The sequence below is a fragment of the Haliotis rufescens genome, unplaced genomic scaffold (assembly GCF_023055435.1).
Source record: "Haliotis rufescens isolate VD_foot unplaced genomic scaffold, xgHalRufe1.0.p SCAF_14, whole genome shotgun sequence".
In the NCBI taxonomy this organism is placed as follows: Eukaryota; Metazoa; Mollusca; class Gastropoda; order Lepetellida; family Haliotidae; genus Haliotis; species Haliotis rufescens.
Window position 1 is genome coordinate 2,599,809 of NW_025963824.1, and position 55,523 is coordinate 2,655,331.

Below are 55,523 nucleotides of genomic sequence, written 5' to 3' on the forward strand. Positions count from 1 at the left end.
GAACCCACAATCATGGGCTTCTGGGGTGCCCAAGGGACGCAACTCTGCACAGTGAGTCACGGCGCCTTAGACGACTGGGCCACCCGTGCCCCCTTTATCAGATCGGTTTATCGCATCTATATAAATACACTGTTTCAAAAGGAGGGCATCATGACCTACATGGAATTGTGAGTTTCCACTCTCAGTGTCACATCGCTCTCATTAAAAGAACCAGGCGCGGTCGGGTAGCCTGGTGGTTAAAGCGTTCGCTCATCACGCCGAAGACCCGGGTTCGAATCCTGACATGGGTACAATGTGTGAAGCCCATTTCTGGTGTCCCCCGCCGTGATATTGCTGAAATATTACTAAAAGCGGCGTAAAACTACACTCACTCATATGGACCGCCATACGCCGCCATTGCTTCGTCCAGTCGAAATACGCGACACTAAAACAGCTTTCAAATGAGTGAGTGAGTGAGTTGGGTTTAACGCCGCTTTTAACACTATTCCAGTTATATCGCGGCGTGTCTGCTTAATGTGGGAGAAAAGCCCGAAGTGATGCAGGTCTCAGACGTTTACCACTTCGGTGAAACCCACGAGCACGGGTATGGTGCTGACAAACCTAGGAACATAATCTATAAACAGTACTGTCTGTTATAACGAGGCTAGACCCGTGAAGATTCGGGGTGGAATAGGTCTTCAGCAACCCATGCTTGCCGTAAAATGCGACTAACGGGATCGGGTGGTCAGGCTCGCTGACGTGGTTGATACACGTCATCGATCCCAATTGCGTGGATCGATGCTCATGATGTCAATCACTGGATTGTCTGGTCTAGACTCGATTATTTTATAGACCGCCGTCATATAGCTGGAATATTGCTGAGTGCGGCGTTAAACAACAAACAAACAAACAAACACATTTTCTGTAACGGTACACTCTGGTAGAAAAATCAACCGGCTCAATAATACCTGTTGATGTGCCGTGAGATCTTGACAATAATTTGTAAATTGTTTCATAAATTTTAAACGTATCTCTTCTTAAATGTTAGGTGTTATGACAGTCAAGCCATTTGACAGAGAGGCGATGAGTGTGTGTTGAGATTCCTGTCCCCAGGAAAATGACGGCCACGGCCGTGAATGTCAGGAGATGATCTCTCGCCAGCCACTGGCATCTATGACGTTGATGGATGTCTGTGGAACTCCTTCGTGATCTTCGGTATCTCGTTCTCTACCTTGTCGATTTGTGCCGAATGCTTCGATGTAATTGTCTGGTTGCTATAGGAACGGGTTGAGTGACAGCTCAGACTTGTGTTGGATGTACACAAGCCCTGCCTCGACCTTGACGGGAAACACGTCTTGCTGGAAACAAAATGAACACCGATATTAAAATTGACGCTCGATAAAACTCACCACGCGATCGTGCGTCTTATGATTCTGTGATCTTGTCGTGTCATGAAGTTGGACCATCAATATCTACCGATGGTATGTTATCTAGTTACGGTTATTTTAAGAAGTATTGATCCGCTGGACATACCGATGCAAAGTAGGTCCTCAGGAAACATGTCTGCTGTGGGGTGAGGCCAGTACTTTGACGTGACAAGTTGTAGGGGGAGGGGTGATGTGTGTGTAAAAGAGAGGGGGCCACAGAGAGAGGGGGGCCACAGAGAGAGGGGGGCACAGAGAGGGGGGGGGCGCACAGAGAGAGGGGGGCCACCACAGAGAGAGGGGGCCACAGAAAGAGGGGGGGGCGAAAGAGGGAGGGGGGCCAAAGAGAGAGGGGGGCCACAGAGAGAGGGGGCCACAGAGAGAGGGGGGCCACAGAGAGAGGGGGGCACAGAGGGGGGGGGGGGGGGGGGGCAAAGAGAGAGGGGGGCCAAAGAGACAGGGGGGCCACAGAGAGAGGGGATGGTTCCATCTGGGATACAACCTGAACATCGCCTAGATACAACTGGGATACAACCTGAACACTGCCTAGATACAACTGGGATACAACCTGAACACTGCCTAGATACAACTGGGATACAACCTGAACACCGCCTAGATACAACTGGGATACAACCTGAACACTGCCTAGATACAACTGGGATACAACCTGAACACTGCCTAGATACAACTGGGATACAACCTGAACACTGCCTAGATACAACTGGGATACAACCTGAACACTGCCTAGATACAACTGGGATACAACCTGAACACTGCCTAGATACAACTGGGATACAACCTGAACACCGCCTAGATACAATTGGATACAACCTGAACACTGCCTAGATACAACTGGGATACAACCTGAACACCGCCTGGATACACCTGGGATACAACCTGAACACCGCCTGGATACAACTGAGATACAACCTGAACACCGCCTGGATACAACTGGGATACAACCTGAACACCGCCTGGATACAACTGGGATACAACCTGAACACCGCCTGGATACAACTGGGATACAACCTGAACACCGCCTGGATACAAGTGTGATTCCACAAGCTGCGACATGCGTACGTCCAGTTCGTACTTATGATAAAAAACCCATTTAGAAAAGCTAACGTCATTTCGTTGTTGGAGAAGCAGCGGCGAGACTGAACGTTCGATTGCTACCTTCAAATATGTGCGTAAGTACAGACCTGGCGCTGACAACATTGTGTTGAAGGGGGACATCATGTTAACAACACTATCGTCCATACCAATCAATAGCCATATCAGCTGCTGTTTTGTATCTTTCAAAAAAGTCTCAAAATCTCTCGACTCAGGGCACATCATCGTACTAGAGACGTCATTGCAACACAGTTCTAAAATGATTCATTAAATTCCACTACCTCGTCATGTCAGTAATTGTTAGTGCAGTTTATACCTTGGCTGACATATCGTCCACAGACTCGTGAAAATCTGGGGTAGAATAGGTCTTCAGCAACCAATGATTGCTGTAAAAGGTGACCATGCTTGTCGTAAGAGGCGACTAACGGGATCTGGAGGTCAGGCTCACTGACTTCGTTAATGCATGTCATCGTGTCCCAATTGCGTGGATCGATGCTCATGATGTCAATCACTGGATTGTCTGTCCAGATTTGATTTTTAACAGACCGCCGTCATATAGGTGGAATATTGCTGAGTGCGGCGGTAAGCAACAAACAAACAAACCATCGTAAAGGCCCTATGTAACGACTCTCATATAGACGGGTTCCTGACAATCGATACGCTGCGTCATCTTTACGATCTGTTATTTTAGGTCTTATTGCGAGTAATCATTAAACGGTGACACGCTTGGGGCCTCCTTTATTGACGCATTGGGCAGAATTGTGAATAGTTTAGTAGTCGTTGTTTACAAATATGCAATAGACGACAGAGACGCATCGTCTGGCACTTCCACGTGACAGATTGGCATATTGTGAAACGCTTATTCTGATTTGACGTCACGACCATCATAACTAGACACGTGAGTGACAGCTCCCAACACGTGGCGCCCGTGCAAGTCTGTCTGTCTCCGCAGTTACATGTCACGTGACATTGGAGGTGACGTCACACGCCCTGACGAGGTCAGTAGACAGACCGGTTTACAGTCTGTTCCTGTCTTGGAGGATAAACACCATCGCAGCGTTCTTGTTTGTTTGTTTTGTTTACTTGCATTTTACGCTGCACTCAGCAGTAAACCAGCTATTGACAGCCGCCGGGACCAGACATCCTAGTGATTGATATTATGAGCAACGTCCTAGGCCGTCGGAGTACGCTGACAGGCAATGGACCAAGATCCCTGAAGATCACTGACCGCCCGATCCCTGAAGGTCACTGACCGCCCGATCCCTGAAGGTCACTGACCGCCCGATCCCTGAAGGTCACTGACCGCCCGATCCCTGAAGGTCACTGAACGCCCGATCCCTGAAGGTCACTGACCGCCCGATCCCTGAAGGTCACTGAACGCCCGATCCCTGAAGGTCACTGACCGCCCAATCCCTGAAGTCACCTCTCACGACCAGCATAGGTTGCTTGGGATCAATTCCTACCTGGAATCGTGGTCCCTGGGTATAACTTTGAATGAATGTTACATGCGTTTGACATGATGCAGAAGTCAAAGGGTGTGTCTGAACTCACAACACAACTTATGTTTTTGGATACTTTCCCGACACTGGTGAAAGTTTCCCGACAGTATTTATAGTTTTACCGACAGTATTGATAGTTTCCCAACACTACTGACAACTGATAATTTCCCAACACGGTTTGTAGTTTCTTGAAACTGTTAAAATGTTTCCTGAGACACACACACACACACACACGCACACAAACACAACACAACAAACACAGAGACGCACACACACATATATACACACACACATATACAGACACCCCACACACGCAGACACACACACAAACACCACAGACACACAAACACGCACATTCACCACACACATACACACAGACAGACAGGCACAACGCACACCACACAGACAGACACCACACACCACAGAGACACACGCAGACACCACATGGAGACCACACTGATACAGACACCACACACACAGACACCACACACATACAGACAAACAGACGCCGCACCACATACAAAAACAGACTCACAAGACAGAGACACCAAACACAGACACCACACACAGACCACACACACAGACACCACACACATACACCACACAAACACCACACACACAACACACAGACACCACACGCACAACACACAAACACCACACACACAACACACAGACACCACACACATACAGACAAACAGACGCCGCACCACATACACAAACAGACTCACAAGACAGAGACACCACACACAGACACCACACACAGACACCACACACATACACCACACAACACACAGACACCACACACAGACACCACACACATACACCACACAACACACAGACACCACACACATACACCACACACAGACACCACACACAGACACCACACACAGACACCACACACACACACACACACCACACACAGACACACACCACACAGACACCACACACACACACACACACACCACACACACACACACCACACACAGACACCACACACAGACACACACCACACACAGACACCACACACACACACACACACACACACACCACACACACACACCACACACAGACACCACACACCAACACCACACACAGACACCACACACATACAGACCACACACACACACACAACACACAGACACCACACACATACACCACACAAACACCACACACAGACACCACACACAGACACCACACACACACACACACACAACACACACACACACCACACACACACACCACACACACACCACACAAACACCAGACACCACACACAGACACCACACACACACACAGACACCACACACACACACCACACACACACACCACACACAGACACCACACACCAACACCACACACAGACACCACACACATACAGACCACACACACACACACAACACACAGACACCATACACACACACAACGCACAGACCACACACACAGACACCACACACAGACCACACACAGACACCACACACAGACCACACACAGACACCACACACAGACACCACACAGACACCACACACAGACACCACACACAGACCACACACAGACACCACACACAGACCACACACAGACACCACACACAGACACCACACACAGACCACACACAGACACCACACACAGACCACACACAGACACCACACACAGACACCACACACAGACCACACACAGACACCACACACAGACACCACACACAGACCACACACAGACACCACACACAGACCACACACACACACAGACCACACACAGACACCACACACACACACATACACACATACACACATACACAAACAGACAGCAGTTTCCCCCTCTCGTTCAGGTTTCTATAGATGTCCTGCTGGGGAGAAGTCGGAGTCGGGTATCAGCAACTCCTTCACGTCGTCTTACCTCCAGTCCGATTTCGTTCTTCCCGGTCTTCAGGTCAAACATGTAGGCGTGCCAGGGACACATCACGTGACACTTTCCCTTGTAATCCTCGATCTGACCTTGAAACAGCGGGCCCCCTACAGCACACGGAAAAACACTGAGTGAGTGAGTGAGTGAGTGAGTGAGTGACAGTGAGTGAGTGAGTGAGTGAGTGAGAGTGTCTTTGTATCATAGACATCGACACTCTTGGATACAAGTTAAAATCTCGGCAAGTCTCGGCGTTTGAAACTTTTATCAACTCGTTTTGATGTAGTTTTATACCTCGTCAAAAGTATCGCTCAACCGAGATGTTTTGATAATTAAGAATTGACTTCCACTTTGAGTGAGTTCACTGGAGTATGCAGCTTTATAGAGCGATGGCCAAACTGTATGAACGTCGGAGCTTGTCACTGTTGTTAATTCTTTCCGAGGCTAGGGAGTTAACTGACTTTAAAAGTCCAGTTTCCACCCTTGCCGAACTAGGCTGGAATTACTGGGTTCGATCGTAGCGCCACAAGTGGCTATCACCAGTTATGTCCCGTCTAAGCCTCTCCTATGGACCAATCAGATTCCACCTCTTGTATCACTTGCGTTTGCTTCACACAAAATGGTGGCGCCCGGTCAGGACGATCTGATCGATAATCAAGATATATATTGTGATAAAACGGGTCTTACATCGCGAAATGCATCAAATCACGTGAGGACCTTGAATAAAAACGTGAAAAGATTTGGAAAATATCTGCTGAAAACGAGTTGGCGGTGCACATGCATTGCAAATCCTGCAATCGACCGAAATCTGCACGACAGTTAACGAACCGGATTTCTATTTCGGTGCGCGATTTTGATTGGACTATGCATAGACTCGTTAGTCCAGCCAAAATATAACTCCATAATACCAGCCTAGTTCGGCAAGGGTGGAAACTGGACTTTATAGTCAGTTAACTCCCTTGCATCGGGAAGATGCTGTTGCTAATACTGCGGTAATTTGGATGTGCTTTTCTTCGTTTTGTTCTCCAGGATGGGTTGTACCGAGGATATCTTTGAACGGGCTTGCAATCAAACTCTGACTTATCCCAATGTATGCTAAAACGTTGAGTTCAATATTAAAGGGTCTGAATGATGAGAAACATATATTCGTGCTGGGGAATCCCCAGGGGTTTCCCCAGGAATGTGGAAGTAGTCCGTCAGTGTTTCCGTCATTTCAAGAACACGGTCTCGTGAAAAACGTATGGACGTCAAATTTTGTCGTTCATTCACTTATGAACGTCAATTTCGCGGTCATGTGACCGACCTCTCGTCCAAAGGAAAAGCTGGACATCGTGTAAACTCCCCATACAAAAAGTATACAGAAAATGGACGGGTAAGGGGAAGTTGGCAAGCGAAACAAGAGCAGTGAAAAGTGACACTTAACATCAAATAAGATGATAATTTTATAAAAGGGCATTAGCAGAGAAGAAAAACATCTTTATTCGTCAGCGACTATGAGGAATGCCACTGGGGATAAACAGAGGCTGGTATGGTAACTGTCAGGAATGAGATGAGATCAACACCTGTCTTAGTAACGCTGTACCTTTGTCAGTAAGATGATCAATACAGTGGAAGTCAATACCTGGTGAAGCCAACCCTAGACGATCACATCCGCAAGACGTCCCATGCTCAAAATCAGACGCCTGATCCTCAACTGAGGGATGTGTTGCAATTCCTGCAATGCCTGGCTCAATTCTTGGAGATTCTGTACTTGGGGGCCCCAGGCTCTGACCCTATGTCCCAACTGATCCTGAGTCTCAGTGGCGTTGTTCTGGAGATGGTCAGTAGGTGCTCGGCGGGACCGGGTTTTGCCCATGAAGACAGGAAGGAGGGACAACACAATGCTATCTTGGTGCCTTTGTCCCCTGAACTGTGACCACATCAAGTTTACAATCAAAGGAACAACATCTCCATACCATCACTGAGCCGCCACCACACGTCACTGTTTCCTTGATGTTGTGCTGATAAGAAGATGTTCCTCGTTGCCTCCAGGCACAAGTCCTGCCATCAGTGTGATGAAAATAAAATCCTCCTCCATGACCTCAAGTTCGAGTGAGTGAGTGAGTTGGGTTTAACGCCGCTTTTTTTAACATTATTCCAGTTATATCACGGCGTGTCAGCTTAATGTGGGAGGAAAGCCCGAAGTGATGCAGGTCTCAGACGTTTACCACTTCGGTGAAACCCACGAGCACGGGTATGGTGCTGACAAACCTAGAAACATAATCGGGGCGAACCGGGATTCGAACCCACAATGATAGGTTTCTGGCGTGCCCACGGGACGCAACTCTGCACAGCGAATCGCGGCACCTTAGACGACTGGGCCACCCGTGCCCCCACCTCAAGTTCGAAAAGCTCGACCTGACACCAGGCTACCCGGCCCTGCGTGTGTTGGGGTGAGAGGAGTGGACGTCCTATTGGTCATCTGGCCTTAATCCTGCTGTTTTCAGTCGACGCCTGGTGGCGGTAAGGGACACTGTTGTGTGTATGACAGTGATGACGAAGAACACTGCAAGTTGAAGTTAGCAGCCGTTGGCTGACGTAGAAGGATCCTGTGCTTCCTGTCTCTGGTCTTCTGTGGACGTCCTGATCTCGGCAGGTCTCTCCAGTCAATGTGTGTTTTCTAATGAGTCGATTGATTTTTGTATGATTAATGTTCAACACGGTGACAATAGCCCGTGGTTCATGCCAGTGATTTGCGATCTTTGATTTTCTGGGATTGTACACCTAGGCATTACAGTTAAACCGTTCTAAATTGGTGGAATTTTCATTAAAGACAAAAAAAATATGGCAGTAAAGATGCACAAACGTTCTGACTTTAAACAAGAATTTCTCTACAGAGACCCCTGAGGTGTGCATACGGCTCGGATAAACGTACCCACAAGATTCGGGAGTCCAGATGGCTATAACTCTGCATGCAGATGTGTCAACACAGTGTACCATTTGAAAATCTCTACATTGAAAATTTAACTCGCAATTACACTTAAAATTTGGTGGTGCGATACTTTTGACGAGGTGTGTATTTGACATGATTTGGTTGGTTGGTTTGTTGTTTAACGCCGCATTCAGCAATATTCAAGCTATATGACGACGGTCTGTAAATAATCGAGTCTGGACCAGACAATCCAGTGATTAATATCATGAGCATCGATCCATGCAATTGGGATCGATGACATGCATCAACCACGTCAGCGAGCCTGACCACCCGATCCCGTTTGTCTCCTTTTACGACAAGCATAGTCGCCTTTTACGGCAAGCATGGGTTGCTGAAGACCTATTCTACCCCGGATCTTTACGGGTCGTATTTGACATGAAAAGACATTCGGGTGAGATCCTCCATATGTCATCACTTTCTCACATTCCCGCGTATAATACTAAATATGATATCTCTAATGCGAAAAATGTATTTACGAAATCATTTTGTGCCAAATACATAACCTCTGGACAGGTCACGTGAGTGACAGGTGATCATGTGACAAGTGATCTCTGTGCACAGGTGTAAACCTGCTCCACACACAGCCACGGGGTAATGAGATAACTCCCCCCCCCCCCCCCCCCCCCCTACACACACACACACACACACACCCTCGAATCAATATAACAAGTGAGGGATATATTGGAAGGATAATTGGTTGCCATGGATACCATTATACAGTTAGCTGTACCTTGTCAGCAACATTGTGTTATTACGAGAGCGATCTGAGGAGGGGATGCGGTTGTCATGGTGAGGAGGCGGGGGGTAGTGGGAATACTTCTTTGACAGCTCAATTTACAAAACTGTGAATTTTGTTTTCTATTTATGATCGTACATATTTTGAGGCATGGTGTGTGTGGTGTTCATTTGTGATAAGGAGTGAGTGAGTGAGTGGTTTAACGGCGCTTTGCACAGTATTCACGGCGTGTGAGTTTGATGTAGGAGAATATGCAAAGTGATACCGCTACAGACATTTACCGCTTCTGCGAAACCCATGAGCAAGGGTATGGTGCTAACAAACCCAGAAACATGATCAGTACAAACCGGAATTCGCCCCATGGAAGTGTCTGGCACACGGAAGTGTCTGAGTGTCTGGGACATGGTAGTGTCTGGCACACGCTAGTGCTTGGCACACGGTAGTGTCTGGTGTCTGGTACACGGTAGTGTCTGGCACAGCAAAGGTGCGTGTCTCTGCACAATGAAATGCCTCGCCTCCCACAACTAAGCGTGGTGCCTAACTAGGTCGCCATGTCGCTTAACAAAACTATCCATAAGTCTGACCGATTAATGAGAGAAACCAAATTAAACGAAGACCATGTACACGATAAGCCTATCATTTCCGTACATCTATTGATAAGACGAACCCGTTAATTTCCAATCCACGCCTTGCGGTGAGTCATGGCCAGTCTATTATCACCAGCTGGTGCCAGCCTACCTGACATTATACATGAGAGAACACGGACACTGAATAAATGGTGATCTGCGTGGATTGAAAATGATATCATATCATAAATTGAATTGAATATTGTTTTACGTTTATGGAGGTGCAAACCGCTAAGCAGAATCCTGTCGGTTTTACGCTCATAACTCCATAACCGTAAACATATACTCTTCCAAAAAAGAAACTTGACATAGATGTAAAACCACTTTTTGCCAAATATCTTAAATAATTACATTAAATTAGAACCAGATAAGTCAAACAGAAAGATGATCTGTCTATAATTCGCGAAAAAACATGCAAAGCACATAAACGTAGCGTTTGGGGATCAATTTTACAGCTTCATCCAAACGCAACCGCCTGTAGAAAACGTGCAGCACAGGATCCTGCATTTAGTCATGCAGGCCCCCCTGCTGAATTGGTATTGAAATCCACATCAACGGCTGTTCATACAGCCCTTATAACGGCAGTAGAGGCGGTGACAGAATGCCAAGACTGAATGCAGCTCAACGGAACAACGCCATTGGGAGATTACAAGCTGGAGCAACTCAGCAAGAAGTGGCCAGGCACTTTGGCGTATCCAGACAGACAATCTCCGCACTGTGGACCCGATACAACAACACCAACAGAGTTGACGACAGACCAAGGTCAGGAAGACCAAGGGTGACAACCCAAACACAAGATCGATAAATCCGGCTGCGACACCCCCGAGACCGCATTACCAAAGCCACGTCTACAACCAAACAGATCCCTGGGGTACGCAGAATATCAGATCAAACAGACTGAGGGAGGCTGGACTTTTTGCACGAAGACCTGTTCGACGTCATGTATTGACCCCACGTCATCTGGCGGACCGTCTGCTTTGGTGCCAACAGAGGGTTAGATGGGCACGTGCAAGGTGGAGAAATGTACTGTTTACTAACGAGTCCCGTTTCCTACTCACACGTGCTGATGGGCGCGCACGTGTCTACAGACGTCGGAGTGAAAGTTAAGCCCCCAACTGTGTGCAGCTGGTTGTCACATTTGGCGGCGGGAGTGTCATGGTATGGGCCTGAATTCATCACGGTGGTAGGACGCCTCTCGTGCATGTGGCAGGTGCATTGACAGGTGTGCGTTACAGAGACTTGATCCTACAGCCTTACGTTCTTCCTCACGTCAACGTTCATGGCGGACAGTTCCAGCAGGACAACGCTCGACCGCATATTGCATGTGTTTGTCAGGACTTCCTACAGCATAACAACATCTAGACATTACCTTGGCCAGCCCGGTCACCAGATTTGTCCCCGATTGAGCATCTGTGGGACGAGTTGGATCGACGCGTTTGGTGAAGGAATCCACCGCCCACAACACTTCCGGCGCTTCTTGATGCACTTCAGCATGAATGGCAGCACATCCAACAGCGTGTTATTGACAACTTGATTGCATCTATGGGTCGTCGGTGTCAAGCGGTGATTGATGCACGTGGTGGGCACAACCGATACTGACAGTTTCTGTACCCCTGTGACATGAACTGTATCGTGTACGTGTGTCTGTCTAGGTGACACGATTAATGTTTTGAACATTGTGTACATTGATCTTCAAACAGTGTTTCAATTATGGTTTCTGTGTCCTATTTTGAAACAATCGCATTATATTACATTTTGAAAGTCAGTGTCAAGTTTCTTTTTTTGAAGAGTATATATTACGACAAGAATAATACCTCCACACAATACGTAAACAGATATTGTGAAACATTGCTGTTATCACATCCCTTCCTCGACAACACTTCCTCCATGAGAACTTCCCGGAACTTCGGCGTTAACGCAGAAATAATCCCTTCCCCGGGGACTGGCGCGAGTTTGTCGTTATTTCCGTGCTGCACGAGCGTGTTGTTATTTCCCGTGCTGCACGAGCGTGCCGTTATTTCCCGTCCTGCACGAGCTTGCCGTTATTTCCCGTCCTGCACGAGAATGTCGTTATTTCCCGCCCAGCACGAGCCTGACATTATTTCCCATGCAGCACGATCCTGTTGTTATTTCCCGTGCTGCACGAGGACATGTCACATGACTTATCTCATTAACACACCAATCACCGCTCGTAGATATATACTCAACAACAAAAGTTCCTGTGACACCAATATTTTAGTGTATTTTTCAAAGAAGTAAAGTTTGGTTTTCAGTATTGTAGTACATGTATGGAATCAAGTCACAAAAAAGCAACTGCTACAGAAAAGCATGCATTCCATGCAAAAGTTGACTTTTATGCAAGCCCGATGCATTTCACTACCCAAGAATGGGTATAAAAAAATGTGCGTTAACGGGATTCCATATGCATTGTTAAGCATCGTGCTGACAACAACCACTCAGAAAAAAAAAAAAAAAATACGCAATTATTCAACATTACGAAATGCCACGCCTGTCCGAAAATGAGCGTCTGCTAGCCATTGATATGCTTGAAGCAGGGTCGAGTCAACGTGATGCTGCAAGACAATTTAACGTCCACAGAAACACCATTTGGTGTTTATGGCAACGTTGGCAACAGACGAATGCAGTCAGAGACCATCCTCGGAGTGGCAGACCACCGGTAACCAATAATCGACAAGACAACTGGATTCGAACAACACACCTAAGAAATCGATTCCAGCCAAGCAACAGTGACTGCAAGAAGCATCCCTGGCCTTCGACGAATATCTTCATAAACCGTACGTCGCCGCCTCAGATGTGCAGGGATTGTCGCCAGAAGACCCGCCAGACGTCCCATTTTGACAGGAAACCACCGTCAAGCACGTCTACAGTGGTGCAGACAGGGTCTACGCTGGACGGACTTGCAGTAGGGACAAGTTCTATTCACTGACGAGTCTCGTTTTCACCTCAGCCACAGCGATGGACGGTTTCGAGTGTACCGACGTCGAGGTGAACGTTACGTCAAGAATTGGGTCATGGAAGAAGATCGGTTCGGGGGCGGCAGCGTTGTGGTAATGGGTGGGATTACAGCAAGACAGAGGACCCGTTTGATAGTGGTAGAGGGAAATCTCACAGACAGCGCTACCGCGACGAGATCATCGGCCCTGTTGTTCTACCATTTTTGCGTCGTCATGGCCAAGGCATTACCTTTCAACATGACAACGCTCGGCCTCATATTGCTCGACTTGTTCAGGATGCTCTTCAACAAAACAATGTGAATGTCATACTCTGGTCGGCTCGCTCCCTTGATCTCTCACCAATCGAGCACATGTGGGATGAGATGGATCGGCGCCTTCGACGTCGACCACGTGTTCCACAGACACTCCAGGAACTTCGAAACATGCTCCAGCAGATATGGACAGATATCCCACAGGACTTTGTGCGACGCCTGGTCCATTCCATGAGACGAAGATGTGTTGCTTGCATCGCAACAAGAGGTGGACACACACTATTGATTTGTAAATTGACATTTTGGCATTTTCATGGTTTTTTTAATGAAATCACGCATTTTCTGAAGTCAGTATGGCAAATTAAACCATTTGAACACCTACAGTCTTTTATCTGTTGCAAACCGAAATTGTTTCAGATTTGGTAAAAATAATAACTTTGCATTAAATCTTATTAAATGTCACAGGAACTTTTGTTGTTCAGTATAGTTTATATAACGGTCCATGTATACGTGAAATAAGTGTATAGGATGAGTGAGTGAGTGAGTTGTGTTTAACGCCGCTTTTAAGTTTTCCAGTTATATCGCGGCCTGTCAGCTTAATGTGGGAGGAAAGCCCCAAGTAATGTAGGTTTTAGACGTATACCACTTCTGCAAAACCCACGAGCACGGGTATGGTGCTGACAAACCTAGAAACATACTCGGGGCGAACCGGGATTCGAACCGACAATCATAGGTTTCTGGCGTACGCAAGGGACGCAACACTGCACAGCGAATCGCGGCGCCTTAGACGACTGGATCGATTTAGTTTATAAGCAGTCCCAACCAGCATCAACGGTAAATGCATCTCACCGCCTCGGGAGAGTATTTAGAGTTACCATGGAAACCAAGAAAGAACAGGATATTATGTTATTGAAGAAGTAGTAAAGTGTTTTATTTGTAACGTGTGTATGATGGCACACATCACAACGAGACGACCTTGGCAGTGACCTTCACAGTGACCTTTGAGATTCAAATCAGCCGAAAGTAATAACGGCCAAAACAGAAATTCTGAATATGTCCCGAGCGTTTGCACCGACGCCTTGTGTCGTGAGACTATCGATCACTGAGGGAAGCAGAACACACAACATCCTCCTCACCTTAAGTCACCCCCACCCCCTCCTCTTAACTCACCCACACACACCCATCCCCTCCTCGGAGTGGAGTGGAGTGGAGTGGGTTTAGCCATCAGACATTGCTGAATGGAGTGGAGTGGAGTGGAGTGAGTGGGTTTAGCCATCAGACATTGCTGAGTGGAGTGGAGTGGAGTGGAGTGAGTGGGTTTAGCCATCAGACATTGCTGAGTGGAGTGGAGTGGAGTGGAGTGGAGTGGAGTGAGTGGGTTTAGCCATCAGACAGTGCTGAGAGGAGAGGAGAGGAGAGGAGAGGAGAGGAGTCGATTGAGCGTGTGGGTATCAGACATTCCTGCAACAGTTTGTGAAAAATGACTGTTGCGGGGTTCAAAGAAGAATTGGATAAGAAAGGAATCTGCAACCACATGGCCCCAACCATGTTTGAAATGTTGTACATGTGAGCCGAAAAAAGCTCTTTAAAAGATGACCGCTTTCTGTCAGCTACATTCGGAGTAGATCGGGATCACTCGGATCCATTCGGTCTCTTCCGTCCCCTCGGATGCACGCGAACCGGGACACTGGTAATCCACGATTGGCCACGAGTGCTTCATCGGACAACACATCCAGTGTTCGGGCGCCTCCGCTGAAAATCGCAACGGCAGCGACCTTCCCATCGGAAGGCACCGACTATGTTTGTGCAGCGAGAAAAGGCTATTTCCGTGCAGGTGAGACGGGAACAGCCGCCATGTTTCCTCTGACCAGCTCTGCTAGCCGCAGGGAAGTAGTCGCCAAACCCACTTTTTTTCTTCTAAAAATAATCACTGTTCGATACATGGGAAAACAAAACACATTGTGTTAAATCGTCACAGGGCTTCACACTGGAAAGGCTTTAAATAACTCAGTAAATGTTAAGTTTTTTTATTGATTTCTACGTGTGAAGACAGTTGGTAGAAAGGACGCGAATCTTCTCCTCTCCAACATGGGCGCACCTGGCGACAATCAGGGGATGCCATTTGAATTCAAGCTGTTGGTGTTTATCTACGAGGATATATTTTACTTCAAATGAAAACATCTAAAACGAAACATCATTCACTCGCTCGTTCGTTCATTGTGTAAAAAATAATAAAGGGGTCATTGCGACAACTCCAATGAATATAGCGATCCGTCTTGTGTACACATTGTACGTAATGTAATAATAACCTGATGACTGAGATCCGTCTAGTGTACACATTGTAGGTAATGTAATCACGACCTGATGATTGAGATCTGTCTAGTGTACACATTGTAGGTAATGTAATCATGGTCTGATGACTGAGATCTGTCTAGTGTACACATTGTAGGTAATGTAATCATGACCTGATGACTGAGATCTGTCTAGTGTACACATTGAAGGTAATGTAATCATGACCTGATGACTGAGATCCGTCTAGTGTACACATTGTAGGTAATGTAATCATGGTCTGATGACTGAGATCTGTCTAGTGTACACATTGTAGGTAATGTAATCACGACCTGATGACTGAGATCTGTCTAGTGTACACATTGTAGGTAATGTAATCATGACCTGATGACTGAGATCTGTCTAGTGAACACATTGTAGGTAATGTAATCATGGCCTGATGACTGAGATCCGTCTAGTGTACACATTGTAGGTAATGTAATCATGGTCTGATGACTGAGATCTGTCTAGTGTACACATTGTAGGTAATGTAATCATGACCTGATGACTGAGATCTGTCTAGTGTACACATTGTACGTAATGTAATCATGACCTGATGACTGAGATCGGTCAAGTGTACACATTGTAGGTAATGTAATCATGACCTGATGACTGAGATCCGTCTAGTGTACACATTGTAGGTAATGTAATCATGGTCTGATGACTGAGATCTGTCTAGTGTACACATTGTAGGTAATGTAATCATGACCTGATGACTGAGATCTGTCTAGTGTACACATTGTAGGTAATGTAATCATGACCTGATGACTGAGATCTGTCTAGTGTACACATTGTAGGTAATGTAATCATGGTCTGATGACTGAGATCTGTCTTGTGTACACATTGTAGTTAATGTTATCATTGCCTGATGACTGAGATCCGTCTAGTGTACACATTGTAGGTAATGTAATCATGACCTGATGACTGAGATCTGTCTAGTGTACACATTGTAGGTAATGTAATCATGGTCTGATGACTGACATCCGTCTAGTGTACACATTGTAGGTAATGTAATCATGGCCTGATGACTGAGATCTGTCTAGTGTACACATTGTAGGTAATGTAATCATGACCTGATGACTGAGATCCGTCTAGTGTACACATTGTAGGTAATGTAATCATGACCTGATGACTGAGATCTGTCTAGTGTACACATTGTAGGTAATGTAATCACGACCTGGTGACTGAGATCTGTCTAGTGCACACATTGTAGGTAATGTAATCATGGTCTGTTGACTGAGATCCGTCTAGTGTACACATTGTAGGTAATGTAATAATGGCCTGATGACTGAGATCTGTCTAGTGTACACATTGTAGGTAATGTAATCACGACCTGACGATTGAGATCTGTCTAGTGTACACATTGTAGGTAATGTAATCATGGCCTGATGACTGAGATCTGTCTAGTGTACACATTGTAGGTAATCTAATCATGGCCTGATGACTGAGATCTGTCTAGTGTACACATTGTAGGTAATGTAATCATGACCTGATGACTGAGATCTGTCTAGTGTACACATTGTAGGTAATGTAATCATGACCTGATGACTGAGATCCGTCTAGTGTACACATTGTAGGTAATGTAATCATGACATGATGACTGAGATCTTTCTAGTGTACACATTGTAGGTAATGTAATCATGACCTGATGACTGAGATCCGTCTAGTGTACACATTGTAGGTAATGTAATCATGACCTGATGACTGAGATCTGTCTAGTGTACACATTGTAGGTAATGTAATCATGACCTGATGACTGAGATCTGTCTAGTGTACACATTGTAGGTAATGTAATCACGACCTGATGACTGAGATCTGTCTAGTGTACACATTGTAGGTAATGTAATCATGACCTGATGACTGAGATCTGTCTAGTGTACACATTGTAGGTAATGTAATCACGACCTGATGACTGAGATCCGTCTAGTGTACACATTGTAGGTAATGTAATCATGACCTGATGACTGAGATCTGTCTAGTGTACACATTGTAGGTAATGTAATCACGACCTGATGACTGAGATCTGTCTAGTGTACACATTGTAGGTAATGTTATCATGGTCTGATGACTGAGATCTGTCTAGTGTACACATTGTAGGTAATGTAATCATGGCCTGATGACTGAGATCTGTCTAGTGTACACACTGTAGGTAATGTAATCATGGTCTGATGACTGAGATCTGTCTAGTGTACACATTGTAGGTAATGTAATCACGACCTGATGACTGAGATCTGTCTAGTGTACACATTGTAGGTAATGTAATCATGACCTGATGACTGATATCTGTCTAGTGTACACATTGTAGGTAATGTAATCATGATCTGATGACTGAGATCTGTCTAGTGTACACACTGTAGGTAATGTAATCATGACCTGATGACTGAGATCTGTCTAGTGTACACATTGTAGGTAATGTAATCATGACCTGATGACTGATATCTGTCTAGTGTACACATTGTAGGTAATGTAATCATGATCTGATGACTGAGATCTGTCTAGTGTACACATTGTAGGTAATGTAATCACGACCTGATGACTGAGATCTGTCTAGTGTACACATTGTAGGTAATGTAATCATGACCTGATGACTGAGATCTGTCTAGTGTACACATTGTAGGTAATGTAATCATGGTCTGATGACTGAGATCTGTCTAGTGTACACATTGTAGATAATGTAATCACGACCTGGTGACTGAGATCTGTCTAGTGCACACATTGTAGGTAATGTAATCATGGTCTGATGACTGAGATCTGTCTAGTGTACACATTGTAGGTAATGTAATAATGGCCTGATGACTGAGATCTGTCTAGTGTACACATTGTAGGTAATGTAATCACGACCTGACGATTGAGATCTGTCTAGTGTACACATTGTAGGTAATGTAATCATGGCCTGATGACTGAGATCTGTCTAGTGTACACATTGTAGGTAATGTAATCATGGCCTGATGACTGAGATCTGTCTAGTGTACACATTGTAGGTAATGTAATCATGGCCTGATGACTGAGATCTGTCTAGTGTACACATTGTAGGTAATGTAATCATGACCTGATGACTGAGATCCGTCTAGTGTACACATTGTAGGTAATGTAATCATGACGTGATGACTGAGATCCGTCTAGTGTACACATTGTAGGTAATGTAATCATGACCTGATGACTGAGATCTTTCTAGTGTACACATTGTAGGTAATGTAATCATGACCTGATGACTGAGATCCGTCTAGTGTACACATTGTAGGTAATGTAATCATGGTCTGATGACTGAGATCTGTCTAGTGTACACATTGTAGGTAATGTAATCACGACCTGATGACTGAGATCTGTCTAGTGTACACATTGTAGGTAATGTAATCACGACCTGATGACTGAGATCTGTCTAGTGTACACATTGTAGGTAATGTAATCATGACCTGATGACTGAGATCTGTCTAGTGTACACATTGTAGGTAATGTAATCACGACCTGATGACTGAGATCCGTCTAGTGTACACATTGTAGGTAATGTAATCATGACCTGATGACTGAGATCTGTCTAGTGTACACATTGTAGGTAATGTAATCACGACCTGATGACTGAGATCTGTCTAGTGTACACATTGTAGGTAATGTAATCATGGTCTGATGACTGAGATCTGTCTAGTGTACACATTGTAGGTAATGTAATCATGGCCTGATGACTGAGATCTGTCTAGTGTACACACTGTAGGTAATGTAATCATGGCCTGATGACTGAGATCTGTCTAGTGTACACATTGTAGGTAATGTAATCATGACCTGATGACTGAGATCTGTCTAGTGTACACATTGTAGGTAATGTAATCATGACCTGATGACTGAGATCCGTCTAGTGTACACATTGTAGGTAATGTAATCATGACCTGATGACTGAGATCTTTCTAGTGTACACATTGTAGGTAATGTAATCATGACCTGATGACTGAGATCTGTCTAGTGTACACATTGTAGGTAATGTAATCATGGTCTGATGACTGAGATCTGTCTAGTGTACACATTGTAGGTAATGTAATCATGACCTGATGACTGAGTTCTGTCTAGTGTACACATTGTAGGTAATGTAATCACGACCTGATGACTGAGATCTGTCTAGTGTACACATTGTAGGTAATGTAATCATGACCTGATGACTGAGATCTGTCTAGTGTACACATTGTAGGTAATGTAATCATGACCTGATGACTGAGTTCTGTCTAGTGTACACATTGTAGGTAATGTAATCACGACCTGATGACTGAGATCTGTCTAGTGTACACATTGTAGGTAATGTAATCATGACCTGATGACTGAGATCTGTCTAGTGTACACATTGTAGGTAATGTAATCACGACCTGATGACTGAGATCCGTCTAGTGTACACATTGTAGGTAATGTAATCATGACCTGATGACTGAGATCTGTCTAGTGTACACATTGTAGGTAATGTAATCACGACCTGATGACTGAGATCTGTCTAGTGTACACATTGTAGGTAATGTTATCATGGTCTGATGACTGAGATCTGTCTAGTGTACACATTGTAGGTAATGTAATCATGGCCTGATGACTGAGATCTGTCTAGTGTACACACTGTAGGTAATGTAATCATGGTCTGATGACTGAGATCTGTCTAGTGTACACATTGTAGGTAATGTAATCACGACCTGATGACTGAGATCTGTCTAGTGTACACATTGTAGGTAATGTAATCATGACCTGATGACTGATATCTGTCTAGTGTACACATTGTAGGTAATGTAATCATGATCTGATGACTGAGATCTGTCTAGTGTACACACTGTAGGTAATGTAATCATGACCTGATGACTGAGATCTGTCTAGTGTACACATTGTAGGTAATGTAATCATGACCTGATGACTGATATCTGTCTAGTGTACACATTGTAGGTAATGTAATCATGATCTGATGACTGAGATCTGTCTAGTGTACACATTGTAGGTAATGTAATCACGACCTGATGACTGAGATCTGTCTAGTGTACACATTGTAGGTAATGTAATCATGACCTGATGACTGAGATCTGTCTAGTGTACACATTGTAGGTAATGTAATCATGGTCTGATGACTGAGATCTGTCTAGTGTACACATTGTAGGTAATGTAATCATGACCTGATGACTGAGATCCGTCTAGTGTACACATTGTAGGTAATGTAATCATGACGTGATGACTGAGATCCGTCTAGTGTACACATTGTAGGTAATGTAATCATGACCTGATGACTGAGATCTTTCTAGTGTACACATTGTAGGTAATGTAATCATGACCTGATGACTGAGATCCGTCTAGTGTACACATTGTAGGTAATGTAATCATGGTCTGATGACTGAGATCTGTCTAGTGTACACATTGTAGGTAATGTAATCACGACCTGATGACTGAGATCTGTCTAGTGTACACATTGTAGGTAATGTAATCACGACCTGATGACTGAGATCTGTCTAGTGTACACATTGTAGGTAATGTAATCATGACCTGATGACTGAGATCTGTCTAGTGTACACATTGTAGGTAATGTAATCACGACCTGATGACTGAGATCCGTCTAGTGTACACATTGTAGGTAATGTAATCATGACCTGATGACTGAGATCTGTCTAGTGTACACATTGTAGGTAATGTAATCACGACCTGATGACTGAGATCTGTCTAGTGTACACATTGTAGGTAATGTAATCATGGTCTGATGACTGAGATCTGTCTAGTGTACACATTGTAGGTAATGTAATCATGGCCTGATGACTGAGATCTGTCTAGTGTACACACTGTAGGTAATGTAATCATGGCCTGATGACTGAGATCTGTCTAGTGTACACATTGTAGGTAATGTAATCATGACCTGATGACTGAGATCTGTCTAGTGTACACATTGTAGGTAATGTAATCATGACCTGATGACTGAGATCCGTCTAGTGTACACATTGTAGGTAATGTAATCATGACCTGATGACTGAGATCTTTCTAGTGTACACATTGTAGGTAATGTAATCATGACCTGATGACTGAGATCTGTCTAGTGTACACATTGTAGGTAATGTAATCATGGTCTGATGACTGAGATCTGTCTAGTGTACACATTGTAGGTAATGTAATCATGACCTGATGACTGAGTTCTGTCTAGTGTACACATTGTAGGTAATGTAATCACGACCTGATGACTGAGATCTGTCTAGTGTACACATTGTAGGTAATGTAATCATGACCTGATGACTGAGATCTGTCTAGTGTACACATTGTAGGTAATGTAATCACGACCTGATGACTGCGATCCGTCTAGTGTACACATTGTAGGTAATGTAATCATGACTTGATGACTGAGATCTGTCTAGTGTACACATTGTAGGTAATGTAATCACGACCTGATGACTGAGATCTGTCTAGTGTACACATTGTAGGTAATGTTATCATGGTCTGATGACTGAGATCTGTCTAGTGTACACATTGTAGGTAATGTAATCATGGCCTGATGACTGAGATCTGTCTAGTGTACACACTGTAGGTAATGTAATCATGGTCTGATGACTGAGATCTGTCTAGTGTACACATTGTAGGTAATGTAATCACGACCTGATGACTGAGATCTGTCTAGTGTACACATTGTAGGTAATGTAATCATGACCTGATGACTGATATCTGTCTAGTGTACACATTGTAGGTAATGTAATCATGATCTGATGACTGAGATCTGTCTAGTGTACACACTGTAGGTAATGTAATCATGACCTGATGACTGAGATCTGTCTAGTGTACACATTGTAGGTAATGTAATCATGACCTGATGACTGATATCTGTCTAGTGTACACATTGTAGGTAATGTAATCATGATCTGATGACTGAGATCTGTCTAGTGTACACATTGTAGGTAATGTAATCACGACCTGATGACTGAGATCTGTCTAGTGTACACATTGTAGGTAATGTAATCATGACCTGATGACTGAGATCTGTCTAGTGTACACATTGTAGGTAATGTAATCATGGTCTGATGACTGAGATCTGTCTAGTGTACACATTGTAGGTAATGTAATCACGACCTGGTGACTGAGATCTGTCTAGTGCACACATTGTAGGTAATGTAATCATGGTCTGATGACTGAGATCCGTCTAGTGTACACATTGTAGGTAATGTAATCACGGCCTGATGACTGAGATCTGTCTAGTGTACACATTGTAGGTAATGTAATCACGACCTGACGATTGAGATCTGTCCAGTGTACACATTGTAGGTAATGTAATCATGGCCTGATGACTGAGATCTGTCTAGTGTACACAATGTAGGTAATGTAATCATGGCCTGATGACTGAGATCTGTCTAGTGTACACATTGTAGGTAATGTAATCATGGCCTGATGACTGAGATCTGTCTAGTGTACACATTGTAGGTAATGTAATCATGACCTGATGACTGAGATCCGTCTAGTGTACACATTGTAGGTAATGTAATCATGACCTGATGACTGAGATCCGTCTAGTGTACACATTGTAGGTAATGTAATCATGGCCTGATGACTGAGATCTGTCTAGTGTACACATTGTAGGTAATGTAATCATGGCCTGATGACTGAGATCTGTCTAGTGTACACATTGTAGGTAATGTAATCATGACCTGATGACTGAGATCTGTCTAGTGTACACATTGTAGGTAATGTAATCACGACCTGATGACTGAGATCTGTCTAGTGTACACATTGTAGGTAATGTTATCATGGTCTGATGACTGAGATCTGTCTAGTGTACACATTGTAGGTAATGTAATCATGGCCTGATGACTGAGATCTGTCTAGTGTACACACTGTAGGTAATGTAATCATGGTCTGATGACTGAGATCTGTCTAGTGTACACATTGTAGGTAATGTAATCACGACCTGATGACTGAGATCTGTCTAGTGTACACATTGTAGGTAATGTAATCATGACCTGATGACTGATATCTGTCTAGTGTACACATTGTAGGTAATGTAATCATGATCTGATGACTGAGATCTGTCTAGTGTACACACTGTAGGTAATGTAATCATGACCTGATGACCGAGATCTGTCTAGTGTACACATTGTAGGTAATGTAATCATGACCTGATGACTGATATCTGTCTAGTGTACACATTGTAGGTAATGTAATCATGATCTGATGACTGAGATCTGTCTAGTGTACACATTGTAGGTAATGTAATCACGACCTGATGACTGAGATCTGTCTAGTGTACACATTGTAGGTAATGTAATCATGACCTGATGACTGAGATCTGTCTAGTGTACACATTGTAGGTAATGTAATCATGACCTGATGACTGAGATCTGTCTAGTGTACACATTGTAGGTAATGTAATCATGACCTGATGACTGAGATCTGTCTAGTGTACACATTGTAGGTAATGTAATCATGACCTGATGACTGAGATCTGTCTAGTGTACACACTGTAGGTAATGTAATCATGACCTGATGACTGAGATCTGTCTAGTGTACACATTGTAGGTAATGTAATCATGACCTGATGACTGATATCTGTCTAGTGTACACATTGTAGGTAATGTAATCATGATCTGATGACTGAGATCTGTCTAGTGTACACATTGTAGGTAATGTAATCACGACCTGATGACTGAGATCTGTCTAGTGTACACATTGTAGGTAATGTAATCATGACCTGATGACTGAGATCTGTCTAGTGTACACATTGTAGGTAATGTAATCATGACCTGATGACTGAGATCTGTCTAGTGTACACATTGTAGGTAATGTAATCATGGTCTGATGACTGAGATCTGTCTAGTGTACACATTGTAGGTAATGTAATCATGACCTGATGACTGAGTTCTGTCTAGTGTACACATTGTAGGTAATGTAATCACGACCTGATGACTGAGATCTGTCTAGTGTACACATTGTAGGTAATGTAATCATGACCTGATGACTGAGATCTGTCTAGTGTACACATTGTAGGTAATGTAATCACGACCTGATGACTGAGATCCGTCTAGTGTACACATTGTAGGTAATGTAATCATGACCTGATGACTGAGATCTGTCTAGTGTACACATTGTAGGTAATGTAATCACGACCTGATGACTGAGATCTGTCTAGTGTACACATTGTAGGTAATGTTATCATGGTCTGATGACTGAGATCTGTCTAGTGTACACATTGTAGGTAATGTAATCATGGCCTGATGACTGAGATCTGTCTAGTGTACACACTGTAGGTAATGTAATCATGGTCTGATGACTGAGATCTGTCTAGTGTACACATTGTAGGTAATGTAATCACGACCTGATGACTGAGATCTGTCTAGTGTACACATTGTAGGTAATGTAATCATGACCTGATGACTGATATCTGTCTAGTGTACACATTGTAGGTAATGTAATCATGATCTGATGACTGAGATCTGTCTAGTGTACACACTGTAGGTAATGTAATCATGACCTGATGACTGAGATCTGTCTAGTGTACACATTGTAGGTAATGTAATCATGACCTGATGACTGATATCTGTCTAGTGTACACATTGTAGGTAATGTAATCATGATCTGATGACTGAGATCTGTCTAGTGTACACATTGTAGGTAATGTAATCACGACCTGATGACTGAGATCTGTCTAGTGTACACATTGTAGGTAATGTAATCATGACCTGATGACTGAGATCTGTCTAGTGTACACATTGTAGGTAATGTAATCATGGTCTGATGACTGAGATCTGTCTAGTGTACACATTGTAGGTAATGTAATCATGACCTGATGACTGAGATCCGTCTAGTGTACACATTGTAGGTAATGTAATCATGACGTGATGACTGAGATCCGTCTAGTGTACACATTGTAGGTAATGTAATCATGACCTGATGACTGAGATCTTTCTAGTGTACACATTGTAGGTAATGTAATCATGGTCTGATGACTGAGATCTGTCTAGTGTACACATTGTAGGTAATGTAATCACGACCTGATGACTGAGATCTGTCTAGTGTACACATTGTAGGTAATGTAATCACGACCTGATGACTGAGATCTGTCTAGTGTACACATTGTAGGTAATGTAATCATGACCTGATGACTGAGATCTGTCTAGTGTACACATTGTAGGTAATGTAATCACGACCTGATGACTGAGATCCGTCTAGTGTACACATTGTAGGTAATGTAATCATGACCTGATGACTGAGATCTGTCTAGTGTACACATTGTAGGTAATGTAATCACGACCTGATGACTGAGATCTGTCTAGTGTACACATTGTAGGTAATGTAATCATGGTCTGATGACTGAGATCTGTCTAGTGTACACATTGTAGGTAATGTAATCATGGCCTGATGACTGAGATCTGTCTAGTGTACACACTGTAGGTAATGTAATCATGGCCTGATGACTGAGATCTGTCTAGTGTACACATTGTAGGTAATGTAATCATGACCTGATGACTGAGATCTGTCTAGTGTACACATTGTAGGTAATGTAATCATGACCTGATGACTGAGATCCGTCTAGTGTACACATTGTAGGTAATGTAATCATGACCTGATGACTGAGATCTTTCTAGTGTACACATTGTAGGTAATGTAATCATGACCTGATGACTGAGATCTGTCTAGTGTACACATTGTAGGTAATGTAATCATGGTCTGATGACTGAGATCTGTCTAGTGTACACATTGTAGGTAATGTAATCATGACCTGATGACTGAGTTCTGTCTAGTGTACACATTGTAGGTAATGTAATCACGACCTGATGACTGAGATCTGTCTAGTGTACACATTGTAGGTAATGTAATCATGACCTGATGACTGAGATCTGTCTAGTGTACACATTGTAGGTAATGTAATCACGACCTGATGACTGAGATCCGTCTAGTGTACACATTGTAGGTAATGTAATCATGACCTGATGACTGAGATCTGTCTAGTGTACACATTGTAGGTAATGTAATCACGACCTGATGACTGAGATCTGTCTAGTGTACACATTGTAGGTAATGTTATCATGGTCTGATGACTGAGATCTGTCTAGTGTACACATTGTAGGTAATGTAATCATGGCCTGATGACTGAGATCTGTCTAGTGTACACACTGTAGGTAATGTAATCATGGTCTGATGACTGAGATCTGTCTAGTGTACACATTGTAGGTAATGTAATCACGACCTGATGACTGAGATCTGTCTAGTGTACACATTGTAGGTAATGTAATCATGACCTGATGACTGATATCTGTCTAGTGTACACATTGTAGGTAATGTAATCATGATCTGATGACTGAGATCTGTCTAGTGTACACACTGTAGGTAATGTAATCATGACCTGATGACTGAGATCTGTCTAGTGTACACATTGTAGGTAATGTAATCATGACCTGATGACTGATATCTGTCTAGTGTACACATTGTAGGTAATGTAATCATGATCTGATGACTGAGATCTGTCTAGTGTACACATTGTAGGTAATGTAATCACGACCTGATGACTGAGATCTGTCTAGTGTACACATTGTAGGTAATGTAATCATGACCTGATGACTGAGATCTGTCTAGTGTACACATTGTAGGTAATGTAATCATGGTCTGATGACTGAGATCTGTCTAGTGTACACATTGTAGGTAATGTAATCATGACCTGATGACTGAGATCCGTCTAGTGTACACATTGTAGGTAATGTAATCATGACGTGATGACTGAGATCCGTCTAGTGTACACATTGTAGGTAATGTAATCATGACCTGATGACTGAGATCTTTCTAGTGTACACATTGTAGGTAATGTAATCATGGTCTGATGACTGAGATCTGTCTAGTGTACACATTGTAGGTAATGTAATCACGACCTGATGACTGAGATCTGTCTAGTGTACACATTGTAGGTAATGTAATCACGACCTGATGACTGAGATCTGTCTAGTGTACACATTGTAGGTAATGTAATCATGACCTGATGACTGAGATCTGTCTAGTGTACACATTGTAGGTAATGTAATCACGACCTGATGACTGAGATCCGTCTAGTGTACACATTGTAGGTAATGTAATCATGACCTGATGACTGAGATCTGTCTAGTGTACACATTGTAGGTAATGTAATCACGACCTGATGACTGAGATCTGTCTAGTGTACACATTGTAGGTAATGTAATCATGGTCTGATGACTGAGATCTGTCTAGTGTACACATTGTAGGTAATGTAATCATGGCCTGATGACTGAGATCTGTCTAGTGTACACACTGTAGGTAATGTAATCATGGCCTGATGACTGAGATCTGTCTAGTGTACACATTGTAGGTAATGTAATCATGACCTGATGACTGAGATCTGTCTAGTGTACACATTGTAGGTAATGTAATCATGACCTGATGACTGAGATCCGTCTAGTGTACACATTGTAGGTAATGTAATCATGACCTGATGACTGAGATCTTTCTAGTGTACACATTGTAGGTAATGTAATCATGACCTGATGACTGAGATCTGTCTAGTGTACACATTGTAGGTAATGTAATCATGGTCTGATGACTGAGATCTGTCTAGTGTACACATTGTAGGTAATGTAATCATGACCTGATGACTGAGTTCTGTCTAGTGTACACATTGTAGGTAATGTAATCACGACCTGATGACTGAGATCTGTCTAGTGTACACATTGTAGGTAATGTAATCATGACCTGATGACTGAGATCTGTCTAGTGTACACATTGTAGGTAATGTAATCACGACCTGATGACTGAGATCCGTCTAGTGTACACATTGTAGGTAATGTAATCATGACCTGATGACTGAGATCTGTCTAGTGTACACATTGTAGGTAATGTAATCACGACCTGATGACTGAGATCTGTCTAGTGTACACATTGTAGGTAATGTTATCATGGTCTGATGACTGAGATCTGTCTAGTGTACACATTGTAGGTAATGTAATCATGGCCTGATGACTGAGATCTGTCTAGTGTACACACTGTAGGTAATGTAATCATGGTCTGATGACTGAGATCTGTCTAGTGTACACATTGTAGGTAATGTAATCACGACCTGATGACTGAGATCTGTCTAGTGTACACATTGTAGGTAATGTAATCATGACCTGATGACTGATATCTGTCTAGTGTACACATTGTAGGTAATGTAATCATGATCTGATGACTGAGATCTGTCTAGTGTACACACTGTAGGTAATGTAATCATGACCTGATGACTGAGATCTGTCTAGTGTACACATTGTAGGTAATGTAATCATGACCTGATGACTGATATCTGTCTAGTGTACACATTGTAGGTAATGTAATCATGATCTGATGACTGAGATCTGTCTAGTGTACACATTGTAGGTAATGTAATCACGACCTGATGACTGAGATCTGTCTAGTGTACACATTGTAGGTAATGTAATCATGACCTGATGACTGAGATCTGTCTAGTGTACACATTGTAGGTAATGTAATCATGGTCTGATGACTGAGATCTGTCTAGTGTACACATTGTAGGTAATGTAATCACGACCTGGTGACTGAGATCTGTCTAGTGCACACATTGTAGGTAATGTAATCATGGTCTGATGACTGAGATCCGTCTAGTGTACACATTGTAGGTAATGTAATCACGGCCTGATGACTGAGATCTGTCTAGTGTACACATTGTAGGTAATGTAATCACGACCTGACGATTGAGATCTGTCTAGTGTACACATTGTAGGTAATGTAATCATGGCCTGATGACTGAGATCTGTCTAGTGTACACAATGTAGGTAATGTAATCATGGCCTGATGACTGAGATCTGTCTAGTGTACACATTGTAGGTAATGTAATCATGGCCTGATGACTGAGATCTGTCTAGTGTACACATTGTAGGTAATGTAATCATGACCTGATGACTGAGATCCGTCTAGTGTACACATTGTAGGTAATGTAATCATGACCTGATGACTGAGATCCGTCTAGTGTACACATTGTAGGTAATGTAATCATGGCCTGATGACTGAGATCTGTCTAGTGTACACATTGTAGGTAATGTAATCATGGCCTGATGACTGAGATCTGTCTAGTGTACACATTGTAGGTAATGTAATCATGACCTGATGACTGAGATCTGTCTAGTGTACACATTGTAGGTAATGTAATCACGACCTGATGACTGAGATCTGTCTAGTGTACACATTGTAGGTAATGTTATCATGGTCTGATGACTGAGATCTGTCTAGTGTACACATTGTAGGTAATGTAATCATGGCCTGATGACTGAGATCTGTCTAGTGTACACACTGTAGGTAATGTAATCATGGTCTGATGACTGAGATCTGTCTAGTGTACACATTGTAGGTAATGTAATCACGACCTGATGACTGAGATCTGTCTAGTGTACACATTGTAGGTAATGTAATCATGACCTGATGACTGATATCTGTCTAGTGTACACATTGTAGGTAATGTAATCATGATCTGATGACTGAGATCTGTCTAGTGTACACACTGTAGGTAATGTAATCATGACCTGATGACTGAGATCTGTCTAGTGTACACATTGTAGGTAATGTAATCATGACCTGATGACTGATATCTGTCTAGTGTACACATTGTAGGTAATGTAATCATGATCTGATGACTGAGATCTGTCTAGTGTACACATTGTAGGTAATGTAATCACGACCTGATGACTGAGATCTGTCTAGTGTACACATTGTAGGTAATGTAATCATGACCTGATGACTGAGATCTGTCTAGTGTACACATTGTAGGTAATGTAATCATGGTCTGATGACTGAGATCTGTCTAGTGTACACATTGTAGGTAATGTAATCACGACCTGGTGACTGAGATCTGTCTAGTGCACACATTGTAGGTAATGTAATCATGGTCTGATGACTGAGATCCGTCTAGTGTACACATTGTAGGTAATGTAATCACGGCCTGATGACTGAGATCTGTCTAGTGTACACATTGTAGGTAATGTAATCACGACCTGACGATTGAGATCTGTCTAGTGTACACATTGTAGGTAATGTAATCATGGCCTGATGACTGAGATCTGTCTAGTGTACACAATGTAGGTAATGTAATCATGGCCTGATGACTGAGATCTGTCTAGTGTACACATTGTAGGTAATGTAATCATGGCCTGATGACTGAGATCTGTCTAGTGTACACATTGTAGGTAATGTAATCATGACCTGATGACTGAGATCCGTCTAGTGTACACATTGTAGGTAATGTAATCATGACCTGATGACTGAGATCTGTCTAGTGTACACATTGTAGGTAATGTAATCACGACCTGATGACTGAGATCTGTCTAGTGTACACATTGTAGGTAATGTAATCATGGTCTGATGACTGAGATCTGTCTAGTGTACACATTGTAGGTAATGTAATCATGGCCTGATGACTGAGATCTGTCTAGTGTACACACTGTAGGTAATGTAATCATGGTCTGATGACTGAGATCTGTCTAGTGTACACATTGTAGGTAATGTAATCACGACCTGATGACTGAGATCTGTCTAGTGTACACATTGTAGGTAATGTAATCATGACCTGATGACTGAGATCTGTCTAGTGTACACATTGTAGGTAATGTAATCACGACCTGATGACTGAGATCTGTCTAGTGTACACATTGTAGGTAATGTAATCATGGCCTGATGACTGAGATCTGTCTAGTGTACACATTGTAGGTGATGTAATCATGACCTGATGACTGAGATCTGTCTAGTGTACACATTGTAGGTAATGTAATCATGACCTGATGATTGAGATCTGTCTAGTGTACACATTGTAGGTAATGTAATCATGATCTGATGACTGAGATCTGTCTAGTGTACACATTGTAGGTAATGTAATCACGACCTGATGACTGAGATCTGTCTAGTGTACACATTGTAGGTAATGTAATCATGACCTGATGACTGAGATCTGTCTAGTGTACACATTGTAGGTAATGTAATCATGATCTGATGACTGAGATCTGTCTAGTGTACACATTGTAGGTAATGTAATCACGACCTGATGACTGAGATCTGTCTAGTGTACACATTGTAGGTAATGTAATCATGACCTGATGACTGAGATCTGTCTAGTGTACACATTGTAGGTAATGTAATCATGGTCTGATGACTGAGATCTGTCTAGTGTACACATTGTAGGTAATGTAATCACGACCTGGTGACTGAGATCTGTCTAGTGCACACATTGTAGGTAATGTAATCATGGTCTGATGACTGAGATCCGTCTAGTGTACACATTGTAGGTAATGTAATCACGGCCTGATGACTGAGATCTGTCTAGTGTACACATTGTAGGTAATGTAATCACGACCTGACGATTGAGATCTGTCTAGTGTACACATTGTAGGTAATGTAATCATGGCCTGATGACTGAGATCTGTCTAGTGTACACAATGTAGGTAATGTAATCATGGCCTGATGACTGAGATCTGTCTAGTGTACACATTGTAGGTAATGTAATCATGGCCTGATGACTGAGATCTGTCTAGTGTACACATTGTAGGTAATGTAATCATGACCTGATGACTGAGATCCGTCTAGTGTACACATTGTAGGTAATGTAATCATGACCTGATGACTGAGATCCGTCTAGTGTACACATTGTAGGTAATGTAATCATGGCCTGATGACTGAGATCTGTCTAGTGTACACATTGTAGGTAATGTAATCATGGCCTGATGACTGAGATCTGTCTAGTGTACACATTGTAGGTAATGTAATCATGACCTGATGACTGAGATCTGTCTAGTGTACACATTGTAGGTAATGTAATCACGACCTGATGACTGAGATCTGTCTAGTGTACACATTGTAGGTAATGTTATCATGGTCTGATGACTGAGATCTGTCTAGTGTACACATTGTAGGTAATGTAATCATGGCCTGATGACTGAGATCTGTCTAGTGTACACACTGTAGGTAATGTAATCATGGTCTGATGACTGAGATCTGTCTAGTGTACACATTGTAGGTAATGTAATCACGACCTGATGACTGAGATCTGTCTAGTGTACACATTGTAGGTAATGTAATCATGACCTGATGACTGATATCTGTCTAGTGTACACATTGTAGGTAATGTAATCATGATCTGATGACTGAGATCTGTCTAGTGTACACACTGTAGGTAATGTAATCATGACCTGATGACTGAGATCTGTCTAGTGTACACATTGTAGGTAATGTAATCATGACCTGATGACTGATATCTGTCTAGTGTACACATTGTAGGTAATGTAATCATGATCTGATGACTGAGATCTGTCTAGTGTACACATTGTAGGTAATGTAATCACGACCTGATGACTGAGATCTGTCTAGTGTACACATTGTAGGTAATGTAATCATGACCTGATGACTGAGATCTGTCTAGTGTACACATTGTAGGTAATGTAATCATGGTCTGATGACTGAGATCTGTCTAGTGTACACATTGTAGGTAATGTAATCACGACCTGGTGACTGAGATCTGTCTAGTGCACACATTGTAGGTAATGTAATCATGGTCTGATGACTGAGATCCGTCTAGTGTACACATTGTAGGTAATGTAATCACGGCCTGATGACTGAGATCTGTCTAGTGTACACATTGTAGGTAATGTAATCACGACCTGACGATTGAGATCTGTCTAGTGTACACATTGTAGGTAATGTAATCATGGCCTGATGACTGAGATCTGTCTAGTGTACACAATGTAGGTAATGTAATCATGGCCTGATGACTGAGATCTGTCTAGTGTACACATTGTAGGTAATGTAATCATGGCCTGATGACTGAGATCTGTCTAGTGTACACATTGTAGGTAATGTAATCATGACCTGATGACTGAGATCCGTCTAGTGTACACATTGTAGGTAATGTAATCATGACCTGATGACTGAGATCTGTCTAGTGTACACATTGTAGGTAATGTAATCACGACCTGATGACTGAGATCTGTCTAGTGTACACATTGTAGGTAATGTAATCATGGTCTGATGACTGAGATCTGTCTAGTGTACACATTGTAGGTAATGTAATCATGGCCTGATGACTGAGATCTGTCTAGTGTACACACTGTAGGTAATGTAATCATGGTCTGATGACTGAGATCTGTCTAGTGTACACATTGTAGGTAATGTAATCACGACCTGATGACTGAGATCTGTCTAGTGTACACATTGTAGGTAATGTAATCATGACCTGATGACTGAGATCTGTCTAGTGTACACATTGTAGGTAATGTAATCACGACCTGATGACTGAGATCTGTCTAGTGTACACATTGTAGGTAATGTAATCATGGCCTGATGACTGAGATCTGTCTAGTGTACACATTGTAGGTGATGTAATCATGACCTGATGACTGAGATCTGTCTAGTGTACACATTGTAGGTAATGTAATCATGACCTGATGATTGAGATCTGTCTAGTGTACACATTGTAGGTAATGTAATCATGATCTGATGACTGAGATCTGTCTAGTGTACACATTGTAGGTAATGTAATCACGACCTGATGACTGAGATCTGTCTAGTGTACACATTGTAGGTAATGTAATCATGACCTGATGACTGAGATCTGTCTAGTGTACACATTGTAGGTAATGTAATCATGGTCTGATGACTGAGATCTGTCTAGTGTACACATTGTAGGTAATGTAATCATGACCTGATGACTGAGATCTGTCTAGTGTACACATTGTAGGTAATGTAATCACGACCTGATGACTGAGATCTGTCTAGTGTACACATTGTAGGTAATGTAATCATGGTCTGATGACTGAGATCTGTCTAGTGTACACATTGTAGGTAATGTAATCATGGCCTGATGACTGAGATCTGTCTAGTGTACACACTGTAGGTAATGTAATCATGGTCTGATGACTGAGATCTGTCTAGTGTACACATTGTAGGTAATGTAATCACGACCTGATGACTGAGATCTGTCTAGTGTACACATTGTAGGTAATGTAATCATGACCTGATGACTGAGATCTGTCTAGTGTACACATTGTAGGTAATGTAATCACGACCTGATGACTGAGATCTGTCTAGTGTACACACTGTAGGTAATGTAATCATGGCCTGATGACTGAGATCTGTCTAGTGTACACATTGTAGGTGATGTTATCATGACCTGATGACTGAGATCTGTCTAGTGTACACATTGTAGGTAATGTAATCATGACCTGATGATTGATATCTGTCTAGTGTACACATTGTAGGTAATGTAATCATGATCTGATGACTGAGATCCGTCTAGTGTACACATTGTAGGTAATGTAATCACGACCTGATGACTGAGATCTGTCTAGTGTACACATTGTAGGTAATGTAATCATGATCTGATGACTGAGATCTGTCTAGTGTACACATTGTAGGTAATGTAATCATGTTCTGATGACTGAGATCTGTCTAGTGTACACATTGTAGGTAATGTAATCACGACCTGATGACTGAGATCTGTCTAGTGTACACATTGTAGGTAATGTAATCATGACCTGATGACTGAGATCTGTCTAGTGTACACATTGTAGGTAATGTAATCATGGCCTGATGACTGAGATCTGTCTAGTGTACACACTGTAGGTAATGTAATCATGGTCTGATGACTGAGATCCGTCAGGTCTACACATTGTAGGTAATGTAATCATGACCTGATGACTGAGATCTGTCTAGTGTACACACTGTATGTAATGTAATCATGGCCTGATGACTGAGATCTGTCTAGTGTACACATTGTAGGTAATGTAATCACGACCTGATGACTGAGATCTGTCTAGTGTACACATTGTAGGTAATGTAATCACGACCTGATGATTGATATCTGTCTAGTGTACACATTGTAGGTAATGTAATCACGACCTGATGATTGATATCTGTCTAGTGTACACATTGTAGGTAATGTAATCACGACCTGATGACTGAGATCTGTCTAGTGTACACATTGTAGGTAATGTAATCATGACCTGATGACTGAGATCTGTCTAGTGTACACATTGTAGGTAATGTAATCACGACCTGATGACTGAGATCTGTCTAGTGTACACATTGTAGGTAATGTAATCACGACCTGATGATTGATATCTGTCTAGTGTACACATTGTAGGTAATGTAATCATGGCCTGATGACTGAGATCTGTCTAGTGTACACAATGTAGGTAATGTAATCATGGCCTGATGACTGAGATCTGTCTAGTGTACACCTTGTAGGTAATGTAATCACGACCTGATGATTGATATCTGTCTAGTGTACACATTGTAGGTAATGTAATCATGACCTGATGACTGAGATCTGTCTAGTGTACACATTGTAGGTAATGTAATCATGACCTGATGACTGAGATCTGTCTAGTGTACACATTGTAGGTAATGTAATCACGACCTGATGATTGATATCTGTCTAGTGTACACATTGTAGGTAATGTAATCATGACCTGATGACTGAGATCTGTCTAGTGTACACATTGTAGGTAATGTAATCATGACCTGATGACTGAGATCTGTCTTGTGTACACATTGTAGGTAATGTAATCATGGCCTGATGACTGAGATCTGTCTAGTGTACACATTGTAGGTAATGTAACCATGGCCTGATGACTGAGATCTGTCTAGTGTACGCATTGTAGGTAATGTAATCATGGCCTGATGACCGAGATCTGTCTAGTGTACACATTGTAGGTAATGTAATCACGACCTGATGATTGATATCTGTCTAGTGTACACATTGTAGGTAATGTAATCATGGCCTGATGACTGAGATCTGTCTAGTGTACACAATGTAGGTAATGTAATCATGGCCTGATGACTGAGATCTGTCTAGTGTACACCTTGTAGGTAATGTAATCACGACCTGATGATTGATATCTGTCTAGTGTACACATTGTAGGTAATGTAATCACGACCTGATGACTGAGATCTGTCTAGTGTACACATTGTAGGTAATGTAATCATGACCTGATGACTGAGATCTGTCTAGTGTACACATTGTAGGTAATGTAATCACGACCTGATGATTGATATCTGTCTAGTGTACACATTGTAGGTAATGTAATCATGACCTGATGACTGAGATCTGTCTAGTGTACACATTGTAGGTAATGTAATCATGACCTGATGACTGAGATCTGTCTTGTGTACACATTGTAGGTAATGTAATCATGGCCTGATGACTGAGATCTGTCTAGTGTACACATTGTAGGTAATATAATCACGACCTGATGACTGAGATCTGTCTAGTGTACACATTGTAGGTAATGTAATCATGACCTGATGACTGAGATCTGTCTAGTGTACACATTGTAGGTAATGTAATCATGACCTGATGACCGAGATCTGTCTAGTGTACACATTGTAGGTAATGTAATCATGACCTGATGACTGAGATCTGTCTAGTGTACACATTGTAGGTAATGTAATCATGACCTGATGACTGAGATCTGTCTAGTGTACACACCGTAGGTAATGTAATCACGGCCTGATGACTGAGATCTGTCTAGTGTACATATTGTAGGTAATGTAATCATGGCCTGATGACTGAGATCTGTCTAGTGTACACATTGTAGGTAATGTAATCATGACCTGATGACTGAGATCTGTCTTGTGTACACATTGTAAGTAATGTAATCATGGCCTGATGACTGAGATCTGTCTAGTGTACACATTGTAGGTAATGTAATCATGACCTGATGACTGAGATCTGTCTAGTGTACACATTGTAGGTAATGTAATCATGGTCTGATGACTGAGATCTGTCTAGTGTACACATTGTAGGTAATGTAATCATGACCTGATGACTGAGATCTGTCTAGTGTACACATTGTAGGTAATGTAATCATGGCCTGATGACCGAGATCTGTCTAGTGTACACATTGTAGGTAATGTAATCATGACCTGATGACCGAGATCTGTCTAGTGTACACATTGTAGGTAATGTAATCATGGCCTGATGACTGAGATCTGTCTAGTGTACACATTGTAGGTAATGTAATCATGGCCTGATGACTGAGATCTGTCTAGTGTACACATTGTAGGTAATGTAATCATGGCCTGATGACTGAGATCTGTCTAGTGTACACATTGTAAGTAATGTAATCATGGCCTGATGACTGAGATCTGTCTAGTGTACACATTGTAGGTAATGTAATCATGACCTGATGACTGAGATCTGTCTAGTGTACACATTGTAGGTAATGTAATCATGGCCTGATGACCGAGATCTGTCTAGTGTACACATTGTAGGTAATGTAATCATGACCTGATGACCGAGATCTGTCTAGTGTACACATTGTAGGTAATGTAATCATGGCCTGATGACTGAGATCTGTCTAGTGTACACATTGTAGGTAATGTAATCATGGCCTGATGACTGAGATCTGTCTAGTGTACACATTGTAGGTAATGTAATCATGACCTGATGACTGAGATCTGTCTAGTGTACACATTGTAGGTAATGTAATCACGACCTGATGATTGATATCTGTCTAGTGTACACATTGTAGGTAATGTAATCATGACCTGATGACTGAGATCTGTCTAGTGTACACATTGTAGGTAATGTAATCATGACCTGATGACTGAGACCTGTCTTGTGTACACATTGTAGGTAATGTAATCATGGCCTGATGACTGAGATCTGTCTAGTGTACACATTGTAGGTAATGTAACCATGGCCTGATGACTGAGATCTGTCTAGTGTACACATTGTAGGTAATGTAATCATGGCCTGATGACCGAGATCTGTCTAGTGTACACATTGTAGGTAATGTAATCACGACCTGATGATTGATATCTGTCTAGTGTACACATTGTAGGTAATGTAATCATGGCCTGATGACTGAGATCTGTCTAGTGTACACAATGTAGGTAATGTAATCATGGCCTGATGACTGAGATCTGTCTAGTGTACACCTTGTAGGTAATGTAATCACGACCTGATGATTGATATCTGTCTAGTGTACACATTGTAGGTAATGTAATCACGACCTGATGACTGAGATCTGTCTAGTGTACACATTGTAGGTAATGTAATCATGACCTGATGACTGAGATCTGTCTAGTGTACACATTGTAGGTAATGTAATCACGACCTGATGATTGATATCTGTCTAGTGTACACATTGTAGGTAATGTAATCATGACCTGATGACTGAGATCTGTCTAGTGTACACATTGTAGGTAATGTAATCATGACCTGATGACTGAGATCTGTCTTGTGTACACATTGTAGGTAATGTAATCATGGCCTGATGACTGAGATCTGTCTAGTGTACACATTGTAGGTAATATAATCACGACCTGATGACTGAGATCTGTCTAGTGTACACATTGTAGGTAATGTAATCATGACCTGATGACTGAGATCTGTCTAGTGTACACATTGTAGGTAATGTAATCATGACCTGATGACCGAGATCTGTCTAGTGTACACATTGTAGGTAATGTAATCATGACCTGATGACTGAGATCTGTCTAGTGTACACATTGTAGGTAATGTAATCATGACCTGATGACTGAGATCTGTCTAGTGTACACACCGTAGGTAATGTAATCACGGCCTGATGACTGAGATCTGTCTAGTGTACATATTGTAGGTAATGTAATCATGGCCTGATGACTGAGATCTGTCTAGTGTACACATTGTAGGTAATGTAATCATGACCTGATGACTGAGATCTGTCTTGTGTACACATTGTAGGTAATGTAATCATGGCCTGATGACTGAGATCTGTCTAGTGTACACATTGTAGGTAATGTAATCATGACCTGATGACTGAGATCTGTCTAGTGTACACATTGTAGGTAATGTAATCATGGTCTGATGACTGAGATCTGTCTAGTGTACACATTGTAGGTAATGTAATCATGACCTGATGACTGAGATCTGTCTAGTGTACACATTGTAGGTAATGTAATCATGGCCTGATGACCGAGATCTGTCTAATGTACACATTGTAGGTAATGTAATCATGACCTGATGACCGAGATCTGTCTAGTGTACACATTGTAGGTAATGTAATCATGGCCTGATGACTGAGATCTGTCTAGTGTACACATTGTAGGTAATGTAATCATGGCCTGATGACTGAGATCTGTCTAGTGTACACATTGTAGGTAATGTAATCATGGCCTGATGACTGAGATCTGTCTAGTGTACACATTGTAAGTAATGTAATCATGGCCTGATGACTGAGATCTGTCTAGTGTACACATTGTAGGTAATGTAATCATGACCTGATGACTGAGATCTGTCTAGTGTACACATTGTAGGTAATGTAATCATGACCTGATGACCGAGATCTGTCTAGTGTACACATTGTAGGTAATCTAATCATGACCTGATGACTGAGATCTGTCTAGTGTACACATTGTAGGTAATGTAATCATGGCCTGATGACTGAGATCTGTCTAGTGTACACATTGTAGGTAATGTAATCATGGCCTGATGACTGAGATCTGTCTAGTGTACACATTGTAGGTAATGTAATCATGGCCTGATGACTGAGATCTGTCTAGTGTACACATTGTAGGTAATCTAATCATGGCCTGATGACTGAGATCTGTCTAGTGTACACATTGTAGGTAATGTAATCATGGCCTGATGACTGAGATCTGTCTAGTGTACACACTGTAGGTAATGTAATCATGGCCTGATGACTGAGATCTGTCTAGTGTACACATTGTAGGTAATCTAATCATGGCCTGATGACTGAGATCTGTCTAGTGTACACATTGTAGGTAATGTAATCATGGCCTGATGACTGAGATCTGTCTAGTGTACACATTGTAGGTAATGTAATCATGACCTGATGACCGAGATCTGTCTAGTGTACACATTGTAGGTAATGTAATCATGGCCTGATGACTGAGATCTGTCTAGTGTACACATTGTAGGTAATGTAATCATGGCCTGATGACTGAGATCTGTCTAGTGTACACATTGTAGGTAATCTAATCATGGCCTGATGACTGAGATCTGTCTAGTGTACACATTGTAGGTAATGTAATCATGGCCTGATGACTGAGATCTGTCTAGTGTACACATTGTAGGTAATGTAATCATGGCCTGATGACTGAGATCTGTCTAGTGTACACATTGTAGGTAATCTAATCATGGCCTGATGACTGAGAACTGACTAGTGTACACATTGTAGGTAAGGTAATCATGGCCTGATGACTGAGATCTGTCTAGTGTACACATTGTAGGTAATCTAATCATGGCCTGATGACCGAGATCTGTCTAGTGTACACATTGTAGGTAATGTAATCATGACCTGATGACTGAGATCTGTCTAGTGTACACATTGTAGGTAATGTAATCATGGCCTGATGACCGAGATCTGTCTAGTGTACACATTGTAGGTAATGTAATCATGGCCTGATGACCGAGATCTGTCTAGTGTACACATTGTAGGTAATGTAATCATGGCCTGATGACTGAGATCTGTCTAGTGTACACATTGTAGGTAATGTAATCATGACCTGATGACCGAGATCTGTCTAGTGTACACATTGTAGGTAATCTAATCATGGCCTGATGACTGAAATCTGTCTAGTGTACACATTGTAGGTAATGTAATCATGACCTGATGACTGAGATCTGTCTAGTGTACACATTGTAGGTAATGTAATCATGACCTGATGACCGAGATCTGTCTAGTGTACACATTGTAGGTAATCTAATCATGGCCTGATGACCGAGATCTGTCTAGTGTACACATTGTAGGTAATGTAATCATGGCCTGATGACTGAGATCTGTCTAGTGTACACATTGTAGGTAATGTAATCATGACCTGATGACCGAGATCTGTCTAGTGTACACATTGTAGGTAATCTAATCATGGCCTGATGACTGAGATCTGTCTAGTGTACACATTGTAGGTAATCTAATCATGGCCTGATGACTGAGATCTGTCTAGTGTACACATTGTAGGTAATGTAATCATGACCCGATGACTGAGATCTGTCTAGTGTACACATTGTAGGTAATGTAATCATGGCCTGATGACAGAGATCTGTCTAGTGTACACATTGTAGGTAATGTAATCATGGCCTGATGACCGAGATCTGTCTAGTGTACACATTGTAGGTAATCTAATCATGGCCTGATGACTGAGATCTGACTAGTGTACACATTGTAGGTAATCTAATCATGGCCTGATGACTGAGATCTGTCTAGTGTACACATTGTAGGTAATGTAATCATGACCTGATGACCGAGATCTGTCTAGTGTACACATTGTAGGTAATCTAATCATGGCCTGATGACTGAGATCTGTCTAGTGTACACATTGTAGGTAATCTAATCATGGCCTGATGACTGAGATCTGACTAGTGTACACATTGTAGGTAATCTAATCATGGCCTGATGACTGAGATCTGTCTAGTGTACACATTGTAGGTAATGTAATCATGACCTGATGACCGAGATCTGTCTAGTGTACACATTGTAGGTAATCTAATCATGGCCTGATGACTGAGATCTGTCTAGTGTACACATTGTAGGTAATCTAATCATGGCCTGATGACTGAGATCTGTCTAGTGTACACATTGTAGGTAATCTAATCATGACCTGATGACTGAGATCTGTCTAGAGTACACATTGTAGGTAATCTAATCACGACCTGATGACTGAGATCTGTCTAGTGTACACATTGTAGGTAATGTAATCATGACCTGATGACTGAGATCTGTCTAGTGTACACATTGTAGGTAATGTAATCACGACCTGATGATTGATATCTGTCTAGTGTACACATTGTAGGTAATGTAATCATGACCTGATGACTGAGATCTGTCTAGTGTACACATTGTAGGTAATGTAATCATGACCTGATGACTGAGATCTGTCTTGTGTACACATTGTAGGTAATGTAATCATGGCCTGATGACTGAGATCTGTCTAGTGTACACATTGTAGGTAATATAATCACGACCTGATGACTGAGATCTGTCTAGTGTACACATTGTAGGTAATGTAATCATGACCTGATGACTGAGATCTGTCTAGTGTACACATTGTAGGTAATGTAATCATGACCTGATGACCGAGATCTGTCTAGTGTACACATTGTAGGTAATGTAATCATGACCTGATGACTGAGATCTGTCTAGTGTACACATTGTAGGTAATGTAATCATGACCTGATGACTGAGATCTGTCTAGTGTACACACCGTAGGTAATGTAATCACGGCCTGATGACTGAGATCTGTCTAGTGTACATATTGTAGGTAATGTAATCATGGCCTGATGACTGAGATCTGTCTAGTGTACACATTGTAGGTAATGTAATCATGACCTGATGACTGAGATCTGTCTAGTGTACACATTGTAGGTAATGTAATCATGACCTGATGACTGAGATCTGTCTAGTGTACACATTGTAGGTAATGTAATCATGGTCTGATGACTGAGATCTGTCTAGTGTACACATTGTAGGTAATGTAATCATGACCTGATGACTGAGATCTGTCTAGTGTACACATTGTAGGTAATGTAATCATGGCCTGATGACCGAGATCTGTCTAGTGTACACATTGTTGGTAATGTAATCATGGCCTGATGACTGAGATCTGTCTAGTGTACACATTGTAGGTAATGTAATCATGGCCTGATGACTGAGATCTGTCTAGTGTACACATTGTAGGTAATGTAATCATGACCTGATGACTGAGATCTGTCTAGTGTACACATTGTAGGTAATGTAATCATGGTCTGATGACTGAGATCTGTCTAGTGTACACATTGTAGGTAATGTAATCATGACCTGATGACGGAGATCTGTCTAGTGTACACATTGTAGGTAATGTAATCATGGCCTGATGACCGAGATCTGTCTAGTGTACACATTGTAGGTAATGTAATCATGACCTGATGACCGAGATCTGTCTAGTGTACACATTGTAAGTAATGTAATCATGGCCTGATGACTGAGATCTGTCTAGTGTACACATTGTAGGTAATGTAATCATGGCCTGATGACTGAGATCTGTCTAGTGTACACATTGTAGGTAATGTAATCATGGCCTGATGACTGAGATCTGTCTAGTGTACACATTGTAAGTAATGTAATCATGGCCTGATGACTGAGATCTGTCTAGTGTACACATTGTAGGTAATGTAATCATGACCTGATGACTGAGATCTGTCTAGTGTACACATTGTAGGTAATGTAATCATGACCTGATGACCGAGATCTGTCTAGTGTACACATTGTAGGTAATGTAATCATGGCCTGATGACTGAGATCTGTCTAGTGTACACATTGTAGGTAATGTAATCATGACCTGATGACCGAGATCTGTCTAGTGTACACATTGTAGGTAATGTAATCATGGCCTGATGACTGAGATCTGTCTAGTGTACATATTGTAGGTAATGTAATCATGGCCTGATGACTGAGATCTGTCTAGTGTACACATTGTAGGTAATGTAATCATGGCCTGATGACCGAGATCTGTCTAGTGTACACATTGTAGGTAATCTAATCATGGCCTGATGACCGAGATCTGTCTAGTGTACACATTGTAGGTAATGTAATCATGGCCTGATGACTGAGATCTGTCTAGTGTACACACTGTAGGTAATGTAATCATGGCCTGATGACTGAGATCTGTCTAGTGTACACATTGTAGGTAATGTAATCATGACCTGATGACCGAGATCTGTCTAGTGTACACATTGTAGGTAATGTAATCATGGCCTGATGACCGAGATCTGTCTAGTGTACACATTGTAGGTAATCTAATCATGGCCTGATGACTGAGATCTGTCTAGTGTACACATTGTAGGTAATGTAATCATGGCCTGATGACCGAGATCTGTCTAGTGTACACATTGTAGGTAATGTAATCATGGCCTGATGACCGAGATCTGTCTAGTGTACACATTGTAGGTAATGTAATCATGGCCTGATGACTGAGATCTGTCTAGTGTACACATTGTAGGTAATGTAATCACGGCCTGATGACTGAGATCTGTCTAGTGTACACATTGTAGGTAATGTAATCACGGCCTGATGACCGAGATCTGTCTAGTGTACACATTGTAGGTAATGTAATCATGGCCTGATGACCGAGATCTGTCTAGTGTACACATTGTAGGTGATGTAATCACGGCCTGATGACTGAGATCTGTCTAGTGTACACATTGTAGGTAATGTAATCACGGCCTGATGACTGAGATCTGTCTAGTGTACACATTGTAGGTAGTGTGATCGAGGAATGGCGGCCGGCTCACATCGATCTGACCGCTGGGTGACTGACGGGAGGATAATGAGACGGCCGCTAGGATCATTGACAGCGGCACTTGATGGCCGAGCTTGACGTTGTGCGGAGATTGGTATTTTTAGGTTATTACATAACCTGAGTAAATGATACGTAGGGTTTCGGTCGAGGGCGATTGATTTATTAGATTCACGTGAGAGCAGGAACATAGATCATGTCCTTTACAAGAGGATGTGGAAGAACGCACCAGTGGATGTCATTAAATACATGACGATATCTCTTGTGTTGACTGATTATTGACTGACACCGAGGACGCCGTTCACTGTTCTGTGTACATACATGTCGCCGAATGGACAGATACTGATGTTTCCTGAAGTCTGTTTCTGTCGCCCGCTGCAGTGAAATAGATGGAACACTGCCTGAAGCGGCACACTCACTCGCCGTACTTTGAACATAGCGATATCATCTCTTATGTCGAACATTGAGATACACTGGATAGAATGCCAAATCCGACACATCGCATATGTCGAACATTTTGTTAGAATGCCAACTCCGACACATCGCATATGTCGAACATTTTGTTAGAATACCAACTCCGACACATCGCATATGTCGAACATTGAGTTAGAATGCCAACTTCGGTACATCGCATATGTCGAACATTTTGTTAGAATGCCAACTCCGACACATCGCATATGTCGAACATTTTGTTAGAATGCCAACTTCGGTACATCACATATGTCGAACATTGAGTTAGAATGCCATTTCCGACACGTCACATATGTCGAACATTCAGATAGAATCAGAAGTATATTATCCCTTATGCCGACGATTTAGATAACACTTACATCCCCTGTCGCACACTAAGACAACGACGACCCCCACGACCTACTCCTCTTGTCGAACAAGTCGACAGATTCAATCTGAAGCTCGCGTGCGGACCAGCATCATAATCGATTGTGTTTCCGACAAGGCCTGACCTCTGAGTGCAGCTAGTTACAGCATCACGAGCTACACCGCCCATATCCCCATCGATATAATAACCCAGCACACGATGGTGATATTAGTCATTACCACCAGCACACGATGGGGATATTAGTCATTACCACTAGCACACGATGGGGATATTAGTCATTACCACCAGGACACAGGGGTGATATTAGTCATTACCACCATCACACGATGGGGATATTAGTCATTACCACCAGCACACGATGGGGATATTAGTCATTACCACCAGCACACGATGGGGATATTAGTCATTACCACCAGCACACGATGGTGATATTAGTCATTACCACCAGCACACGATGGTGATATTAGTCATTACCACCAGGACACAGGGGTGATATTAGTCATTACCACCAGCACACGATGGGGATATTAGTCATTACCACCAGCACACGATGGGGACATTAGTCATTACCACCAGCACACGATGGTGATATTATTCATTACCACCAGCACACGATGGAGATATTAGTCATTACCACCAGCACACGATGGTGATGTTAGTCATTACCACCAGCACACGATGGTGATATTAGTCATTACCACCAGCACACGATGGTGATATTAGTCATTACCACCAGCACACGATGGTGATATTAGTCATTACCACCAGCAAACCATGGTGATATTAGTCAGTACCACCAGCACACGATGGTGATATTAGTCAGTACCACCAGCACACGATGGTGTTATTAGTCATTACCACCAGCACACGATGGCGATATTAGTCAGTACCACCAGCACACGATGGTGTTATTAGTCATTACCACCAGCACACGATGGTGATATTAGTCATTACCACCAGCACACGATGGTGATATTAGTCATTACCACCAGCACACGATGGTGATATTAGTCAGTACCACCAGCACACGGTGGTGTTATTAGTCATTACCACCAGCACACGATGGTGATATTAGTCATTACCACAAGCAAACCATGGTGATATTAGTCAGTACCACCAGCACACGATGGTGATATTAGTCAGTACCACCAGCACACGATGGTGTTATTAGTCATTACCACCAGCACACGATGGTGATATTAGTCATTACCACCAGCACACGGTGGTGATATTAGTCATTACCACCAGCACACGATGGTGATATTAGTCATTACCACCAGCACACGATGGTGATATTAGTCATTACCACCAGCACACGATGGTGATATTTGTCAGTACCACCAGCACACGATGGTGATATTAGTCATTCCCACCAGCACACGATGGTGATATTAGTCATTACCACCAGCACACGATGGTGATATTGGTCAGTACCACCAGCACACGATGGGGATATTAGTCATTACCACCAGCACACGATGGGGATATTAGTCATTACCACCAGCACACGATGGGGATATTAGTCATTACCACCAGCACACGATGGGGATATTAGTCATTACCACCAGGACACAGGGGTGAGGTGAGGTGAAATGGGGTTTAACGTCGCGTCCAAGATTAATGCACTTATATAGCGACGTGCATGTACGTGTGTGTGTTTGTGTGGCTGCTTGTACTAGTCCGGACTGATGCCAATTTATAGCGCAAGCTCACTGAGATACCATGCCGCAGTTTAACATGAATACCCCACTCAGACACAGTATACTGACTCCGAGCCGACCAGTCCTTGTTTTAGCCCCTTAATGCCGAGCGCCAGACAGGGTAACAACAAGTACGATCTTTTAACGTCTTTTGGTATGACGCGGTCGGGGATCGAACCCCGGACCTTCCGCTCTCCGGGCGGAAGCTCTACCACCAGACCACGGAGGCGGTCCCGAGGACACAGGGACTGTAACGGCTTGTTTATCAGTAACTGGAACGACGGCGACGACAGTGTGCAGTACATTGTTAACAACAGCGACGGTGGTGACAGCGTACTGTAGATTGATAACAGAGGGTGGATGTGACGTCCTCCCTAGTCTGCTGTGCTGGTAGATCTGTACACTTATAATGGCCACAACCCCCGACACAAACACTGGCGAGCGAGCATGTGAACTGATGCTCATTAGCTACCGGAAGAACAACGGGAAGTGTTCCATGTGGTGAGAAGTGTCATTCCTCGGTTACGTCTGTAGAAGTTAAGAAGGCATGACAGTCCTAGTTACGTCTGTAGAAGTAAAGAAGGCATGACAGTCCTAGTTACGTCTGTAGAAGTAAAGAAGAGATGGTAGTCCTAGTTACGTCTGTAGAAGTAAAGAAGATATGGCAGTCCTAGTTACGTCTGTAGAAGTAAAGAAGAGATGGCAGCCCTAGTTACGTCTGTAGAAGTAAAGAAGGCATGACAGTCCTAGTTACGTCTGTAGAAGTAAAGAAGAGATGGCAGCCCTAGTTACGTCTGTAGAAGTAAAGAAGGCATGACAGCCCTAGTTACGTCTGTAGAAGTAAAGAAGAGATGGCAGTCCTAGTTACGTCTGTAGAAGTAAAGAAGATATGGCAGTCCTAGTTACGTCTGTAGAAGTAAAGAAGATATGACAGTCCTAGTTACGTCTGTAGAAGTAAAGAAGGCATGACAGCCCTAGTTACGTCTGTAGAAGTAAAGAAGAGACGGCAGTCCTAGTTACGTCTGTAGAAGTAAAGAAGATATGGCAGTCCTAGTTACGTCTGTAGAAGTAAAGAAGAGATGACAGTCCTAGTTACGTCTGTAGAAGTAAAGAAGAGATGGCAGTCCTAGTTACGTCTGTAGAAGTAAAGAAGATATGGCAGTCCTAGTTACGTCTGTAGAAGTAAAGAAGATATGGCAGTCCTAGTTACGTCTGTAGAAGTAAAGAAGAGATGGCAGTCCTAGTTACGTCTGTAGAAGTAAAGAAGGCATGACAGTCCTAGTTACGTCTGTAGAAGTAAAGAAGGCATGACAGTCCTAGTTACGTCTGTAGAAGTAAAGAAGAGATGGCAGTCCTAGTTACGTCTGTAGAAGTAAAGAAGGCATGACAGTCCTAGTTACGTCTGTAGAAGTAAAGAAGGCATGACAGTCCTAGTTACGTCTGTAGAAGTAAAGAAGGCATGACAGTCCTAGTTACGTCTGTAGAAGTAAAGAAGAGATGGCAGCCCTAGTTACGTCTGTAGAAGTAAAGAAGGCATGACAGTCCTAGTTACGTCTGTAGAAGTAAAGAAGATATGTCAGTCCTAGTTACGACTGTAGAAGTAAAGAAGGCATGACAGTCCTAGTTACGTCTGTAGAAGTAAAGAAGATATGACAGTCCTAGTTACGTCTGTAGAAGTAAAGAAGAGATGACAGTCCTAGTTACGTCTGTAGAAGTAAAGAAGAGATGACAGTCCTAGTTACGTCTGTAGAAGTAAAGAAGGCATGACAGTCCTAGTTACGTCTGTAGAAGTAAAGAAGGCATGACAGTCCTAGTTACGTCTATAGAAGTAAAGAAGAGATGACAGTCCTAGTTACGTCTGTAGAAGTAAAGAAGAGATGACAGTCCTAGTTACGTCTGTAGAAGTAAAGAAGAGATGACAGTCCTAGTTACGTCTGTAGAAGTAAAGAAGGCATGACAGTCCTAGTTACGTCTGTAGAAGTAAAGAAGAGATGGCAGTCCTAGTTACGTCTGTAGAAGTAAAGAAGGCATGACAGTCCTAGTTACGTCTGTAGAAGTAAAGAAGAGATGACAGTCCTAGTTACGTCTGTAGAAGTAAAGAAGATATGGCAGTCCTAGTTACGTCTGTAGAAGTAAAGAAGAGATGACAGTCCTAGTTACGTCTGTAGAAGTAAAGAAGATATGGCAGTCCTAGTTACGTCTGTAGAAGTAAAGAAGAGATGACAGTCCTAGTTACGTCTGTAGAAGTAAAGAAGAGATGGCAGCCCTAGTTACGTCTGTAGAAGTAAAGAAGGCATGACAGCCCTAGTTACGTCTGTAGAAGTAAAGAAGAGATGACAGTCCTAGTTACGTCTGTAGAAGTAAAGAAGATATGGCAGTCCTATTTACGTCTGTAGAAGTAAAGAAGAGATGACAGTCCTAGTTACGTCTGTAGAAGTAAAGAAGATATGACAGTCCTATTTACGTCTGTAGAAGTAAAGAAGATATGGCAGTCTTAGTTACGTCTGTAGAAGTAAAGAAGGCATGACAGTCCTAGTTACGTCTGTAGAAGTAAAAAAGGGATGTATGTGTATGTGTGTGTAAAGTGTGTGTGTTTGTGTAATGTGTGTGTAATCGTACGTGTGTGTGCAAAATGTGCAATGTGTGTGTGTGTGTGTGTATTTGTACATGTGTGTGTAATGAGTGTGTGCGTGCGTGCGTGTGCGTACGTGCGTGCGTGCGTGCGTGCGTGTGTGTGTGTCTGTGTGTGTTTGTGTGTGTGTTTGTGTGTGTGTGTGTGTGTGTCTGTGTGTCTGTGTGTGTGTGTGTGTGTCTCACAGTTCCTGGACCATGTTTTTTTCCTTACAGTAATATTATACCCCTTCAAGTTGCAAGTGTATATTTTCCAAAGGTTCGGGTTATGAAACTCCCATCTCACTGGGGCTCCTTTTCAAATCAAATGGATTTGTTTGTTTCTATCAAAATTCTATTTTACAGAGACAGAGCGTTAGAGTACAATGTGTGAAGCCCATTTCTGGTGACCCCTCCCCCGTTCATATTGCTGGAATATTGCTAAAAGCGGCGTAAAATACAAGTCACTCACTCACTCAGAGACAAAGCGTTAGTGTGTACGTTACCCATGTGGCTGCACCAGGCTCCCATAGCATAGAGTTTTCCCTCCTCACAAAACAACGCCAAATCCTTACTGGAGCCAAGCTTGGCGTGAACTCTACGACACTTCACGGTTTTCATCTCTGAATACGGCCCCATGAGCCTCCACTGTGGGGAGTTTCCATCTCGGGCTGCGCGTGAACTGGAGTCTACTGGTAGTGTCTGTTTCTCCGAGGAATCGCTCCGACGGGAACTATTAGTAGACGCGTCACTGTTAACTCCATTGTTAGACTTCACTGTCGTCTGCTGGCCACGTATCGTCTGCTCCCACCTGGCTGTCGTCTGCTCCATGGTCGCGTGCAGGTCTGAATACGTCGGCTGACTGGGGGACACTGATCCACTCACAGCTGTGTATTTTACCCGGAAATGGATGTTCGACGTTACTTGGTGCGGTTTCTAGGAGACGGGTTGGTCTCGCGCTTGTTACCAAGGGGACAGTGGTTTATATTGATCGCGCGAGTTGCCGCCGTGCTGGTGCCGGGGGAACAGGTAATCAGCGTAATTAGGACAATGAAGTAATCGATTTGTGGTAATCTAGATCAATTAGCCAGGAACCACGATAAACTGTTTAAATATCCCATCCCAATGACGGGGAATAGGAAGAGCTGGCGGCACGGGCCTCACTCGCGTCCGTATGTTCCGTAGCTCACCTTGAGCATATCTGGTTCCAACCCAAACTTTGTTTTGTTGTATCACTTGGCCATGAGCAGCTGCATTCCCAGCCATGTACTGCTGCCAGTTCACGAGCTGACATTTCCTGGATGTGGTCACAGTGTTACAGGGGCAGTCGGGTAGCCAAGTGGTTAAAGCGTTCGCTCGACACGCCGAAGACCCGGGTTCGATTCCCGACGTGGGTACTGTGTGTGAAGCCTATTTCTGGTGTCCCCCGCCGTGATATTGCTGGAATATTGCTAAAAGCGGCGTAAAACCACACTCACTCACTCACTCACTCACTATGTTACACAGTACGGCTTATCTGTCCAAATGTGTTTCAAGTTTATAAAACCGGAATTAATGTTCTGTGAAAATTCTGATTTATTTGAATTTGAAGACGAATATCATTTCATGCTAGTTTTCCCATGTTAATTTTATAAGAGGTTTTGCTCTTTACTTTTCCAGTTAAGCAGAAGTATTAATCTGTATTAAAGATGTAGTTTTATTTATAAATATATACTTTTGCATTTCGAAATTACGTAAATAAATATACTCTTCAAAACAAGAAACGCAAAGCCCGATTTGTGTGAGGGAGGAAATACAGTTATTCGAGGAATCATATAAGGTATTGAGCTGGAGAGAACACTTGGTGATTGTAGTCATCTCAGTTATCGGTACATAGGAAAAGTCCAAGGTGAAGGTCAGCTACCATCAATAACGCGTATGTTCCCCGTTGGAATCGAAAGCGGCCTGACATCTCCTGCCCATAAAAGGAGACGAGTATGCAAATAACATCCAGGGGAATGGTATCCCACTCGGCCTGCAACGCAAAAGCCAACTGCTGCAACGTCTGGGGTAGTGGTTGGCGTCGGCATGGCCGTCTATCTAACTCATCCCACAGGTGCTCTATCGGGTTCAAATCCGGGGATCTGGAGAGCCAGGGGAGAACATCAAGGTTGTTGTTGTATAGATAGGCTCTTGTGATCCGTGCTGAATGCGGTCGAGCCTTGTCCTGCTGGAATAAAACGTTGCCGTTGGTTGCAATTAGGAGGACGTGTGGTAGGAGAATTTCGTTGATGTATCGTTGAGCCGTAAGATTGCCCTGCCTATGGACCAAACCTGTCCTGCCATGATGAGAGATAGCCGCCCACATCATAACGCTACCCCCACCAAACCTGTCCTGTTCCTTTATGCAGTTTCCGGCGTACCGTTCTCCCCGACGTCAGTAGACCCGTGCTGTTCCATCCCCTCGACGGAGGAGAAATCTTGATTCGTCGCTGAACCAGACATCTCTCCATCGCAGTTGAGGCCATACCCTGTGTTGACGACACCAATGCAGTCGTTGATGACGATGTTGTCGACTCAATATGACACGTCGAACAGGACATCTTGCTCGTAGACCTGCTGCTCTTGAACGGTTTCATTCGGTCTGGTGGGAGATTCTGCGCGGTCCGGGTATTTAGGATGCGGTTGAGGTGGCTGTGGTCGTCCTTTCACGTAGGTGGCGCAGTAGGATGTAGCAATCTTGGGCGGGGATGGTTACTCTTGGTAGACCCGACCTTGGCCGATCACGTGTTGACCCATGCTGTTGAAACCGATCCCATTGCCTTGTGATGGTGCTGGGCGCTACATTGAAAACCCTGGCTACAGCTGATCGGGATTCCCTTGCCTGCAAGTGGCCTATGACGTTGTTTCTTTGCACTTCTGTTAATCTTGGCATGTTGTTGAACTGTCACTGTTCGATTGCCGCAGGCGCCAGGCAATCAGAGATTCTGCACTTAAATACCGTTCATAGTGCTGCTGCACGTTCAGTGCGTGCAGCTCCATGGCCCTTTTGTTAATGCACTGGGTGCGTTTTTCCGAATCGTACGTGTTTCCCGACTAATTGTTTGCTTGTCCTTGTTGTGATCATTTTGATCAGGGAAATTTGTCACTATTATAAGGGTAACGCTATTTTTCAGGGCATTATCATTTGCAGAAGCCCGAGTTCTTCCATTAACTGCCCGACGAAGGAGGGCAGTTGAAAAGACCGAGGGCTTCTGCAAATGATAATGCCCTGAAAAATAGCGTTACCGTTATTATAGCTAAAATGGATGGAATTTGTTATCAAATAAAAAGAAACAACAATGTCGATTTTGAAACATTTACTGCAATCAACACGCGGTTTAATGATAATTCTATCCATTTTAGCTATAATGTGTATTATAGCTAAAATGGATAGAAATATCATTAAAACGCCCGCATGTTATCAGAAATGAGCGGGCCACTGTAATTTGATAATGCCCTCATATTACTTGACGACGGGCCATTATCACGCCCGTTGTTAGGTGACGTCATATGATAGGGATAGGTGACGTAACGTTCAATAGTGACGTCATCTGGTTTGTTCTATGACGTTTCCATGTTTGTAAAAGTCGGTCAGTGACATTCGTGTTGATTGCAGTAAATGTTTCAAAACCGATATTGTTGTTTCCTTTTATTTGATGACAAATTCCATCCATTTTAGCTATAATAACGGTAACGCTATTTTTCAGGGCATTATCATTTGCAGAAGCCCTCGGCCTTTTCAACTGCCCTCCTTCGTCGGTCAGTTAATGGAAAACCTCGGGCTTCTGCAAATGATAATGCCCTGAAAAATAGCGTTACCCTTATATTAGACCTCTTCATTTTGCACCTCTTGGTCCGCTAATTGTGCTTTTATGGCCAAAAATATATTTATTGCGTTTCTTTTTTTAACAGTATATATAATAATCAAGATAAATCGTATACGTTGTATTAGGTAGGCGTGACGTCACATGATATGTCAGTACAGTTGTGAAAGTATCGATAATAATGATGACATAATCTCGCTTTGCCTAAAACGACTGGGGATAATATCACATGTATGTTGAGTTTTCCATTGGAACTTCACAGTTCCGTCATCCAGTGAGATTCACAACACTTCCTCCATTGTTTCGAAGCGGCCAATAGCACCAACGCATTATCGCAAAATATTAAAGATGTCGAAATCTATCGCTTATGACATCACAATCTGTTTCATCAGACGTCGTTCAAAAAAACAGATTGGCTGAGTTGATGTTTCCACTTGTGCCGGGAGAAAAATATGTATTCTACTTTTCTACGAGAAAAGCTTATTACAAATAAAGAATAACCTGTTCGCAGCTCGGAATTAGTTGTTTTTTATAAATTTGATTTTGGTTACCCCGTAAATACGGAGAAAATAGAAAAAAAAATTAATCATTTTTTAGAAAATATTTTATTACTGCCCACCCGAAACACGTTTGTGTTAGAATTAAAAAAAAACATTTCTAGAATATTGACTCAAAATTCGCTACTTTGCAGAAGGAATCGTATCTGCGAGGATTTACGTGACCATGCAGAGTTGAGAGAAAGGGGTTGTAACACAAAACACGATTTCCCCACTGAAATGATACTTTTGGGGAAATACCCAGAACCAACTCAAGCAAGGCCTTGCGGACAAGTCCCTAGCTACGACACACGGGACCACTCAGGACAGACAATGCGATGCAGCTGGTAGAGCACTCTCGACGCGCATCACCGAAGGGGTTTCGATTCAGACTCAGGTGGAGGCACAAGTGCTAATTAATAAACCTGTAAATTGTATTCGTCGTCGTTGTCACGTGATAATTGTTGCAGTCGTTGCCCGAGATGACGACATACAAGCTATCAGCTTTGAGCGTGTATCGACCAGCGCGTAATACTTCAATAATTACAATGACAAACAAAACCTTGAGCTATACAAAATGTCACGACACCGACCTTTTTGGTATCGGGTTGCTACAGTTACGTTGAAGCTTCTAAGTGCACGTGTATCTTGTTCATGGGCATGCTGTCGACGATGTTTATTAAGATTCTAATGATGGTAGTCGATACACGTTCAGTTTGACAGTGATTTCTAGTCCCTGTATAGACATACTGCAGGTGTAGACAATCTGCAGGTATAGACGTGTTGCAGGTGTAGACATACCACAGGTATAATACTGCAGGTGGCGAGTGGGGGGTGAGTGAGTATGGTTTTACGCCGCTTTTTGTAGCAATATTCCAGCAATATCACGGCGGGGGACACCAGAAATGGGCTTCACACATTGTACCCATGTCGGGAATCGAACCCGGGTCTTCGGCGTGACGAGCGAACG

General features: G+C 42.7%; 1 protein-coding gene across 1 annotated transcript; it reads right to left on the reverse strand.

Moving 5' to 3' along the window:
• Nucleotides 1–781: 781 nt before the first annotated feature.
• Nucleotides 782–51,086, reverse strand: LOC124121000. Its single transcript, XM_046483944.2, has 3 exons — nucleotides 50,679–51,086; nucleotides 5,906–6,021; nucleotides 782–1,337 (listed from the first exon to the last, which is right to left on the reverse strand). The coding sequence occupies exons 1-3, from the start codon at nucleotides 51,001–51,003 to the stop codon at nucleotides 1,254–1,256; spliced, it is 525 nt and encodes a 174-aa protein (XP_046339900.2). The 5' UTR covers nucleotides 51,004–51,086; the 3' UTR covers nucleotides 782–1,253.
• Nucleotides 51,087–55,523: the final 4,437 nt, after the last annotated feature.

Bases quoted from the DNA above. Each gene is read 5' to 3' on its own strand.
- LOC124121000 (XM_046483944.2), bottom strand. From the start codon at position 51,003: ATGGAGCAGACGACAGCCAGGTGGGAGCAGACGATACGTGGCCAGCAG. The intron at 6,022-50,678 runs GTAACGTACACA...CGTGTGCTGTAG, and splicing joins AGCCTGGTGCAGCCACATGG to GGGGCCCGCTGTTTCAAGGT. The intron at 1,338-5,905 runs GTAAGACGACGT...TTTTGTTTCCAG, and splicing joins AGAACGAAATCGGACTGGAG to CAAGACGTGTTTCCCGTCAA.